Source organism: Oncorhynchus mykiss, chromosome 11, assembly GCF_057628025.1.
Source record: "Oncorhynchus mykiss isolate SJ-2025 chromosome 11, ASM5762802v1, whole genome shotgun sequence".
In the NCBI taxonomy this organism is placed as follows: domain Eukaryota; kingdom Metazoa; phylum Chordata; class Actinopteri; order Salmoniformes; family Salmonidae; genus Oncorhynchus; species Oncorhynchus mykiss.
Genome location: NC_143032.1, coordinates 86933526 through 87004752, shown reverse-complemented (window position 1 = coordinate 87004752; position 71227 = coordinate 86933526). Strand labels below are relative to the sequence as shown.

The window sequence follows — 71227 nt, the reverse complement described above, 5'->3', positions numbered from 1 at the left end:
TGTATCAGGATGCTGTGTGTCAGGCTGCTGTGTATCAGGATGCTGTGTGTCAGGATGCTGTGTGTTAGACTGCTGTGTGTCAGGCTGCTGTGTGTCAGGCTGCTGTGTATCAGGATGCTGTGTGTCAGACTGCTGTGTGTCAGACTGCTGTGTGTCAGGCTGCTGTGTATCAGGATGCTGTGTGTCAGGATGCTGTGTGTCAGGATGCTGTGTATTAGACTGCTGTGTGTCAGGATGCTGTGTGTCAGGCTGCTGTGTGTTAGGCTGCTGAGTGTCAGGATGCTGTGTGTCAGGATGCTGTGTGTCAGGATGCTGTGTGCCAGGATGCTGTGTGCCAGGCTGCTGTGTGTCAGGCTGCTGTGTATCAGGCTGCTGTGTGTCAGGATGCTGTGTGTCAGACTGCTGTGTATCATGCTGCTGTGTATCCGGCTGCTGTGTATCAGGATGCTGTGTGTCAGGCTGCTGTGTGTCAGGATGCTGTGTGTCAGGCTGCTGTGTGTCAGGCTGCTGTGTATCAGGATGCTGTGTGTCAGACTGCTGTGTGTCAGACTGCTGTGTGTCAGGCTGCTGTGTATCAGGATGCTGTGTGTCAGGATGCTGTGTGTCAGGATGCTGTGTGTCAGGATGCTGTGTATTAGACTGCTGTGTCAGGATGCTGTGTGTCAGGCTGCTGTGTGTTAGGCTGCTGAGTGTCAGGATGCTGTGTGTCAGGATGCTGTGTGTCAGGATGCTGTGTGCCAGGATGCTGTGTGCCAGGCTGCTGTGTGTCAGGCTGCTGTGTATCAGGCTGCTGTGTGTCAGGATGCTGTGTGTCAGACTGCTGTGTGTCAGGCTGATGTGTGTCAGGATGCTGCTCATCAGGATGCTCTGTGTCAGGCTGCTGTGTGTCAGGATGCTGTGTGTCAGGATGCTGTGTGTCAGGCTGCTGTGTGTCAGGATGCTGTGTGTCAGGCTGCTGTGTGTCAGGCTGCTGTGTTTCAGGTTGCTGTGTTCAGGATGCTGTGTGTCAGGGTGCTGTGTGTCAGGATGCTGTGTGTCCGGGTGCTGTGTGTCAGGATGCTGTGTGTCAGGCTGAAGTGTGTCAGGATGCTGCTCATCAGGATGCTGTGTGTCAGGCTGATGTGTGTCAGGATGCTGTGTGTCAGGCTGCTGTGTATCAGGCTGCTGTGTATCAGGATGCTGTGTATCAGGATGCTGTGTGTCAGGCTGCTGTGTATCAGGATGCTGTGTGTCAGGATGCTGTGTGTTAGACTGCTGTGTGTCAGGCTGCTGTGTGTCAGGCTGCTGAGTGTCAGGATGCTGTGTGTCAGGATGCTGTGTGTCAGGATGCTGTGTGCCAGGATGCTGTGTGTCAGGCTGCTGTGTATCATGCTGCTGTGTATCCGGCTGCTGTGTATCAGGATGCTGTGTATCAGGATGCTGTGAGTCAGGCTGCTGTGTGTCAGGATGCTGTGTGTCAGGCTGCTGTGTGTCAGGCTGCTGTGTGTCAGGATGCTGTGCGTCAGGATGCTGTGTGTCAGGATGCTGTGTGTCAGGCTGCTGTGTGTCAGGCTGCTGTGTATCAGGATGCTGTGTGTCAGACTGCTGTGTGTCAGACTGCTGTGTGTCAGGCTGCTGTGTATCAGGATGCTGTGTGTCAGGATGCTGTGTGTCAGGATGCTGTGTGTCAGGATGCTGTGTATTAGACTGCTGTGTGTCAGGATGCTGTGTGTCAGGCTGCTGTGTGTTAGGCTGCTGAGTGTCAGGATGCTGTGTGTCAGGATGCTGTGTGTCAGGATGCTGTGTGTCAGGATGCTGTGTGTCAGGATGCTGTGTGTCAGGCTGCTGTGTATCAGGCTGCTGTGTAACAGGCTGCTGTGTAACAGGCTGCTGTGTATCAGGATGCTGTGTATCAGGATGCTGTGAGTCAGGCTGCTGTGTGTCAGGATGATGTGTGTCAGGCTGCTGTGTATCGGTATGCTGTGTATCAGGATGCTGTGTATCAGGATGCTGTGTGTCAGGCTGCTGTGTTTCAGGCTGCTGAGTATCAGGATGCTGTGTATCAGGATGCTGTGTATCAGGATGCTGTGTGTCAGACTGCTGTGTGTCAGGCTGCTGTGTGTCAGGATGCTGTGTGTCAGGTTGCTGTGTGTCAGGATGCTGTGTGTCAGGCTGCTGTGTGTCAGGCTGCTGTGTTTCAGGTTGCTGTGTTCAGGATGCTGTGTTTCAGGATGCTGTGTGTCAGGATGCTGTGTGTCAGACTGCTGTGTGTCAGGCTGCTGTGTGTCAGGATGCTGTGTGTCAGACTACTGTGTGTCAGGATGCTGTGTGTCAGGATGCTGTGTGTCAGGCTGCTGTGTATCAGGATGCTGTGTATCAGGATGCTGTGTATCAGGATGCTGTGTGTCAGGCTGCTGTGTTTCAGGCTGCTGTGTATCAGGATGCTGTGTATCAGGATGCTGTGTATCAGGATGCTGTGTGTCAGACTGCTGTGTGTCAGGCTGCTGTGTGTCAGGATGCTGTGTGTCAGGCTGCTGTGTGTCAGGATGCTGTGTGTCAGGCTGCTGTGTGTCAGGCTGCTGTGTTTCAGGTTGCTGTGTTCTGGATGCTGTGTGTCAGGATGCTGTGTGTCGGACTGCTGTGTGTCAGGCTGCTGTGTGTCAGGATGCTGTGTGTCAGACTGCTGTGTGTCAGGATGCTGTGTGTCAGGATGCTGTGTGTCAGGCTGATGTGTGTCAGGATGCTGCTCATCAGGATGCTGTGTGTCAGGCTGCTGTGTGTCAGGATGCTGTGTGTCAGGATGCTGTGTGTCAGGCTGCTGTGTTTCAGGTTGCTGTGTTCAGGATGCTGTCTGTCAGGGTGCTGTGTGTCAGGATGCTGTGTGTCAGACTGCTGTGTGTCAGGCTGCTGTGTGTCAGACTGCTGTGTGTCAGACTGCTGTGTGTCAGGCTGCTGTGTGTCAGGATGCTGTGTGTCAGGATGCTGTGTGTCAGGATGCTGTGTATCAGGATGCTGTGTGTCCGGTTGCTGTGTGTCAGGATGCTGCTCATCAGGATGCTGTGTGTCAGGCTGATGTGTGTCAGGATGCTGTGTGTCAGGCTGCTATGTGTCAGGATGCTGTGTGTCAAGCTGATGTGTATCAGGCTGCTGTGTATCAGGATGCTGTGTATCAGGATGCTGTGTGTCAGGCTGCTGTGTATCAGGATGCTGTGTGTCAGGATGCTGTGTGTCAGACTGCTGTGTGTCAGGCTTCTGTGTATCAGGATGCTGTGTGTCAGGATGCTGTGTGTCAGAATGCTGTGTGTCAGGATGCTGTGTGTTAGACTGCTGTGTGTCAGGCTGCTGTGTGTCAGGCTGCTGAGTGTCAGGATGCTGAGTGTCAGGATGCTGTGTGTCAGGATGCTGTGTGCCAGGATGCTGTGTGTCAGGCTGCGGTGTATCATGCTGCTGTGTATCCGGCTGCTGTGTATCAGGATGCTGTGTATCAGGATGCTGTGAGTCAGGCTGCTGTGTGTCAGGATGCTGTGTGTCAGGCTGCTGTGTGTCAGGATGCTGTGCATCAGGATGCTGTGTGTCAGGCTGCTGTGTGTCAGGATGCTGTGTGTCAGGCTGCTGTGTATCAGGATGCTGTGTGTCAGGATGCTGTGTGTCAGACTGCTGTGTGTCAGGCTTCTCTGTATCAGGATGCTGTGTGTCAGGATGCTGTGTGTCAGAATGCTGTGTGTCAGGATGCTGTGTGTTAGACTGCTGTGTGTCAGGCTGCTGTGTGTCAGGCTGCTGAGTGTCAGGATGCTGAGTGTCAGGCTTCTGTGTATCAGGATGCTGTGTGTCAGGATGCTGTGTGTCAGAATGCTGTGTGTCAGGATGCTGTGTGTTAGACTGCTGTGTGTCAGGCTGCTGTGTGTCAGGCTGCTGAGTGTCAGGATGCTGTGTATCAGGATGCTGTGAGTCAGGCTGCTGTGTGTCAGGATGCTGTGTGTCAGGCTGCTGTGTGTCAGGATGCTGTGCATCAGGATGCTGTGTGTCAGGCTGCTGTGTGTCAGGATGCTGTGTGTCAGGCTGCTGTGTGTCAGGATGATGTGTGTCAGGCTGCTGTGTATCAGGATGCTGTGTATCAGGATGCTGTGTATCAGTCTGCTGTGTGTCAGGATGCTGTGTGTCAAGCTGCTGTGTATCAGGCTGCTGCGTATCAGGATGCTGTGTATCAGGATGCTGTGTGTCAGGCTGCTGTGTGTCAGGATGCTGTGTGTCAGGATGCTGTGTGTCAGGATGCTGTGTGTCAGACTGCTGTGTATCAGGATGCTGTGTGTCAGGATGCTGTGTGTCAGGATGCTGTGTGTCAGGATGCTGTGTATTAGACTGCTGTGTGTCAGGATGCTGTGTGTCAGGCTGCTGATTGTTAGGCTGCTGAGTGTCAGGATGCTGTGTGTCAGGATGCTGTGTGTCAGGATGCTGTGAGTCAGGCTGCTGTGTGTCAGGATGCTGTGTGTCAGGCTGCTGTGTGTCAGGATGCTGTGCATCAGGATGCTGTGTGTCAGGCTGCTGTGTGTCAGGATGCTGTGTGTCAGGCTGCTGTGTGTCAGGCTGCTGTGTATCAGGATGCTGTGTGTCAGACTGCTGTGTGTCAGACTGCTGTGTGTCAGGCTGCTGTGTATCAGGATGCTGTGTGTCAGGATGCTGTGTGTCAGGATGCTGTGTGTCAGGATGCTGTGTATTAGACTGCTGTGTGTCAGGATGCTGTGTGTCAGACTGCTGTGTGTCAGGCTGCTGTGTGTCAGGATGCTGTGTGTCAGGCTGCTGTGTGTCAGGATGCTGTGTGTCAGGCTGCTGTGTGTCAGGCTGCTGTGTTTCAGGTTGCTGTGTTCAGGATGCTGTGTGTCAGGATGCTGTGTGTCAGGATGCTGTGTGTCGGACTGCTGTGTGTCAGGCTGCTGTGTGTCAGGATGCTGTGTGTCAGACTGCTGTGTGTCAGGATGCTGTGTGTCAGGATGCTGTGTGTCAGGCTGATGTGTGTCAGGATGCTGCTCATCAGGATGCTGTGTGTCAGGCTGCTGTGTGTCAGGATGCTGTGTGTCAGGATGCTGTGTGTCAGGCTGCTGTGTGTCAGGATGCTGTGTGTCAGAATGCTGTGTGTCAGGCTGCTGTGTTTCAGGTTGCTGTGTTCAGGATGCTGTGTGTCAGGGTGCTGTGTGTCAGGATGCTGTGTGTCAGACTGCTGTGTGTCAGGCTGCTGTGTGTCAGGATGCTGTGTGTCAGACTGCTGTGTGTCAGGCTGCTGTGTGTCAGACTGCTGTGTGTCAGGATGCTGTGTGTCAGGATGCTGTGTGTCAGGCTGATGTGTGTCAGGATGCTGCTCATCAGGATGCTCTGTGTCAGGCTGCTGTGTGTCAGGATGCTGTGTGTCAGGATGCTGTGTGTCATGCTGATGTGTGTCAGGATGCTGCTCATCAGGATGCTCTGTGTCAGGCTGATGTGTGTCAGGATGCTGTGTGTCAGGATGCTGTGTGTCAAGCTGCTGTGTATCAGGCTGCTGTGTATCAGGATGCTGTGTATCAGGATGCTGTGTGTCAGGCTGCTGTGTATCAGGATGCTGTGTGTCAGGATGCTGTGTGTTAGACTGCTGTGTGTCAGGCTGCTGTATGTCAGGCTGCTGAGTGTCAGGATGCTGTGTGTCAGGATGCTGTGTGCCAGGATGCTGTGTGTCAGGCTGCTGTGTATCATGCTGCTGTGTATCCGGCTGCTGTGTATCAGGATGCTGTGTGTCAGGCTGCTGTGTGTCAGGATGCTGTGCATCAGGATGCTGTGTGTCAGGCTGCTGTGTGTCAGGATGCTGTGTGTCAGGCTGCTGTGTGTCAGGCTGCTGTGTATCAGGATGCTGTGTGTCAGACTGCTGTGTGTCAGACTGCTGTGTGTCAGGCTGCTGTGTATCAGGATGCTGTGTGTCAGGATGCTGTGTGTCAGGATGCTGTGTATTAGACTGCTGTGTGTCAGGATGCTGTGTGTCAGGCTGCTGTGTGTTAGGCTGCTGAGTGTCAGGATGCTGTGTGTCAGGATGCTGTGTGTCAGGATGCTGTGTGCCAGGATGCTGTGTGCCAGGCTGCTGTGTGTCAGGCTGCTGTGTATCAGGCTGCTGTGTGTCAGGATGCTGTGTGTCAGACTGCTGTGTATCATGCTGCTGTGTATCCGGCTGCTGTGTATCAGGATGCTGTGTGTCAGGCTGCTGTGTGTCAGGATGCTGTGTGTCAGGCTGCTGTGTGTCAGGCTGCTGTGTATCAGGATGCTGTGTGTCAGACTGCTGTGTGTCAGACTGCTGTGTGTCAGGCTGCTGTGTATCAGGATGCTGTGTGTCAGGATGCTGTGTGTCAGGATGCTGTGTGTCAGGATGCTGTGTATTAGACTGCTGTGTCAGGATGCTGTGTGTCAGGCTGCTGTGTGTTAGGCTGCTGAGTGTCAGGATGCTGTGTGTCAGGATGCTGTGTGTCAGGATGCTGTGTGCCAGGATGCTGTGTGCCAGGCTGCTGTGTGTCAGGCTGCTGTGTATCAGGCTGCTGTGTGTCAGGATGCTGTGTGTCAGACTGCTGTGTGTCAGGCTGATGTGTGTCAGGATGCTGCTCATCAGGATGCTCTGTGTCAGGCTGCTGTGTGTCAGGATGCTGTGTGTCAGGATGCTGTGTGTCAGGCTGCTGTGTGTCAGGATGCTGTGTGTCAGGCTGCTGTGTGTCAGGCTGCTGTGTTTCAGGTTGCTGTGTTCAGGATGCTGTGTGTCAGGGTGCTGTGTGTCAGGATGCTGTGTGTCCGGGTGCTGTGTGTCAGGATGCTGTGTGTCAGGCTGAAGTGTGTCAGGATGCTGCTCATCAGGATGCTGTGTGTCAGGCTGATGTGTGTCAGGATGCTGTGTGTCAGGCTGCTGTGTATCAGGCTGCTGTGTATCAGGATGCTGTGTATCAGGATGCTGTGTGTCAGGCTGCTGTGTATCAGGATGCTGTGTGTCAGGATGCTGTGTGTTAGACTGCTGTGTGTCAGGCTGCTGTGTGTCAGGCTGCTGAGTGTCAGGATGCTGTGTGTCAGGATGCTGTGTGTCAGGATGCTGTGTGCCAGGATGCTGTGTGTCAGGCTGCTGTGTATCATGCTGCTGTGTATCCGGCTGCTGTGTATCAGGATGCTGTGTATCAGGATGCTGTGAGTCAGGCTGCTGTGTGTCAGGATGCTGTGTGTCAGGCTGCTGTGTGTCAGGATGCTGTGCATCAGGATGCTGTGTGTCAGGCTGCTGTGTGTCAGGATGCTGTGTGTCAGGCTGCTGTGTGTCAGGCTGCTGTGTATCAGGATGCTGTGTGTCAGACTGCTGTGTGTCAGACTGCTGTGTGTCAGGCTGCTGTGTATCAGGATGCTGTGTGTCAGGATGCTGTGTGTCAGGATGCTGTGTGTCAGGATGCTGTGTATTAGACTGCTGTGTGTCAGGATGCTGTGTGTCAGGCTGCTGTGTGTTAGGCTGCTGAGTGTCAGGATGCTGTGTGTCAGGATGCTGTGTGTCAGGATGCTGTGTGTCAGGATGCTGTGTGTCAGGATGCTGTGTGTCAGGCTGCTGTGTATCAGGCTGCTGTGTAACAGGCTGCTGTGTAACAGGCTGCTGTGTATCAGGATGCTGTGTATCAGGATGCTGTGAGTCAGGCTGCTGTGTGTCAGGATGATGTGTGTCAGGCTGCTGTGTATCGGTATGCTGTGTATCAGGATGCTGTGTATCAGGATGCTGTGTGTCAGGCTGCTGTGTTTCAGGCTGCTGAGTATCAGGATGCTGTGTATCAGGATGCTGTGTATCAGGATGCTGTGTGTCAGACTGCTGTGTGTCAGGCTGCTGTGTGTCAGGATGCTGTGTGTCAGGTTGCTGTGTGTCAGGATGCTGTGTGTCAGGCTGCTGTGTGTCAGGCTGCTGTGTTTCAGGTTGCTGTGTTCAGGATGCTGTGTTTCAGGATGCTGTGTGTCAGGATGCTGTGTGTCAGACTGCTGTGTGTCAGGCTGCTGTGTGTCAGGATGCTGTGTGTCAGACTACTGTGTGTCAGGATGCTGTGTGTCAGGATGCTGTGTGTCAGGCTGCTGTGTATCAGGATGCTGTGTATCAGGATGCTGTGTATCAGGATGCTGTGTGTCAGGCTGCTGTGTTTCAGGCTGCTGTGTATCAGGATGCTGTGTATCAGGATGCTGTGTATCAGGATGCTGTGTGTCAGACTGCTGTGTGTCAGGCTGCTGTGTGTCAGGATGCTGTGTGTCAGGCTGCTGTGTGTCAGGATGCTGTGTGTCAGGCTGCTGTGTGTCAGGCTGCTGTGTTTCAGGTTGCTGTGTTCTGGATGCTGTGTGTCAGGATGCTGTGTGTCGGACTGCTGTGTGTCAGGCTGCTGTGTGTCAGGATGCTGTGTGTCAGACTGCTGTGTGTCAGGATGCTGTGTGTCAGGATGCTGTGTGTCAGGCTGATGTGTGTCAGGATGCTGCTCATCAGGATGCTGTGTGTCAGGCTGCTGTGTGTCAGGATGCTGTGTGTCAGGATGCTGTGTGTCAGGCTGCTGTGTTTCAGGTTGCTGTGTTCAGGATGCTGTCTGTCAGGGTGCTGTGTGTCAGGATGCTGTGTGTCAGACTGCTGTGTGTCAGGCTGCTGTGTGTCAGACTGCTGTGTGTCAGACTGCTGTGTGTCAGGCTGCTGTGTGTCAGGATGCTGTGTGTCAGGATGCTGTGTGTCAGGATGCTGTGTATCAGGATGCTGTGTGTCCGGTTGCTGTGTGTCAGGATGCTGCTCATCAGGATGCTGTGTGTCAGGCTGATGTGTGTCAGGATGCTGTGTGTCAGGCTGCTATGTGTCAGGATGCTGTGTGTCAAGCTGATGTGTATCAGGCTGCTGTGTATCAGGATGCTGTGTATCAGGATGCTGTGTGTCAGGCTGCTGTGTATCAGGATGCTGTGTGTCAGGATGCTGTGTGTCAGACTGCTGTGTGTCAGGCTTCTGTGTATCAGGATGCTGTGTGTCAGGATGCTGTGTGTCAGAATGCTGTGTGTCAGGATGCTGTGTGTTAGACTGCTGTGTGTCAGGCTGCTGTGTGTCAGGCTGCTGAGTGTCAGGATGCTGAGTGTCAGGATGCTGTGTGTCAGGATGCTGTGTGCCAGGATGCTGTGTGTCAGGCTGCGGTGTATCATGCTGCTGTGTATCCGGCTGCTGTGTATCAGGATGCTGTGTATCAGGATGCTGTGAGTCATGCTGCTGTGTGTCAGGATGCTGTGTGTCAGGCTGCTGTGTGTCAGGATGCTGTGCATCAGGATGCTGTGTGTCAGGCTGCTGTGTGTCAGGATGCTGTGTGTCAGGCTGCTGTGTGTCAGGATGATGTGTGTCAGGCTGCTGTGTATCAGGATGCTGTGTATCAGGATGCTGTGTATCAGTCTGCTGTGTGTCAGGATGCTGTGTGTCAAGCTGCTGTGTATCAGGCTGCTGCGTATCAGGCTGCTGTGTATCAGGATGCTGTGTGTCAGGCTGCTGTGTGTCAGGATGCTGTGTGTCAGGATGCTGTGTGTCAGACTGCTGTGTGTCAGGCTGCTGTGTATCAGGATGCTGTGTGTCAGGATGCTGTGTGTCAGGATGCTGTGTGTCAGGATGCTGTGTATTAGACTGCTGTGTGTCAGGATGCTGTGTGTCAGGCTGCTGATTGTTAGGCTGCTGAGTGTCAGGATGCTGTGTGTCAGGATGCTGTGTGTCAGGATGCTGTGAGTCAGGCTGCTGTGTGTCAGGATGCTGTGTGTCAGGCTGCTGTGTGTCAGGATGCTGTGCATCAGGATGCTGTGTGTCAGGCTGCTGTGTGTCAGGATGCTGTGTGTCAGGCTGCTGTGTGTCAGGCTGCTGTGTATCAGGATGCTGTGTGTCAGACTGCTGTGTGTCAGACTGCTGTGTGTCAGGCTGCTGTGTATCAGGATGCTGTGTGTCAGGATGCTGTGTGTCAGGATGCTGTGTGTCAGGATGCTGTGTATTAGACTGCTGTGTGTCAGGATGCTGTGTGTCAGACTGCTGTGTGTCAGGCTGCTGTGTGTCAGGATGCTGTGTGTCAGGCTGCTGTGTGTCAGGATGCTGTGTGTCAGGCTGCTGTGTGTCAGGCTGCTGTGTTTCAGGTTGCTGTGTTCAGGATGCTGTGTGTCAGGATGCTGTGTGTCAGGATGCTGTGTGTCGGACTGCTGTGTGTCAGGCTGCTGTGTGTCAGGATGCTGTGTGTCAGACTGCTGTGTGTCAGGATGCTGTGTGTTAGGATGCTGTGTGTCAGGCTGATGTGTGTCAGGATGCTGCTCATCAGGATGCTGTGTGTCAGGCTGCTGTGTGTCAGGATGCTGTGTGTCAGGATGCTGTGTGTCAGACTGCTGTGTGTCAGGCTGCTGTGTGTCAGACTGCTGTGTGTCAGGATGCTGTGTGTCAGGATGCTGTGTGTCAGGCTGATGTGTGTCAGGATGCTGCTCATCAGGATGCTCTGTGTCAGGCTGCTGTGTGTCAGGATGCTGTGTGTCAGGATGCTGTGTGTCATGCTGATGTGTGTCAGGATGCTGCTCATCAGGATGCTCTGTGTCAGGCTGATGTGTGTCAGGATGCTGTGTGTCAGGATGCTGTGTGTCAAGCTGCTGTGTATCAGGCTGCTGTGTATCAGGATGCTGTGTATCAGGATGCTGTGTGTCAGGCTGCTGTGTATCAGGATGCTGTGTGTCAGGATGCTGTGTGTTAGACTGCTGTGTGTCAGGCTGCTGTATGTCAGGCTACTGAGTGTCAGGATGCTGTGTGTCAGGATGCTGTGTGCCAGGATGCTGTGTGTCAGGCTGCTGTGTATCATGCTGCTGTGTATCCGGCTGCTGTGTATCAGGATGCTGTGTGTCAGGCTGCTGTGTGTCAGGATGCTGTGCATCAGGATGCTGTGTGTCAGGCTGCTGTGTGTCAGGATGCTGTGTGTCAGGCTGCTGTGTGTCAGGCTGCTGTGTATCAGGATGCTGTGTGTCAGACTGCTGTGTGTCAGACTGCTGTGTGTCAGGCTGCTGTGTATCAGGATGCTGTGTGTCAGGATGCTGTGTGTCAGGATGCTGTGTATTAGACTGCTGTGTGTCAGGATGCTGTGTGTCAGGCTGCTATGTGTTAGGCTGCTGAGTGTCAGGATGCTGTGTGTCAGGATGCTGTGTGTCAGGATGCTGTGTGCCAGGATGCTGTGTGCCAGGCTGCTGTGTGTCAGGCTGCTGTGTATCAGGCTGCTGTGTGTCAGGATGCTGTGTGTCAGACTGCTGTGTATCATGCTGCTGTGTATCCGGCTGCTGTGTATCAGGATGCTGTGTGTCAGGCTGCTGTGTGTCAGGATGCTGTGTGTCAGGCTGCTGTGTGTCAGGCTGCTGTGTATCAGGATGCTGTGTGTCAGGCTGCTGTGTGTCAGGATGCTGTGTGTCAGACTGCTGTGTGTCAGGCTGCTGTGTATCAGGATGCTGTGTGTCAGGATGCTGTGTGTCAGGATGCTGTGTGTCAGGATGCTGTGTATTAGACTGCTGTGTCAGGATGCTATGTGTCAGGCTGCTGTGTGTTAGGCTGCTGAGTGTCAGGATGCTGTGTGTCAGGATGCTGTGTGTCAGGATGCTGTGTGCCAGGATGCTGTGTGCCAGGCTGCTGTGTGTCAGGCTGCTGTGTATCAGGCTGCTGTGTGTCAGGATGCTGTGTGTCAGACTGCTGTGTGTCAGGCTGATGTGTGTCAGGATGCTGCTCATCAGGATGCTCTGTGTCAGGCTGCTGTGTGTCAGGATGCTGTGTGTCAGGATGCTGTGTGTCAGGCTGCTGTGTGTCAGGATGCTGTGTGTCAGGCTGCTGTGTGTCAGGCTGCTGTGTTTCAGGTTGCTGTGTTCAGGATGCTGTGTGTCAGGGTGCTGTGTGTCAGGATGCTGTGTGTCCGGGTGCTGTGTGTCAGGATGCTGTGTGTCAGGCTGATGTGTGTCAGGATGCTGCTCATCAGGATGCTGTGTGTCAGGCTGATGTGTGTCAGGATGCTGTGTGTCAGGCTGCTGTGTATCAGGCTGCTGTGTATCAGGTTGCTGTGTATCAGGATGCTGTGTGTCAGGCTGCTGTGTATCAGGATGCTGTGTGTCAGGATGCTGTGTGTTAGACTGCTGTGTGTCAGGCTGCTGTGTGTCAGGCTGCTGAGTGTCAGGATGCTGTGTGTCAGGATGCTGTGTGTCAGGATGCTGTGTGCCAGGATGCTGTGTGTCAGGCTGCTGTGTATCATGCTGCTGTGTATCCGGCTGCTGTGTATCAGGATGCTGTGTATCAGGATGCTGTGAGTCAGGCTGCTGTGTGTCAGGATGCTGTGTGTCAGGCTGCTGTGTGTCAGGATGCTGTGCATCAGGATGCTGTGTGTCAGGCTGCTGTGTGTCAGGATGCTGTGTGTCAGGCTGCTGTGTGTCAGGCTGCTGTGTATCAGGATGCTGTGTGTCAGACTGCTGTGTGTCAGACTGCTGTGTGTCAGGCTGCTGTGTATCAGGATGCTGTGTGTCAGGATGCTGTGTGTCAGGATGCTGTGTGTCAGGATGCTGTGTATTAGACTGCTGTGTGTCAGGATGCTGTGTGTCAGGCTGCTGTGTGTTAGGCTGCTGAGTGTCAGGATGCTGTGTGTCAGGATGCTGTGTGTCAGGATGCTGTGTGCCAGGATGCTGTGTGCCAGGCTGCTGTGTGTTAGGCTGCTGTGTATCAGGATGCTGTGTGTCAGGATGCTGTGTGTCAGACTGCTGTGTGTCAGGCTGCTGTGTATCAGGATGCTGTGTGTCAGGATGCTGTGTGTCAGGATGCTGTGTGTCAGGATGCTGTGTGTCAGGATGCTGTGTGTCAGGATGCTGTGTATTAGACTGCTGTGTGTCAGGCTGCTGTGTATCAGGCTGCTGTGTAACAGGCTGCTGTGTATCAGGATGCTGTGTATCAGGATGCTGTGAGTCAGGCTGCTGTGTGTCAGGATGCTGTGTGTCAGGCTGCTGTGTGTCAGGATGCTGTATGTCAGGCTGCTGTGTGTCAGGATGATGTGTGTCAGGCTGCTGTGTATCAGGATGCTGTGTATCAGGATGCTGTGTATCAGGATGCTGTGTGTCAGGCTGCTGTGTTTCAGGCTGCTGTGTATCAGGATGCTGTGTATCAGGATGCTGTGTGTCAGGATGCTGTGTGTCAGGCTGCTGTGTGTCAGGCTGCTGTGTTTCAGGTTGCTGTGTTCAGGATGCTGTGTTTCAGGATGCTGTGTGTCAGGATGCTGTGTGTCAGGCTGCTGTGTATCAGGCTGCTGTGTGTCAGGATGCTGTGTGTCAGACTGCTGTGTATCATGCTGCTGTGTATCCGGCTGCTGTGTATCAGGATGCTGTGTGTCAGGCTGCTGTGTGTCAGGCTGCTGTGTATCAGGATGCTGTGTGTCAGACTGCTGTGTGTCAGACTGCTGTGTGTCAGGCTGCTGTGTATCAGGATGCTGTGTGTCAGGATGCTGTGTGTCAGGATGCTGTGTGTCAGGATGCTGTGTATTAGACTGCTGTGTCAGGATGCTGTGTGTCAGGCTGCTGTGTGTTAGGCTGCTGAGTGTCAGGATGCTGTGTGTCAGGATGCTGTGTGTCAGGATGCTGTGTGCCAGGATGCTGTGTGCCAGGCTGCTGTGTGTCAGGCTGCTGTGTATCAGGCTGCTGTGTGTCAGGATGCTGTGTGTCAGACAGCTGTGTGTCAGGCTGATGTGTGTCAGGATGCTGCTCATCAGGATGCTCTGTGTCAGGCTGCTGTGTGTCAGGATGCTGTGTGTCAGGATGCTGTGTGTCAGGCTGCTATGTGTCAGGATGCTGTGTGTCAGGCTGCTGTGTGTCAGGCTGCTGTGTTTCAGGTTGCTGTGTTCAGGATGCTGTGTGTCAGGGTGCTGTGTGTCAGGATGCTGTGTGTCCGGGTGCTGTGTGTCAGGATGCTGTGTGTCAGGCTGATGTGTGTCAGGATGCTGCTCATCAGGATGCTGTGTGTCAGGCTGATGTGTGTCAGGATGCTGTGTGTCAGGCTGCTGTGTATCAGGCTGCTGTGTATCAGGATGCTGTGTATCAGGATGCTGTGTGTCAGGCTGCTGTGTATCAGGATGCTGTGTGTCAGGATGCTGTGTGTTAGACTGCTGTGTGTCAGGCTGCTGTGTGTCAGGCTGCTGAGTGTCAGGATGCTGTGTGTCAGGATGCTGTGTGTCAGGATGCTGTGTGCCAGGATGCTGTGTGTCAGGCTGCTGTGTATCATGCTGCTGTGTATCCGGCTGCTGTGTATCAGGATGCTGTGTATCAGGATGCTGTGAGTCAGGCTGCTGTGTGTCAGGATGCTGTGTGTCAGGCTGCTGTGTGTCAGGATGCTGTGCATCAGGATGCTGTGTGTCAGGCTGCTGTGTGTCAGGATGCTGTGTGTCAGGCTGCTGTGTGTCAGGCTGCTGTGTATCAGGATGCTGTGTGTCAGACTGCTGTGTGTCAGACTGCTGTGTGTCAGGCTGCTGTGTATCAGGATGCTGTGTGTCAGGATGCTGTGTGTCAGGATGCTGTGTGTCAGGATGCTGTGTATTAGACTGCTGTGTGTCAGGATGCTGTGTGTCAGGCTGCTGTGTGTTAGGCTGCTGAGTGTCAGGATGCTGTGTGTCAGGATGCTGTGTGTCAGGATGCTGTGTGCCAGGATGCTGTGTGCCAGGCTGCTGTGTGTCAGGATGCTGTGTATTAGACTGCTGTGTGTCAGGCTGCTGTGTATCAGGCTGCTGTGTAACAGGCTGCTGTGTATCAGGATGCTGTGTATCAGGATGCTGTGAGTCAGGCTGCTGTGTGTCAGGATGCTGTGTGTCAGGCTGCTGTGTGTCAGGCTGCTGTGTGTCAGGATGATGTGTGTCAGGCTGCTGTGTATCAGGATGCTGTGTATCAGGATGCTGTGTATCAGGATGCTGTGTGTCAGGCTGCTGTGTTTCAGGCTGCTGTGTATCAGGATGCTGTGTATCAGGATGCTGTGTGTCAGGATGCTGTGTGTCAGGCTGCTGTGTGTCAGGCTGCTGTGTTTCAGGTTGCTGTGTTCAGGATGCTGTGTTTCAGGATGCTGTGTGTCAGGATGCTGTGTGTCAGACTGCTGTGTGTCAGGCTGCTGTGTGTCAGGATGCTGTGTGTCAGACTACTGTGTGTCAGGATGCTGTGTGTCAGGATGCTGTGTGTCAGGCTGCTGTGTATCAGGATGCTCTGTATCAGGATGCTGTGTATCAGGATGCTGTGTGTCAGGCTGCTGTGTTTCAGGCTGCTGTGTATCAGGATGCTGTGTATCAGGATGCTGTTTGTCAGACTGTTGTGTGTCAGGCTGCTGTGTTTCAGGATGCTGTGTGTCAGGCTGCTGTGTGTCAGGATGCTGTGTGTCAGGCTGCTGTGTGTCAGGCTGCTGTGTTTCAGGTTGCTGTGTTCAGGATGCTGTGTGTCAGGATGCTGTGTGTCAGGATGCTGTGTGTCGGACTGCTGTGTGTCAGGCTGCTGTGTGTCAGGATGCTGTGTGTCAGACTGCTGTGTGTCAGGATGCTGTGTGTCAGGATGCTGTGTGTCAGGCTGATGTGTGTCAGGATGCTGCTCATCAGGATGCTGTGTGTCAGGCTGCTGTGTGTCAGGCTGCTGTGTTTCAGGTTGCTGTGTTCAGGATGCTGTGTGTCAGGGTGCTGTGTGTCAGGATGCTGTGTGTCAGACTGCTGTGTGTCAGGCTGCTGTGTGTCAGGATGCTGTGTGTCAGACTGCTGTGTGTCAGGCTGCTGTGTGTCAGGCTGCTGTGTGTCAGGATGCTGTGTGTCAGGATGCTGTGTATCAGGATGCTGTGTGTCCGGGTGGTTTGTGTCAGGATGCTGTGTGTCAGGCTGATGTGTGTCAGGATGCTGCTCATCAGGATGCTGTGTGTCAGGCTGATGTGTGTCAGGATGCTGTGTGTCTGGCTGCTATGTGTCAGGATGCTGTGTGTCAAGCTGCTGTGTATCAGGATGCTGTGTGTCAGGCTGCTGTGTATCAGGATGCTGTGTGTCAGGATGCTGTGTGTCAGACTGCTGTGTGTCAGGCTTCTGTGTATCAGGATGCTGTGTGTCAGGATGCTGTGTGTCAGGATGCTGTGTGTTAGACTGCTGTGTGTCAGGCTGCTGTGTGTCAGGATGCTGTGTGTCAGGATGCTGTGTGTCAGGATGCTGTGTGCCAGGATGCTGTGTGTCAGGCTGCTGTGTATCATGCTGCTGTGTATCCGGCTGCTGTGTATCAGGATGCTGTGTATCAGGATGCTGTGAATCAGGCTGCTGTGTGTCAGGATGCTGTGTGTCAGGCTGCTGTGTGTCAGGATGCTGTGCATCAGGATGCTGTGTGTCAGGCTGCTGTGTGTCAGGATGCTGTGTGTCAGGCTGCTGTGTGTCAGGATGATGTGTGTCAGGCTGCTGTGTATCAGGATGCTGTGTGTCAGGATGCTGTGTGTCAAGCTGCTGTGTATCAGGCTGCTGCGTATCAGGATGCTGTGTATCAGGATGCTGTGTGTCAGGCTGCTGTGTATCAGGATGCTGTGTGTCAGGCTGCTGTGTGTCAGGCTGTTCTGTGTCAGGCTGCTGTGTATCAGGATGCTGTGTGTCAGGATGCTGTGTGTCAGGATGCTGTGTGTCAGGATGCTGTGTATTAGACTGCTGTGTGTCAGGCTGCTGTGTATCAGGCTGCTGAGTGTCAGGATGCTGTGTGTCAGGATGCTGTGTGTCAGGATGCTGTGTGCCAGGATGCTGTGTGTCAGGCTGCTGTGTATCAGGCTGCTGTGTATCAGGCTGCTGTGTATCAGGCTGCTGTGTGTCAGGATGCTGTGTATCAGGATGCTGTGAGTCAGGCTGCTGTGTGTCAGGATGCTGTGTGTTAGGCTGCTGTGTGTCAGGATGCTGTATATCAGGATGCTGTGTGTCAGGCTGCTGTGTGTCAGGATGCTGTGTGTCAGGATGCTGTGTGTCAGGCTGCTGTGTGTCAGGCTGCTGTGTTTCAGGTTGCTGTGTTCAGGATGCTGTGTGTCAGGGTGCTGTGTGTCAGGATGCTGTGTGTCAGACTGCTGTGTGTCAGGCTGCTGTGTGTCAGGCTGCTGTGTGTCAGACTGCTGTGTGTCAGGCTGCTGTGTGTCAGGCTGCTGTGTGTCAGGATGCTGTGTGTCAGGATGCTGTGTATCAGGATGCTGTGTGTCCGGGTGGTTTGTGTCAGGATGCTGTGTGTCAGGCTGATGTGTGTCAGGATGCTGCTCATCAGGATGCTGTGTGTCAGGCTGATGTGTGTCAGGATGCTGTGTGTCTGGCTGCTATGTGTCAGGATGCTGTGTGTCAAGCTGCTGTGTATCAGGATGCTGTGTGTCAGGCTGCTGTGTATCAGGATGCTGTGTGTCAGGATGCTGTGTGTCAGACTGCTGTGTGTCAGGCTTCTGTGTATCAGGATGCTGTGGGTCAGGATGCTGTGTGTCAGGATGCTGTGTGTTAGACTGATGTGTGTCAGGCTGCTGTGTGTCAGGATGCTGTGTGTCAGGATGCTGTGTGTCAGGATGCTGTGTGTCAGGATGCTGTGTGCCAGGATGCTGTGTGTCAGGCTGCTGTGTATCATGCTGCTGTGTATCCGGCTGCTGTGTATCAGGATGCTGTGAATCAGGCTGCTGTGTGTCAGGATGCTGTGTGTCAGGCTGCTGTGTGTCAGGATGCTGTGCATCAGGATGCTGTGTGTCAGGCTGCTGTGTGTCAGGATGCTGTGTGTCAGGCTGCTGTGTGTCAGGATGATGTGTGTCAGGCTGCTGTGTATCAGGATGCTGTGTGTCAGGATGCTGTGTGTCAAGCTGCTGTGTATCAGGCTGCTGCGTATCAGGATGCTGTGTATCAGGATGCTGTGTGTCAGGTTGCTGTGTATCAGGATGCTGTGTGTCAGGCTGCTGTGTGTCAGACTGCTGTGTGTCAGGCTGCTGTGTATCAGGATGCTGTGTGTCAGGATGCTGTGTGTCAGGATGCTGTGTGTCAGGATGCTGTGTATTAGACTGCTGTGTGTCAGGCTGCTGTGTATCAGGCTGCTGAGTGTCAGGATGCTGTGTGTCAGGATGCTGTGTGTCAGGATGCTGTGTGCCAGGATGCTGTGTGTCAGGCTGCTGTGTATCAGGCTGCTGTGTATCAGGCTGCTGTGTATCAGGCTGCTGTGTATCAGGCTGCTGTGTATCAGGATGCTGTGTATCAGGATGCTGTGAGTCAGGCTGCTGTGTGTCAGGATGCTGTGTGTTAGGCTGCTGTGTGTCAGGATGCTGTATATCAGGATGCTGTGTGTCAGGCTGCTGTGTGTCAGGATGCTGTGTGTCAGGATGCTGTGTGTCAGGCTGCTGTGTGTCAGGATGATGTGTGTCAGGCTGCTGTGTATCAGGATGCTGTGTATCAGGATGCTGTGTATCAGGATGCTGTGTGTCAGGCTGCTGTGTTTCAGGCTGCTGTGTATCAGGATGCTGTGTATCAGGATGCTGTGTATCAGGATGCTGTGTGTCAGACTGCTGTGTGTCAGGCTGCTGTGTGTCAGGCTGTTCTGTGTCAGGATGCTGTGTGTCGGACTGCTGTGTGTCAGGATGCTGTGTGTCAGACTGCTGTGTGTCAGGCTGCTGTGTGTCGGACTGCTGTGTGTCAGGATGCTGTGTGTCAGGATGCTGTGTATCAGGATGCTGTGTATCAGGATGCTGTGTGTCTGGCTGCTGTGTGTCAGGATGCTGTGTGTCAGGCTGATGTGTGTCAGGATGCTGCTCATCAGGATGCTGTGTGTCAGGCTGCTGTGTATCAGGATTATGTGTATCAGGATGCTGTGTGTCAGGATGCTGTGAATCAGGATACTGTGTTTCAGGATGCTGTGTGACAGACTGCTGTGTGTCAGACTGCTGTGTGTCAGGATGCTGTGTGTCAAGATGCTGTATATCAGGCTGCTGTGTGTCAGGATGCTGTATATCAGGCTGCTGTGTATCAGGCTGCTGTGTATCAGGCTGCTGTGTGTCAGGATGCTGTGTATCAGGCTGCTGTGTGTCAGGATGCTGTGTGTCAGGCTGCTGTGTGTCAGGCTGCTTTGTGTCAGGATGCTGTGTATCAGGATGCTGTATATCAGGATGCTCTGTGTCAGGATGCTGTGTGTCAGGATGCTGTGTATCAGGCTGCTGTGTGTCAGGCTGCTGTGTATCAGGATGCTGTGTATCAGGCTGCTGTGTGTCAGGAAGCTGTGTGTCAGGCTGCTGTGTGTCAGGATGCTGTATATCAGGATGCTGTGTGTCAGGATGCTGTGTGTCAGGCTGCTGTGTGTCAGGATGCTGTATATCAGACTGCTGTGTATCAGGCTGCTGTGTATCAGACTGCTTTGTATCAGGCTGCTGTGTGTCAGGATGCTGTGTATCAGGGTGCTGTGTGTCAGGATGCTGTGTATCAGGCTGCTGTGTGCCGTTTCCAGTTCAACGATCTGTCATTGCTGTTTGGCGCCAGTGGAGCTGCTATCTGCAGGTCTGTGTAGTGAAGCCAACTATGTGCTACAGCTTCCATAGCAGATGAAAATCCCATAGAGACCGGCTGGACCCGGCCTAGACTGGATAGGGGGGGGAGGGACTCGGCACTCCATTTGCTGGATCCATGTGTTACTCTCCTATTTGACACACTCCTTAAAGCAGCTTTCCAGATGTTGCCAGCATTGTCTTTGATCAGAGGGAATGTACTGAAACTGTAAATGGGATACAATACGATCCAAGTCCGATACAGTGCACAATACGACCCAAGACTGTAAACTGACCAGTGCCCTATCGAACCCTATTCCCTACATAGTGATCTAGTGTTGACCAGGGCCCTATAGAACCCTATTCCCTACATAGTGGACTAGTGTTGACCAGGGCCCTATAGAACCCTATTCCCTACATAGTGGACTAGTGTTGTCCAGGGCCCTAAAGAACCCTATTCCCTACATAGTGGACTAGTCTTGACCAGGACCCTCTGGTAAGTCGCAACAGGATTCAGTATTATTCTGGTCTTAGTTCTCATGTGGTCTGTTACCAGTAGTATCCTGGTCTTAGTTCTCATGTGGTCTGTTACCAGTAGTATTCTGGTCTTAGTTCTCATGTGGTCTGTTACCAGTAGTATTCTGGTCTTAGTTTTCATGTGGTCTGTTACCAGTAGTATTCTGGTCTTAGTTAGTTCTCATATGGCCCTTTACCAGTAGTATTCTGGTTTTAGTTCTCATGTGGTCTGTTACCAATAGTATTTTGGTCTTAGTTCGCATGTGGTCTGTTACCAGTATTCTACTCCTCAGTCTCCTCTCTCTATTACACTAGACCACCTTTCCAGTCCTGTAGTTCAGCTCTAACTGTGGTTATCATGTGGTCATCAGCCCATTACCAGATTATCCCTTCCCAAATTGCTTCAAGTTATTTAAGCATGGATTTCACTTCCATATGCTTTGGGACGCCGGATGAAACTCTATTATGGTATTCTCCTGCTCCCAACCACAACATTACTCTCCTGCTCCCAACTCTACTACAATATTCTCCTGCTCTCAACTCTACTATGGTATTCTCCTGCTCCCAACTCTACTATGGTATTCTCCTGCTCCCAACTCCACTACAATATTCTCCTGCTCTCAACTCTACTCCTGCTCCCAACTCTACTATGGTATTCTCCTGCTCCCAACTCTACTACAATATTCTCCTGCTCTCAAATCTACTATGGTATTCTCCTGCTCTCAACTCTACTATGTTATTCTCCTGCTCCCAACTCTACTATGGTATTCTCCTGCTCCCAACTCTACTATGGTATTCTCCTGCTCCCAACTCTACTATGGTATTCTCCTGCTCCCAACTCTACTGTGGTATTCTCCTGCTCCCAACTCTACTATGGTATTCTCCTGCTCCCAACTCTACAATGGTATTCTCCTGCTCCCAACTCTACTATGGTATTCTTCTGCTCCCAACTCTACTATGGTATTCTCCTGCTCCCAACTCTACAATGGTATTCTCCTGCTCCCAACTCTACTATGGTATTCTCCTGCTCCCAACTCTACTATGGTATTCTCCTGCTCCCAACTCTACTATGGTATTCTCCTGCTCACAACCACAACATTACTCTCCTGCTACAATATTCTCCTTCTCCCAACTCTACTAAAGTATTCTCCTGCGCCCAACTCTACTATGGTATTCTCCTGCTCCCAACTCTACTATGGTATTCTCCTGCTCCCAACTCTACTATGGTATTCTCCTGCTCTCAACCACAACATTACTCTCCTGCTCCCAACTCTACTATGGTATTCTCCTGCTCCCAACTCTACTATGGTATTCTCCTGCGCCCAACTCTACCATGGTATTCTCCTGCTCCCAACTCTACTATGGTATTCTCCTGCTCCCAACTCTACTATGGTATTCTCCTGCACCCAACTCTACTATGGTATTCTCCTGCTCCCAACTCTACTATGGTATTCTCCTGCTCTCAACCACAACATTACTCTCCTGCTCCCAACTCTACTATGGTATTCTCCTGCTCCCAACTCTACTATGGTATTCTCCTGCTCTCAACCACAACATTACTCTCCTGCTCCCAACTCTACTATGGTATTCTCCTGCTCCCAACTCTACTATGGTATTCTCCTGCTCTCAACCACAACATTACTCTCCTGCTCCCAACTCTACGGTGGTATTCTCCTTCTCCCAACTCCACTACATTATTATCCTGCTACCAACTCTACTACAGTATATGCCAACACTATTTTCCCACTCTCTGTTCTCCTACTACCAACTCCACTACAGTATATGCCAACACTATTTTCTCTGTTCTCCAGCTCTCAGCTCTGATGTCGTCAGTGGCCCATTACTAGATTATCCCTCAGGTGGCCCATGGCGGTTGGTTCTCCCAGAATCCTCAGCTGTGGTGTGAGTCGGAGGCACACGGAGGAGATGGGGCACATGTTGCTGTTTATTTCCATTCTGTCATGTGTGAATGTGATTACAGGTCTCTAAGTCAATATTTATCTTCTGTGGACGCGTCGCCATGTTTTTTTCCCTGGGGAGAGAGAGGCTGGGCCACCCATTGCCACCCCAACATCACACACCATTTTATAAGAGTTGTACGGTTGTCTCACAGTCATTGATGGTGAATAACAGTTTTTAGGGATTTCTTTGACCTCAAAGGACCGATAACCAAAGATATAGGATACTAAAGAAAATGGCTCATGGTCCTAGTAATGGATAGAGAGGAAAGAGACATCGTGGATATTACATGTGCCGTTTAGCAGACGTTTTTATCCAAGCGACTCAGTCATGGGTGCATACATTTTATGTTACAAGCGCCATGCTCTACCATCTGAGCTACAAAGGACCATAGTACGTCTAAACCAAACAGTTCCTGTGTGTGTGTGGACTTAATTAACTTTATAGACTTTAAAAAATGTTTAAACCTATTTTACACAGGCATAACCCTATACACAACTGTTAGCTGATCGCTAGACAATCATCAGTGATCAATTTGACCAACTTCCTTAAAAACAACCCGGCCCTCGCATCCAACAACCACGGATTATACAGAGATCCAGAGGCGACTACCTGGGATACCACACCTGTTGTTGTCTGTTCTCCTCCTGTTTACCTGTTGTTGCCTGTTCTCCTCCTGTTTACCTGTTGTTGTCTGTTCTCCTCCTGTTTACCTGTTGTTGTCTGTTCTCCACCTGTTTACCTGTTGTTGTCTGCTCTCCACCTGTTTACCTGTTGTTGTCTGTTCTCCTCCTGTTTACCTGTTGTTGTCTTTTGTCTGTTGTCTGTTCTCCTCCTGTTTACCTGTTGTTGTCTGTTCTCCACCAGTTTACCTGTTGTTGTCTGTTCTCCACCTGTTTACCTGTTGTTGTCTGTTCTCCTCCTGTTTACCTGCTGTTGTCTCTTCTCCACCTGTTTACCTGTTGTTGTCTGTTCTCCTCCTGTTTACCTGTTGTTGTCTGTTCTCCACCATTTTACCTGTTGTTGTCTGTTCTCCTCCTGTTTACCTGTTGTTGTCTGTTCTCCTCCTGTTTACCTGTTGTTGTCTTTTCTCCTCCTGTTTACCTGTTGTTGTCTGTTCTCCACCAGTTTACCTGTTGTTGTCTATTCTCCACCTGTTTACCTGTTGTTGTCTGCTCTCCACCTGTTTACCTGTTGTTGTCTGTTCTCCTCCTGTTTACCTGTTGTTGTCTGTTGTCTGTTGTCTGTTCTCCTCCTGTTTACCTGTTGTTGTCTGTTCTCCTCCTGTTTACCTGTTGTTGTCTGTTCTCCTCCTGTTTACCTGTTGTTGTCTCTTCTCCACCATTTTACCTGTTGTTGTCTGTTCTCCTCCTGTTTACCTGTTGTTGTCTGTTCTCCACCAGTTTACCTGTTGTTGTCTGTTCTCCACCTGTTTACCTGTTGTTGTCTCTTCGCCACCTGTTTACCTGTTGTTGTCTGCTCTCCACCTGTTTACCTGTTGTTGTCTGTTCTCCTCCTGTTTACCTGTTGTTGTCTTTTCTCCTCCTGTTTACCTGTTGTTGTCTGTTCTCCACCAGTTTACCTGTTGTTGTCTGTTCTCCACCAGTTTACCTGTTGTTGTCTGTTCTCCACCTGTTTACCTGTTGTTGTCTGTTCTCCTCCTGTTTACCTGTTGTTGTCTGTTGTCTGTTCTCCTCCTGTTTACCTGTTGTTGTCTGTTCTCCACCAGTTTACCTGTTGTTGTCTGTTCTCCACCTGTTTACCTGTTGTTGTCTCTTCTCCACCTGTTTATCTGTTGTTGTCTGCTCTCCACCTGTTTACCTGTTGCTGTCTGTTTTCCTCCTGTTTACCTGTTGTTGTCTGTTGTCTGCTCTCCACCTGTTTACCTGTAGTTGTCTGTTTTCCTCCTGTTTACCTGTTGTTGTCTGTTCTCCACCTGTTTATCTGTTGTTGTCTGCTCTCCGCCTGTTTACCTGTTGTTGTCTGCTCTCTGCCTGTTTACCTGTTGTTGTCTGCTCTCTGCCTGTTTACCTGTTGTTGTCTGCTCTCTGCCTGTTTACCTGTTGTTGTCTGCTCGCCACCTGTTTACCTGTTGTTGTCTGTTCTCCTCCTGTTTACCTGTTGTTGTCTGTTCTCCTCCTGTTTACCTGTTGTTGTCTGTTCTCCTCCTGTTTACCTGTTGTTGTCTGTTCTCCTCCTGTTTACCTGTTGTTGTCTGTTGTCTGTTCTCCTCCTGTTTACCTGTTGTTCTCTGTTCTCCTCCTGTTTACCTGCTGTTGTCTGTTTTCCACCTGTTTATCTGTTGTTGTCTGCTCTCTGCCTGTTTACCTGTTGTTGTCTGCTCTCCACCTGTTTTCCTGCTGATTTTGGAGCTGGGGGAAAGGTCTCGGCTTCCGGGGGTGTAGCCGCGGCATGCCAGTGCATCCGGCTTAACCTCCTTGGGTACCGGTCGGTGTTGTGGAAGCGAAGTGGCCTTACTGAACCTGTCCCTGGTTCTCTTCAGGATTGGCGGAGAGGTTTGGGGCAATTTCCAAGACTCCAGGAAGACGTCCCGGGGCAGGCAGAGCTGATTTTAAGAACTGAGCATTGCCTAGCGGGCTTCAGCTCACAATGGCACCAGTGGACCAGTCACTCGAGGGATTGAGTCCCTGGTGCCAAAATAATCCCAATACCACAGGAACCTGCGGAGACTCAATTACCTTGAATTGGATCATCTCACTGTAGTTCACTTTACTTCCTCCGATAATCCGTGCAGGAATGTGTCAAACAGCGCTTCCGGGTTCCAGGCATCCTCCTCTGCTACAGTGTGGAAATCCTGCATAGTCTGCCACACTGAGGGAGTCCTTCCAAAGCCGGAGTAACTTCAGGGCAGCCTCTCTCCTGGACACTGAAGCCTCAAAATGTTCTCACCTCCGCCATGAATACCTCCAGACTAAGGCAGACGGTAGATTGTTGCTCCCACACCGCCTTGGCCCAGGCGAGTGCCCTCCTGGACATCAACATAATAATGTACGCTATCCGCGAGCGGTCCAAGGGGAATAAAGAAGGCTGCAGCTCAAAAACGAGGGATCACTGGAAGAGAAATGCCCGGGGTGACAGCGCTGCTACCATCCGGGTTACTGAGGGCTGGGAGGTTACCGTTGTGGTAGGCTGCCCACGGAATTGCTCCCGGAATGCATCCAATGCTAGGTCGTGACGTTCAGCCACATCCTGGATCCCTTCCTTCATGCCACGAAGCAACTCCTTGTGCCTACCAAAGGAGGCTCCTTGGGAGGAGATGGTGTTGCGGAGCTGGTTCAAGTCTGCAGGGTCAGTCATGGCCAGTTCGTACTATCACGCTTCAGGTAAGACCCAAATGCAGAATGTGTTGAAGTAACAATGTTTATTACAGCAACAGGGGCAGGCAAACGACAGGTCAAGGCAGGCAGAGTGGTCAGGCAGGCTGACTCAGAGTCTTGACAGGCAAGGGTCAAAATCAGGAGGGTGGGAAAAGCAGGAGCAGAGACAAAACGCTGGTTGACTTGACAAACAAGTAGTGCACTATATAGGGAATAGGGTGCCACAGGGCTCTGGTCTAATGTTGTGCACTATATAGGGAATAGGGTGCCACAGGGCTCTGGTCTAATGTTGTGCACTATATAGGGAATAGGGTGCCACAGGGCTCTGGTCTAATGTTGTGCACTATATAGGGAATAGGGTGCCACAGGGCTCTGGTCTAATGTTGTGCACTATATAGGGAATAGGGTGCCACAGGGCTCTGGTCTAATGTTGTGCACTATATAGGGAATAGGGCTCTGGTCTAATGTAGTGCACTATATAGGGAATAGGGCCCTGGTCTAAAGTAGTGCACTATATAGGGAATAGGGCTCTGGTCTAAAGTAGTACACTATATAGGGAATAGGGCTCTGGTCTAATGTAGTGCACTACATAGGGAATAGGGCTCTGGTCTAATGTAGTAGACTATATAGGGAATAGGGCTTTGGTCTAAAGTAGTGCACTATATAGGGAATAGGGCCCTGGTCTAAAGTAGTGCACTATTTAGGGAATAGGGCTCTGGTCTAAAGTAGTGCACTATATAGGGAATAGGGCTCTGGTCTAAAGTAGTGCACTATATAGGGAATAGGGCTCTGGTCTAAAGTAGTGCACTATATAGGGAATAGGGCACTGGTCTAAAGTAGTGCACTATATAGGGAATAGGGCTCTGGTCTAAAGTAGTGCACTATATAGGGAATAGGGCTCTGGTCTAAAGTAGTGCACTATATAGGGAATAGGGCTCTGGTCTAAAGTAGTGCACTATATAGGGAATAGGGCTCTGGTCTAAAGTAGTGCACTACATAGGGAATAGGGTGCCCTTTGGGATGGTTTTTCTCAGGGTTATGTAGTTCCATTACATTGTGTTTCTAGTTCACTTTTTAGCAGCCACATTCTGCAGCAGTAACGTCACTTTTTCCCCCAACACAGTCACACACAGTCACACACAGTCACACACAGTCACACACACTAATTCATCTCAGACAAATTCTTTTTTTAATATCGTACCTCCATACAGACTATACCGCAGCCAAATAAGTCTGGACGGGTTGAGATGGAGCATATAATTCACCATATCCCAGTCTGGAATAGGGATTAACACCAGTACACTTCACAATTCTCCCCAAAAATTAATTGACAAGTCCTGGGAAATTACAACATTTTCCGCCAATGTGACACTCTACAATATACACAACAAGCACAGCAGCAGATTGTCAAAAAATAAAAAAGCACATTATCTGTTGTCGCATGGAAGCCTTTAGCCTAGCATATTTACTTCACACAAAGTTGTGAATCAATATATAGCACACACCGGTGCAATGTATGCTGCTGTATTCGAATAATAATAATAAGGCAGAACAGTTGAAACTGGAGCAGCAGCACGGTCAGGTGGACTGGGGACAGCAAGGAGTCATCATGTCAGGTAGTCCTGGGGCATGGTCCTAGGGCTCAGGTCCTCCGAGAGAGAGAAAGAAAGAGAGAATTAGAGAGAGCATATGTGGGGTGGCCAGTCCTCTTCTGGCTGTGCCGGGTGGAGATTATAACAGAACACGGCCAAGATGTTCAAATGTTCATAAATGACCAGCATGGTCGAATAATAATAAGGCAGAACAGTTGAAACTGGAGCAGCAGCACAGCCAGGTGGACTGGGGACAGCAAGGAGTCATCATGTCAGGTAGTCCTGGGGCATGGTCCTAGGGCTCAGGGCCTCCGAGAGAGAGAAAGAAAGAGAGAAGGAGAGAATTAGAGAACGCACACTTAGATTCACACAGGACACCGAATAGGACAGGAGAAGTTCTCCAGATATAACAAACTGACCCTAGCCCCCCGACACATAAACTACTGCAGCATAAATACTGGAGGCTGAGACAGGAGGGGTCAGGAGACACTGTGGCCCCATCCGAGGACACCCCCGGACAGGGCCAAACAGGAAGGATATAACCCCACCCACTTTGCCAAAGCACAGCCCCCACACCACTAGAGGGATATCTTCAACCACCAACCTACCATCCTGAGACAAGGCTGAGTATAGCCCACAAAGATCTCCGCCGTGGCACAACCCAAGGGGGGGCACCAACCCAGACAGGATGACCACATCAGTGAATCAACCCACTCAGGTGACGCACCCCTTCCAGGGACGGCATGAGAGAGCCCCAGTAAGCCAGTGACTCAGCCCCTGTAATAGGGTTAGAGGCAGAGAATCCCAGTGGAAAGAGGGGAACCGGCCAGGCAGAGACAGCAAGGGCGGTTCGTTGCTCCAGAGCCTTTCCGTTCACCATCCCACTCCTGGGCCAGACTACACTCAATCATATGACCCACTGAAGAGATGAGTCTTCAGTAAAGACTTAAAGGTTGAGACCGAGTTTGCGTCTCTGACATGGGTAGGCAGACCGTTCCATAAAAATGGAGCTCTATAGGAGAAAGCCCTGCCTCCAGCTGTTTGCTTAGAAATTCTAGAGACAATTAGGAGGCCTGCGTCTTGTGACCGTAGCGTACGTGTAGGTATGTACGGCAGGACCAAATCAGAGAGATAGGTAGGAGCAAGCCCATGTAATGCTTTGTAGGTTAGCAGTAAAACCTTGAAATCAGCCCTTGCTTTGACAGGAAGCCAGTGTAGAGAGGCTAGCACTGGAGTAATATGATCAAATTTTTGGGTTCTAGTCAGGATTCTTGCAGCCGTATTTAGCACTAACTTAAGTTTATTTAGTGCTTTATCCGGGTAGCCGGAAAGTAGAGCATTGCAGTAGTCTAACCTAGAAGTGACAAAAGCATGGATTAATTTTTCTGCATCATTTTTGGACAGAAAGTTTCTGATTTTTGCAATGTTACATAGATGGAAAAAAGCTGTCCTTGAAATGGTCTTGATATGTTCTTCAAAAGAGAGATCAGGGTCCAGAGTAACGCCGAGGTCCTTCACAGCTTTATTTGAGACGACTGCACAACCATTAAGATTAATTGTCAGATTCAACAGAAGATCTCTTTGTTTCTTGGGACCTAGAACAAGCATCTCTGTTTTGTCCGAGTTTAAAAGTAGAACGTTTCTGCCATCCACTTCCTTATGTCTGAAACACATGCTTCTAGCAAGGGCAATTTTGGGGCTTCACCATGTTTCATTGAAATGTACAGCTGTGTGTCATCCGCATAGCAGTGAAAGTTAACATTATGTTTTCGAATAACATCCCCAAGAGGTCAAATATATAGTGAAAACAATAGTGGTCCTAAAACGGAACCTTGAGGAACACCGCAATTTACAGTTGATTTGTTAGAGGACAAACCATTCACAGAGACAAACTGATATCTTTCCGACAGATAAGATCTAAACCAGGCCAGAACTTCTCCGTGTAGACCAATTTGGGTTTCCAATCTCCAAAAGAATGTGGTGATCGATGGTATCAAAAGCAGCACTAAGGTCTAGGAGCACGAGGATAGATGCAGAGCCTCGGTCCGATGCCATTAAAATGTAATTTACCTTCTTCACAAGTGTCGTCTCAGTGCTATGATGGGGTCTAAAACCAGACTGAATCATTTCGTATACATTGTTTGTCTTCAGGAAGGCAGTGAGTTGCTGCGCAACAGCCTTTTCTAAAATTTTTGAGAGGAATGGAAGATTCGATATAGGCCGATAGTTTTTTATATTATCTGGGTCAAGGTTTGTCTTTTTCAAGAGAGGCTTTATTACTGCCACTTTTAGTGAGTTTGGTACACATCCGGTGGATAGAGAGCCGTTTATTATGTTCAACATAGGAGGGCCAAGCACAGGAAGCAGCTCTTTCAGTAGTTTAGTTGGAATAGGGTCCAGTATGCAGCTTGAAGGTTTAGAGGCCATGATTATTTTCATCATTGTGTCAAGAGATATAGTACTAAAACACTTGAGCGTCTCTCTATCCTAGGTCCTGGCAGAGTTGTCCAGACTCAGGACAACTGAGCTTTGAAGGAATACGCAGATTTAAAGAGGAGTCCGTAATTTGCTTTCTAATAATCATAATCTTTTCCTCAAAGAAGTTCATGAATTTATCACTGCTAAAGTGAAAGTCATCCTCTCTTGGGGAATGCTGCTTTTTAGTTAGCTTTGAGACAGTATCAAAAAGGAATTTTGGATTGTTCTTATTTTCCTCAATTAAATTAGAAAAATAGGATGATCGAGCAGCAGTAAGGGCTCTTCGGTACTGCACCATTTTTCTGGAAGCTTGCTTCAGAGCTCGGGTATTTTCTGTGTACCAGGGAGCTAGTTTCTTATGAGAAATGTTTTTAGTTTTTAGGGGTGCAACTGCATCTAGGGTATTGCGCAAGGTTAAATTGAGTTCCTCAGTTAGGTGGTTAACTGATTTTTGTCCTCTGGCGTCCTTGGGTATCTGAAAGGAATCTGAAAGGACATCAAGGAATCTTTGTGTTGTCTGTGAATTTATAGCACAACTTTTGATGTTCCTTGGTTGGGGTCTGAGCACATAATTTGTTGCAATTGCAAACGTAATAACATGGTGGTCCGATAGTCCAGGATTATGAGGAAAAACATTAAGATCCACAACATTTATTCCATGGGACAAAACTAGGTCCAGCGTATGACTGTGACAGTGAGTGGGTCCAGAGACATGTTGGACAAAACCCACTGAGTCGATGATGGCTCCGAAAGCCTTTTGGAGTGGGTCTGTGGACTTTTCCATGTGAATATTAAAGTCACCAAAGATTAGAATATTATCTGCTATGACTACAAGGTCTGATAGGAATTCAGGGAACTCAGTGAGGAACGCTGTATATGGCCCAAGAGGCCTGTAAACAGTAGCTATAAAAAGTGATTGAGTAGGCTGCATAGATTTCATGACTAGAAGCTCAAAAGACAAAAACGTCATTTTTTGTTTTGTAAATTGAAATTTGCTATCGTAAATGTTAGCAACACCTCCGCCTTTGCGGGATGCACGGGGGATATGGTCACTAGTGTAGCCAGGAGGTGAGGCCTCATTTAACACAGTAAATTCATCAGGCTTAAGCCATGTTTCAGTCAGGCCAATCACATTAAGATTATGATCAGTGATTAGTTCATTGACTATAATTGCCTTTGAAGTAAGGGATCTAACATTAAGTAGCCCTATTTTGAGATGTGAGGTATCATGATCTCTTTCAATAATGACAGGAATGGAGGTGGTCTTTATCCTAGTGAGATTGCTATGGCGAACACCGCCATGTTTAGTTTTGCCCAACCCAGGTCGAGGCACAGACACGGTCTCAATGGTGATAGCTGAGCTGACTACACTGACTGTGCTAGTGGCAGACTCCACCATGCTGGCAGGCTGGCTAACAGCCTGCTACCTGGCCTGCACCCTATTTCATTGTGGAGCTAGAGGAGTGTCTATGTTGGTAGATAAGATGAGAGCACCCCTCCAGCTAGGATGGAGTCCGTCACTCCTCAGCAGGTCAGGCTTGGTCCTGTTTGTGGGTGAGTCCCAGAAAGAGGGCCAATTATCTACAAATTCTATCTTTTGGGAGGGGCAGAAAACAGTTTTCAACCAGCAATTGAGTTGTGAGACTCTGCTGTAGAGCTCATCACTCCCCCTAACTGGGAGGGGGCCAGAGACAATTACTCGATGCCGACACATCTTTCTAGCTGATTTACACGCAGAAGCTATGTTATGCTTGGTGATCTCTGACTGTTTCATCCTAACATCATTGGTGCTGACGTGGATAACAATATCTCTATACTCTCTACACTCGCCAGTTTTAGCTTGAGCCAGCACCATCTTCAGATTAGCCTTAACGTCGGTAGCCCTGCCACCTGGTAAACAGTGTATGATCGCTGGATGACTCGTTTTAAGTCTAATACTGCGGGTAATGGAGTCGCCAATGACTAGAGTTTTCAATTTGTCAGAGCTAATGGTGGGAAGCTTCGGCGTCTCAGACCCCGTAACGGGAGGAGTAGAGACCAGAGAAGACTCGGCCTCTGACTCCGACTCGCTGCTTAATGGGGAAAACCGGTTGAAAGTTTCTGTCGGCTGAATGAGCGACACCGGTTGAGCGTTCCTACAGCATTTCCTTCCAGAAACCGTGAGAAAGTTGTCCGGCTGCGGGGACTGTTGCCAGGGGATTTATACTACTATCTGTACTTATTTGTGGCACAGACGCTGTTTCATCCTTTCCTACACTGAAATTACCCTTGCCTAACGATTGCGTCTGAAGCTGGGCTTGTAGCACAGCTATCCTCGCCGTAAGGCGAGTACAGCGACTGCAATCAGAAGGCATCATGTTAATGTTACTACTTAGCTTTGGCTGTTGGAGGTCCGGACGAATCGTGTCCAGATAAAGCACAAAGGACTGGCTCGACACTGTTCTGTTCAAGTGAGCACAACAAGGTGAGTCCAATGTCTTGTATGCTGCTGCATAAATTATGTATTATACCAAGGAGCTATGTATACTGTAGCTAAGAAAGTAATACTAAGTGTCTGTTGTGTAGTAAGCTGTTAGTAGCCCATGTGCCTCACCCTGGTGGTGTAACCTTTATTTAACAGGGCAAGTCAGTTAAGAACAAATTCTTATTTATAAGAATCACGGCCGGATGTGATACAGCCTGGATTCAAACCAGGGACTGTAGTGACGTCTCTTTCACTGAGATGCAGTGCCTTAGACTGCCGCGCCGCTCGGGAGCCCAAGGCCTGTTATCCGCTCGTCTTCCCCTTATGTTCCTACAGCTCAACTGTCAGTGGAAACCACATGTGGGGTCGGCCAAATTAGCTGTTTTTTAAAGGCAGTAAATGAGGCTCAATGAACCGTTTGCTGCCAGACAAGGCTCCGCTGATAGCCAGGTTGCCATTATATTGTTATATATGTATTGTTTAGTGTTGTTTCGTGGCTTTACTGGCATGCATACATGTTTTTGTTGCCTCACCAAGATTTACATGCTAAAATCGCCACTGAATTAGAACTATTGATAATTTGTCTAATCCAAATGTAGAATCACAGTCCTTGATGCTTCACGTTGGTGCTATCACTTTAAGATCCTCTACTTAGCACACACTGATACTGGCAGAATGTAGGTTTACATTGGCACACAGTATATTCCTCTTATATTTCTAGCATTAACTTTTTCATCACTGTCCCCATTTGTGGTAATGACAGATCAGTATCTCAATGTAAATTACTATAGACTTTAGCAGTGTGCAGACCTCCACAATCAACCTGACACCCCAAATAAACCATTTTGGACCAGCCTAAATCAATTACGGCACGGTTGATGACCCCTCTCCCTCCCGGCACTCATTCTTCTGCCGTTTCTTAATTTTCTTCTTCAGATAGCTTTACATTTCATCCTTCCAATGGCACATGTTCAAAGTGGATTGACCCTTGACAATGTCCTGATTTCTCTGAGCAGCCACTGTCCTTTACGGTCCATTATGTCTTGTCCATTTTCCTACCAGCAGCATGAGAGAAGTTTGGCCTGGGTCTCTCTCCATACTCACTCCACGTGGACTCATGTCACACTCCTGAGAGAAAAGGCAGTTGATAGAGTCTACTGTGAACAGGTTGCTGGCTCGGACTCAGGTTTCAGGAGGTGAAGGACCATAGTGAAAGATATTGTCGCCATTACTTCAGCCGGTAAGAGGGGTTGACGTCCTGACCGTCCAGCAGACCCTATCTGGTGACTTCCTGACCGTCCAGCAGACCCAATCTGGTGACGTCCTGACCGTCGAGCAGACCCAATCTGGTGACGTCCTGACCGTCTAGCAGACCCAATCTGGTGACGTCCTGACCATCCAGCTCTCTCCCTCTTTCCTTCTCGTGGTCCGAATCACACATATGACTATTGCTAAATGATCAACTTCTACCTAATCATTAGTGTTTCCGTAGCCCATTTAAATCACACCCAATGTCTCCAGTCTTTCTAGTAAGGGTGATCAGGCCTCACCAGAAAGTCAGAACAGAGGTCAGTCAACCATATTAAGTGAGGGTTTCGTTCGCTTTTCTTTCCCTGCACCTCAGACATTATTTACAGATATTTTAAATATTCCAAACATTTTGTGCACCAGGATTACATTGGGTTTTTCAGTAAATGTCTTATCAAGAGAATGTACATGTGTGCCAACAAAACTGACAATAGATACTTCAGAAATTTTCATTTTTGAGTCTTTCAAGGTTCATACTTTCTAACCTGTGGAAAAACCCACTAAAACCAAAATTAAAAGACCCCACAAAATAAATCAAACAAATTATTAATATCACAGGTGGGTTGTGTGTGGATGCTAAAAACAAACAAAAAATTGCGAGGCCGTAGTTATTTTTGGAGCTCCCTTAAGAGCCGGATTCGGATCCCTTTGAACTAACTGTTCCCCCAAGGCACCTGTCTCGGAAGCATTTCAAAGGGAGAGATGCAGAATAATTGGTAAACTTGTCAGAAAACTTGGTAGTGGACATTCCATAAATCCTGGAAGAAAGAAAATAAAAAATCTTAATCCGTGCTACAAATTCTTAATATTAATCAGGTTTATTGCATCTTGGGCAGGATGTCTTAATTAAAACCATGAGTATACAGAATTATACTTCAGACACACTTCTGATGATACAGTTTCCCGTTAAGCAGAATATGTACTCTCTAAAGTCAACAACCCCAGCGACCCTCTCTTAAAATCCTATCATTTTGGCCTGTTGCACTGACACAGTTCTGTACTAACTGACATCAACTAGTCAAAATATGAAACCTGTTTAGCAACTCTGCTAGGACCTTCAAAATGTTGGTGCTTATCAGCTCAATATTCGGTACTAAAAACATTTACTTGAATCTACAGTTCCTCTTAATGGAGTCTGTCCTTGTGGCTTTAGGGGTTCTTCAATCTGAATACACTAAATGTTCCTTTTTTTTCATTTGGATCATCTCTTAAGTTCTGTTTGCATTATGGACTCTCACGTGGAATATCGTCGTGGTCAACACAACTATCACTGCTTTGTTCTCTCTGTCGTGTTATTCTGTCGGCCTGCATGCTTAGCACGGGCAGCACCTGGAGAACCTCTGCCTGCATGCTGAGCACGGGCAGCACCTGGAGAACCTCTGCTCAACATTGATGCTAGTAACCACTGACAAGATACTGGAACTGATCATGGTTTTGGTGGTTTTGCATAAGTAGAATATCTTTATAAACCAAGATGAAAGCTCTTTCTGAATCATGGCTTCAAAAGAGCAATCTTCAGCCAATGACAAAGGTTAGCTATCACCCTCACTCTATTCAAAAAATGTATTCACATTAAGGGAAGGCTGTTTCGACTCGTACAATGAGTTTACTAGAGGCATTCTTCTTATGGATTTCTACAGATTTTTAGGATTGGGGAATACACTTCGTATTCATTTCTCTTTAATCATTGCATGATCTCACGATTTTACGATTTTATTATGGACACTCACATGTTCACTGTGTTCCCAAACTATGTAGATACTTAATGTAGACTACAGATGATTAGGTTGTTATAGTAGATATTTAATGTAGACAATATATGATTAGTTTGCTATAGGAGATACTTAATGTAGACTACAGATTATTATTCTAATCAGTGTTCTATTCTAATGGAGCTGGAGGAGATGGATTCATCAATAAGTGCATTGATGATGTCCCCACGGTGACGATACGAACATACCCCAACCAGAAGCCATGGATTACAGGCATCATCCGCACAGAGCTAAAGGGTAGAGCTGCCATTTTCAAGGAGTGGGATCTCACCGGGAAGCTTATAATAAATCCCGCTATGCCCTCCAATAAGGCAAAGTATCAATACAGGACTAAGATTGAATCATACTACACTGGCTCCGACGCTCGTTGGATGTGGCAGGGCCTGCAAACTACTACAGGCTACAAAGGGAAGCAAAGACGCAAGCTGCCCAGTGACACAAGCCTACCAGAGTTAAATTACTTCAATGCTCACTTCAAGGGAAGCAACACTGAAGCATGCATGAGCGCATCAGCTGTTCTGGACAACTGTGAGATCACGCTCTCCATAGCCGATGTGAGTCAACATTCACAAGGCGGATTACCAGGACGTGTACTCTGAGCATGCTCTGACCAACTGGTAAGTGTCTTCACTGACATTTTCAACCTGTCTGAGTCTGTAATACCAACATGTTTCAAGCAGACCACCATAGTCCCTGTGCTCAAGAACACCAAGGTAACCTACCTAAATGATTACAGACCCGTAGCACTCATGTCTAAAGCAATGAAGTGCTTTGAAAGGTTAGTCATGGCTCACATCACAACACCATTATTCCAGAGTTCCTAGACCCACTCCAATTTGCACACCGCCCCAAACGATCCACAGATGATGCAGTCTCTATTGCACTCCAAACTGCCCTTTCCCACCTTGACAAAAGGAACACCCACGTGAGAATGCTATTCATTGACTACAGTTCAGCGTTCAACACCATAGTGGCCTCAAAGCTCATCACTAAGCTAAGAACCCTGGGACTAAACACCTCCCTCTGTAACTGGATCCTGGACTTCCTGACAGGCCACCCCCAGGTGGCGAGGGTAGGTAATAACATCCGCCACACTGATCCTCAACAAAGGGGCCCCTCAGGGGTGCGTGCTCAGTACCTTCCTGTTCACTCATGACTGCATGGCCAGGCACGACTCCAGCACCATCATTTAAGTTTGCAGATGACACAACAGTGATTGGCCTGATCACCGACAATGACGGTCAGAGACCTGGTCGTGTGGTGCCAGGACAACAACCTCTCCCTCAACGTGATCAAGACAAAGGAGATGATTGTAGACTACAGGAAAAGGAGGACCGAGCATGACCCCATTCTCATCGACGGGGCTGTAGTGGAGCAGGTTGAGAGCTTCAAGTTCCTTGGCGTCCACATCACCAACAAACAAGCACACTAAGACAGTTGTGAGAAAGGCACGACAAAACCTATTCCCCCTCAGGAGACTGAAAAGATTTGTCATGGGTCCTCAGATCCTCAAAAGGTTTTACAGCTGCACCATCAAGAGCATCCGAACCCGTTGCATCCCTGCCTGGTATGGCAACTGCTCGGCCCCCTCGACTGCAAGGCACTACAGAGGAAGTACGTACGGCTAGGTACATCACCGGGGACTACCTTCCTACCAACCAGGACCTCTATACCAGGCGGTGTCAGAGGAAGGACCGAAAATTTGTCAAAGACTCCAGCCACCATAGTCATAGATTGTTCTCTCTGCTACCACACTGCAAGCGGTACCGGAGCACCAAGTCTAGGTCCAAGAGGTTTCTGAACAGCGCCTTCCCCAAGCCATAAGACTTCTGAACATCTAATCAATTGGCAACCCAGACTATTTGCCTTGCCCCCCCTCCCCTCATTTACGCTGCTGCTACTCTCTTTTAATTAAATATGCATAGTCACTTTAATAACGATACCTATCAGTACCTCAACTAACCGGTGCCCCAGCACATTGACTCTGTACCGGTACCCCCCTGTATATAGCCTCGCTATTGTTACTTTACTGTTGCCTTGGTTTCTTTTATTTATTTATTATATATCCTATTTTGTTTATTAATTACACATATATATATATATACATTATTCATTTTTTAATTGAAACTGCATTGTTGGTTAAGGGCTTGTAAGTAATTTCACTGTAAGGTTGTATTCTTCAGCGCATGTGACAAATAAAGATTTGATTTCAATTACTCCATTCTTAGACACTAACACTAGAATAGAGAGAATTACTCCATACTTACACACTAACACTAGAATAGAGAGAATTACTCCATACTTACAAACTAACACTAGAATAGAGAGAATTACTCAATACTTACACTAACACTAGAATAGAGAGAATTACTCCATACTTGCACACTAACACTAGAATAGAGAGAATTACTCCATACTTGCACACTAACACTTGTAACACTTCTGCAAGCAGGCCTCTCTAATCAACCTGGCCGGGGTATCCTGGAATGACATTGACCTCATCCCGTGAGTAAATGATGCCTGGTAATTCTTTAAAAGTGCCTTCCTCGCCATCTTAATTCAGCATGCCCCATTCAAAACAATGTAGAACTAGGAATACACATAGTCCTTGGTTCACTCCAGACCTGACTGCCCTTGACCAGCACAAAAACATCCTGTGGCGTTCTGCATTAGCATCGAATAGCCCCCGTGATGTGCAACTTTTCAAGGAAGTTAGGAAACAAATATACACAGGCTGTTAGGAAAGCTAAGAATAGCTTTTTCAAACAGAAATTTGCATCCTGTAGTACAAACTCAGAAAAGTTCTGGGACACTGTAAAGTCCATGGAGAATAAGAGCACCTCCTCCCAGCTGCTCACTGCTCTGAGGCTAGGAAACAGTGTTCCCACCGATAAATCCACTATAATTGAGAATTTCAATAAGCATTCTCTACGGTTGGCCATGCTTTTCACCTGGCTACCCCAACCCCGGTCAACTGCCCGGCACCCTCCACAGCAACCCGCCAAAGCCCCCACCATTTCTCCTTCACCCAATTCCAGATAGCTGATGTTCTGAAAGAGCTGCAAAATATGGACCGGGCTAGACAATCTGGACCCTCTCTTTCTAAAATTATCTGCCGAAATTGTTGCAACCCCCTTTTACTAGCCTGTTCAACCTCTTTCTCGCACCGTCTGAAATTCCCAAAGATTGGAAAGCTGCCGCGGTCATCCCCCTCTTCAAAGGGGGGTGACACTCTAGACCCAAACTACTACAGACCTATATCTATCCTGCCCTGTCTTTCTAAGGTCTTCGAAAGCCAAGTTAACAAACAGATCACCGACCATTTCGAATCCCACCATACCTTCTCCGCTATGCAATCTGGTTTCCGAGCTGGTCACGGGTGCACCTCAGCCACGCTCAAGGTCCTAAACGACATAACTGCCATCGATATGAGGCATTACTTTATTCATCGTATTCATCAACCTGGCCAAGGCTTTTGACTCTGTCAATCACCGCATTCTTATTGGCAGACTAGACAGCCTTGGTTTCTCAAATGACTGCCTCGCCTGGTTCACCAACTACTTCTCAGAGAGTTCAGTGTGTCAAATTGGAGGGCATGTTGTCCGGACCTCTGGCAGTCCCTATAGGGGTTCCATCGGGTTCAATTCTTGGGTTGACTCTCTTCTCTGTATACATCAATGATGTCACTCTTGCTGCTGGTGATGTCACTCTTGCTGCTGGTGATTCTCTGATCCACCTCTACACAGACGACACCATCCTGTATACTTCTGGCCCCTCTTTGGACACTGTGTTAACTAACCTCCAGACGAGCTTCAATGCCATACAACTCTCCTTCCGTCGCCTCCAACTGCTCTTAAATGCAAGTAAAACTAAATGCATGCTATTCAATCGATCACTGCCCTCACCTGCTCGCCCGTCCAGCATCACTACTCTGGACAGTTCTGACTTAGAATATGTGGACAACTACAAATACCTAGGTGTCTGGTTAAATTGTAAACTCTCCTTCCAGACTCACATTAAGCATCTCCAATCCAAAATTAAATCTAGAATCGGCTTCCTATATCGCAACAAAGCATCATTCACTCATGCTGCCAAACATACCCTCTTAAAACTGACCATCCTACCGATCCTCGACGTCGGTGATGTCATCTATAAAATAGCCTCCAACACTCTACTCAACAAACTGGATGCAGTCTATCACAGTGCCATCTGTTTTGTCATCAAAGCCCCATACACTACCCACCATTGCGACCTGTGTGCTCTCGTTGGTTGGCCCTCGCTATATACTCGTCGCCAAACCCACTGGCTCCATGTCATCTATAAGTCTTTGCTAGGTTAAGCCCCGCCTTATCTCAGCTCACTGGTCACCATAGCAGCACCCACCCGTAGCATGCACTCCAGCAGGTATATCTCACTGGTCACCCCCAAAACCCCCTCACTAGCTTTAAGCACCAGCTGTCAGAGCAGCTCGCAGATCACTGCACCTGTACATAGCCCATCTGTAAACAGCCCATCTATCTACCTCATACCCATACTGTATTTATCTTGCTCCTTTGCACCCCAGTATCTCTACTTGCACATTCATCTTCTGCACATCTACCATTCCAGTGTTTAATTGATATATTGTAATTACTTCGCCAGCATGGCCTATTTATTGCCTTAACTCCCTTATCTTACCCCATTTGCACTCACTGTATATAGACTTTTTGTTTTATTTTTTCTACTGTATTATTGACTGTATGTTTTGTTTATTCCGTGTGTCACTCTGTATCTGTATGTATGCGTCGAATTGCTATGCTTTATCTTGGCCAGGTTGCAAATGAGAACTTGTTCTTGTTAAGTAAAGGTGAAATAAAAAATAATTAAAAAACACTAGAATAGAGAGAATTAGTCCACACTTACACACTAACACTAGAAAAGATGTAATGGTACATCCTTCATTTGCTTTTGTCTGGCGCCAATGTTGAAAGCCTGACGGGCTGTGGTCAAAAGTAGTGCACTATACAGGGAATGAGCAAACATCTAGAAGAAACCTATAGTCAGAAACGGAATGGTGTTTCCATTCCCCAGGAGGCAGGAGTGATCCTATAATGCCACCCTACTTCCTGTCTAGACGTGTGTAATTTCCTGCTTCAGAGGGCAAACTTGTTTTAAATTCAGAAAGAGAGAGAGAGAGAGAGAGAGAGAGAGAGAGAGAGAGGGAGTGAAGGAGAGACAGAGAGAGTGAAAGTAGAGAGAGACAGAGAGAGAGACAGAGAGAGAGACAGAGAGAGAGAGAGAGAGAGTGAAGGAGAGACAGAGAGAGTGAAGGAGAGACAGAGAGAGAGAGTGAAGGAGAGACAGAGAGAGTGAAAGTAGAGAAAGACAGTAAGAGGGAAAGTAAAGGAGAGAGAGGGAGAGAAAAATAAAGAAAAGTTAGGTTGATTCAGGTAGTCATGGACAACAATGCTAGCTTTTAACTGTGGTTCAGTTGGTCAGTTGGAAAGTGCCCTGGTTAATTGGTGAGTTGGTCAGTTGGTATAGTTGGACGGTGTCCTGATTAGTTGGTCAGTAGGTCAGTTGGAAGGTGCCCTGGTTAGTTGGTCAGTGGGTCAGTTGGAAGGTGTCCTGGTTAGTTGGTCAGTTGGAAGATGCCCTGGTTAGTTGGTCAGTTAGAAGGTGCCCTGGTTAGTTTGTCAGTTGGTCAGTTGGAAGGTGCCCTGGTTAGTTGGTCAGTTGGAAGGTGCCCTGGTTAGTTGGTCAGTTGGTCATTTGGAAGGTGCCCTGGTTAGTTGGTCAGTGGGAAGGTGCCCTGGTCAGTTGGTCAGTTGGAAGGTGCCCTGGTTAGTTGGTCAGTAGGTCAGTTGGAAGATGCCCTGGTTAGTTGGTCAGTGGGTCAGTTGGAAGGTGTCCTGGTTAGTTGGTCAGTTGGAAGGTGCCCTGGTTAGTTGGTCAGTTGGAAGGTGCCCTGGTTAGTTGGTCAGTTGGAAGGTGTCCTGGTTAGTTGGTCAGATGGTCAGTTGGAAGGTGTCCTGGTTAGTTGGTCAGTTGGAAGGTGCCCTGGTTAGTTGGTCAGTTGGAAGGTGCCATGGTTAGTTGGTCAGTTGGAAGGTGCCCTGGTTAGTTGGTCAGTTGGTCATTTGGAAGGTGCCCTGGTTAGTTGGTCAGTTGGTCAGTTGGAAGGTGTCCTGGATAGTTGGTCAGTTGGAAGGTGTCCTGTTTAGTTGGTCAGTTGGAAGGTGCCCTGGTTAGTTGGTCTGTTGGAAGATGCCCTGGTTAGTTGGTCAGTGGGTCAGTTGGAAGGTGCCCTGGTTAGTTGGTCAGTTGGAAGGTGTCCTGGTTAGTTGGTCAGTTGGAAGGTGTCCTGGTTAGTTGGTCAGTTGGAAGGTGCCCTGGTTAGTTGGTCAGTTGGAAGGTGCCCTGGTTAGTTGGTCAGTTGGAAGGTGCCCTGGTTAGTTGGTCAGTTGGTCATTTGGAAGGTGTCCTGGTTAGTTGTTCAGATGGTAAGTTGGAAGGTGCCCTGGTTAGTTGGTCAGTTGGAAGGTGCCCTGGTTAGTTGGTCAGTTGGAAGGTGCCCTGGTTAGTTGGTCAGTTGGAATGTGCCCTGGTTAGTTGGTCAGTTGGTCATTTGGAAGGTGCCCTGGTTAGTTGGTCAGTTGGTCAGTTGGAAGGTGCCCTGGTTAGTTGGTCAGTTGGAAGGTGCCCTGGTTAGTTGGTCAGTTGGAAGGTGCCCTGGTTAGTTGGTCAGTGGGTCAGTTGGAAGGTGTCCTGGTTAGTTGGTCAGTTGGTCAGGTGGAAGGTGTCCTGGTTAGTTGGTCAGTTGGTCAGGTGGAAGGGGCCCTGGTTAGTTGATCAGTTGGAAGGTGCCCTGGTTATTTGGTCAGTTGGAATGGGCCCTGGTTAGTTGATCAGTTGGAAGGTGCCCTGGTTAGTTGGTCTGTTGGAAGGTGTCCTGGTTAGTTTGTCAGTTGGTACAGTTGGACGGTTCCCTGGTTAGTTGGTCGGTAAGTCAGTTAGTAGGTGCCCTGGTTAGTTGGTCAGTTGCAAGGGGCCCTGGTCAGTTTGTGAGTTTGTTAGTTGGAAGGTGTCCTGGTTAGTTGGTGAGTTGGTTAGTTGGAAGGTGTCCTGGATAGTTGGTGAGTTGGTCAGTTGGAAGGTGCCCTGGTTAGTTGGTTAGTTGGTCTATTGGTTAGTTGGAATGTGTCCTGGTCAGTTTGAAGGTGCCCTGGTTAGTTGATAACTTGGTCAGTTGGAAGGTGTCCTAGTTAGTTGGTCAGTTGGAAGGTGTCCTAGTTAGTTCGTCAGTTGGAAGGTGCCCTGGTTAGTTGGTTAGTTGGAAGGTGCCCTGGTTAGTTGGCCAGTTGGTCAGTTGGAAGGTGCCCTGATTTGTTGGTTAGTTGGAAGGTGCCCTGGTTAGTTGGTGAGTTGGTCAGTTGGAAGGGGCCCTGGTTAGTTGATCAGTTGGAAGGTGTCCTGGTTAGTTTGTCAGTTGGTACAGTTGGACGGTTCCCTGGTTAGTTGGTCGGTAAGTCAGTTAGTAGGTGCCCTGGTTAGTTGGTCAGTTGCAAGGGGCCCAGGTCAGTTTGTGATTGGTTAGTTGGAAGGTGTCCTGGATAGTTGGTGAGTTGGTCAGTTGGAAGGTGTCCTGGTAAGTTGGTTCAGTTGGAAGGTGCCCTGGTTAGTTGATCAGTTGGTCAGTTGGAAGATGTCCTGGTTAGTTGGTCTGTTGGAAGGTGTCCTGGTTAGTTTGTGAGTTGGTTAGTTGGAAGGTGTCCTGGTTAGTTGGTGAGTTGGTCAGTTGGAAGGTGCCCTGGGTATTTGGTGAGTTGGTTAGTTGGAAGGTGCCCTGGGTATTTGGTTAGTTGGTCAGTTGGAAGATGTCCTGGTTAGTTGGGCTGTTGGTTCAGTTGGAAGGTGCCCTGGGTATTAGGTGAGTCAGTTAGTTGGAAGGTGCCCTGGGTATTTGGTGAGTTGGTTAGTTGGAAGGTGCCCTGTGTATTTGGTTATTTGGTCAGTTGGAAGGGGCCCTGGTTATTTAGTCAGTTTGTATAGTTGGACCGTGTCCTGGTTAGTTGGTCAGTTGGAAGGTGAACTGGTTAGTTTGTGAGTTGGAAGGTGCCCTGGTTAGTTGGTATTGTTGGACCGTGTCCTGGTTAGTGGGTCAGTTGGTAGAGTTGGAATGTGCCCTGGTTAGTTGGTCAGTTGGAAGGTGCCCTGGTTAGTTGATCAGTTGGAAGGTGCCCTGGTTAGTTGGTCAGTTGGAAGGTGCCCTGGTTAGTTGGTCAGTTGGAAGGTGCCCTGGTTAGTTGATCAGTTGGAAGGTGCCCTGGTTAGTTGATCAGTTGGAAGGTGCCCTGGTTAGTTGTCCAGTTGGAAGGTGCCCTGGTTATTTGGCCAGTTGGAAGGTGCCCTGGTTAGTTGGCCAGTTGGAAGGTGCCCTGGTTAGTTGGTATTGTTGGACCGTGTCCTGGTTAGTTGGTCAGTTGGAAGGTGCCCTGGCCAGTTGATCAGTTGGAAGGTGCCCTGGTTAGTTGGTCAGTTGGAAGGTGTTTTGATTAGTTGGTCATTTGGAAGGTGCCCCGGTTAGTTGGTTAGTTGGACTATTGGTTAGTTGGACTGTGTCCTGGTCAGTTGGAAGGTGCCCTGGTTAGTTGATAACTTGGTCAGTTGGAAGGTGTCCTAGTTAGTTGGTCAGTTGGAAGGTGTCCTAGTTAGTTCGTCAGTTGGAAGGTGCCCTGGTCAGTTGATCAGTTGGAAGGTGCCCTGGTTAGTTGGTCAGTTGGAAGGTGTTTTGATTAGTTGGTCATTTGGAAGGTGCCCCGGTTAGTTGGTTAGTTGGACTATTGGTTAGTTGGACTGTGTCCTGGTCAGTTGGAAGGTGCCCTGGTTAGTTGATAACTTGGTCAGTTGGAAGGTGTCCTAGTTAGTTGGTCAGTTGGAAGGTGTCCTAGTTAGTTCGTCAGTTGGAAGGTGCCCTGGTTAGTTGGTCAGTTGGAAGGTGCCCTGGTTAGTTGGCCAGTTGGTCAGTTGGAAGGTGCCCTGATTTGTTGGTTAGTTGGAAGGTGCCCTGGTTAGTTTGTGAGTTGTTCCGTTGGAAGTTGCCCTGGTTATTTGATCAGTTGGTCCGTTGGAAGGTGTCCTGGTTAGTTGGTCAGTTGGTCTGTTGGTTTAGTTGGAAGGTGCCCTGGTTAGTTGGTCAGTTGGTCACTTGGAAGGTGCCCTGGTTAGTTGGTCAAATCAAATCCAATCAAATCAAATGTATTTATATAGCCCTTCTTACATAAGCTGATATCTCAAAGTGCTGTACAGAAACCCAGCCTAAAACCCCAAACAGCAAGCAATGCAGGTGTAGAAGCACGGTGGCTAGGAAATACTCCCTAGAAAGGCCAAAACCTAGGAAGAAACCTAGAGAGGAACCAGGCTATGTGGGGTGGCCAGTCCTCTTCTGGCTGTGCCGGGTGGAGATTATAACAGAACATGGCCAAGATGTTCAAATGTAGTTGGTGAGTTGGACTGTGTCCTGGTTAGTTGCTCAGTTGGACAGTTGGAAGGTGCCCTGGTTAGTTGGTGAGTTGGACGGTGTCCTGGTTAGTTGGTCAGTAGGTCAGTTGGAAGGTGCCCTCGTTAGTTGGTCAGCTGGAAGGTGTCCTGGTTAGTTGATAAGTTGGTCAGTTGGTACAGTTGGAAGGTGCCCTGGTCAGTAGGTCACATGGAAGGTGTCCTGGTTAGTTGGTACACTTGGTCAGTTGGAAGGTGCCCTGGTTAGTTGGTGAGTTGGGTTATGGTATAGTTGGACCGTGTCCTGGTTAGTTTGTCAGTTGGAAGGTCCCCCGGTTAGTTGGTGAGTTGGTTTATGGTATAGTTGGTCTGTGTCCTGGTTAGTTGGTGAGTTGGTACAGTTTGACGGTGTCCTGGTTAGTTGGTGAGTTGGTACAGTTGGACCGTGTCAAGGTTACTTGGTCAGTTGGAAGGTGCCCTGGTGAGTTGGTTTATGGTATAGTTGGTCCATATCCTGGTTAGTTGGTGAGTTGGTACAGTTGTTCCGTGTCCTGGTTAGTTGGTCAAAATCAAAATCAAATCAAATCAAATCAGTTGTTGAGTTGAGTTGGTCAGTTGGAAGGTGCCCTGGTTAGTTGGTGAGTTGGTTTATGGTATAGTTGGTCCGTGTCCTGGTTAGGTGGTTTATGGTATAGTTGGTCCGTGTCCTAGTTAGTTGGTGAGTTGCTATAGTTGGTCCGTGTCCTGGTTAGTTGGTTTATGGTATAGTTGGTCCGTATCCTAGTTAGTTGGTGAGTTGGTACAGTTGGTCCGTATCCTGGTTCATTGGTACAGTTGGAAGGTGCCCTGGTGATTTGGTTAGTTGGAAGGTGCCCTGGTTATTTGGTTAGTTGGTCAGTTGGAAGACGTCCTGGTTAGATTGTAAGTTGGTCTGTTGGTACAGTTGGAAGGTGTACTGGTTAGTTGGTATTGTTGGACCGTGTCCTGGTCAGTTGGTATAGATGGAAGGTGCCCTGAATAGTTGGTCAGTTGGCAGGTGCCCTGGTTAGTTGGTCAGTTGGAAGTTGTCCTCGTTAGTTGGTCAGTTGGAAGGTGCCCTGGCTATTTGGTCAGTTGGAATGTACCCTGGTTAGTGGGTCAGTTGGAAGGTGCCCTGGTTAGTTGGTAAGTTGGAAGGTGCCCTGGTTAGTTGGTCAGCTGGAAGGTGCCCTGGTTAGTTGGTCAGTTGGAAGGTGCCCTGGTTAGTTGGTCAGTTGGAAGGTGCCCTGGTTAGTTGGTCAGCTGGAAGGTGCCCTGGTTAGTTGGTCAGTTGGAAGGTGCCCTGGTTAGTTGGTCAGTTGGAAGGTGCCCTGGTTAGTTGGTGAGTTGGAAGGTGCCCTGGTTAGGTGGTGAGTTGGTTAGTTGGAAGGTTCCCTGGTTAGTTGGTGAGTTGGTCAGTTGGAAGGTGCCCTGGTTAGTTGGTCAGTTGGAAGGTGCCCTGGTTAGTTGGTCAGTTGGAAGGTGCCCTGGTTAGTTGGTCAGCTGGAAGGTGCCCTGGTTAGTTGGTCAGTTGGAAGGTGCCCTGGTTAGTTGGTCAGTTGGAAGGTGCCCTGGTTAGTTGGTGAGTTGGAAGGTGCCCTGGTTAGGTGGTGAGTTGGTTAGTTGGAAGGTTCCCTGGTTAGTTGGTGAGTTGGTCTGTTGGAAGGTGCACTGGTTAGTTGGTGAGTTGGACTGTTGGTTAGTTGGATGGTGCCCTGGTTAGTTACTGAGTTGGACGGTGCCCCAGTTAGTTGGTCAGTTGGTATAGTTGGACCGTGTCCTGGTTCGTTGGTAGAATTGGAAGGTGCCCTGGTTAGTTGGTCAGTTGGTATAGTTGGACCGTGTCCTGGTTAGTTGGTCAGTTGGTTAGTTGGAAGGTGTCCTGGTTAGTTGGTGAGTTGGAAGGTGCCCTGGTTAGTTGGTCAGTTGTAAGGTGCCCTGGTTAGTTGGTCAGTTGGAAGGTGCCCTGGTTAGTTGGTCAGGTAGTCAGTTGGTATAGTTGGAAGGTGCCCTGGTTAGTTTGTGAGTTGGTTAGTTGGAAGGGGCCCTGGTTAGTTGGTGAGTTGGTTAGTTAGAAGTTGCCCTGGTTAGTTGGTCTGTTGGTACAGTTGAAGGTGCCCTGGTTAGTTGGTCAGTTGATCAATTGGAAGGTGCCCTGGTTAGTTGGTGAGTTGGTTAGTTAGAAGGTGCCCTGGTTAGTTGGTCAGTTGGTACAGTTGAAGGTGCCCTGGTTTGTTGGTCAGTTGGAAGGTGCACGTCCTTGTTAGTTTGTCAGTTGGTCAGTTGGAAGTTGTCTTGGTTAGTTGGTCACTTGGTCAGTAAGAAGGTGTCCTGGTTAGTTGGTTATTTGGAAGGTGCCCTGGTTAGTTGGTCAGTTGGAAGGTGTCCTGGTTAGTTTGACAGTTGGTGAGTTGGAAGGTGTCCTGTGTGGTTGTTCAGTTGGTCAGTTGGAAGTTGTCCTGGTTAGTTTGGCAGTTGGTGAGTTGGAAGGTGTCCTTGGCAGTTGGTCAGTTGGTGCAATTAGAAGGTGTCCTGGTTAGTTTTGCAGGTAGTCAGTTGGTACTTGAAGGTGTCCTAGTTTGCAGGTTATGTTAAACTAGAAGTTGCCGTTCCCGGACAAGTTTCTCCTCTCTGACTCTGTCAGTATTTGGAATGGCTGGACTGGTCTAGGTCCTTTATATGACTCTGGCATCATTTGGTATGGCTGAGCTAGTCTGGGTGTCTTCCTTAGCATCGTTTGGAATGGCTGGACTGGCTATCCTCCCTGGCTCTGGCATAATTTGGTATGGCCTTGCTAAGCCCCTTCCCTGTGAGACAGATAGTGGAGTGCGGGGTTGGCCTGAGAGAGAACAGAGTAGGGTAACTGATAGAGGTGATGCAGTAGGGATCAGTCCTCTGATCCCTGACCTTTGACCCTGTGGGACCCAGTGGGACAACAATAGAGGTAGAATGAGGTCTCTTCAAATTGGGTTGCCTATGATTTGTAAATGGCTTTTAAGCATTATCACTGCCATCTAGTGGCCACACAAGATTTTGAGTCAGGACTCCAGCACTACAGGTGGTGCTGAATAACCAATTTCAACCAAAATAATGAGTAGATTGACCACTTTAAAATGAAGATTGCTGTCACAGAGGCCATTAGGGCACAGAAAATAGACAACACATTAACTACTCCACTGGTTGGGCATATGTCTTATTTTAATGCTGCTGCTGTTGTGCTACTCACAGGGAAAGCTCTAACAGGGAGTGTGTGTGTGTGTGTGTGTGTGTGTGTGTGTGTGTGTGTGTGTGTGTGTGTGTGTGTGTGTGTGTGTGTGTGTGTGTGTGTGTGTGTGTGTGTGTGTTTGTGTGTGTGTGTGACCTCTGATGTCCTAGGAGAGGCACCCTGAGAAGAGAGGGAAATGAGAAGGAAGATGGCTGCCTGTTGCTCAGCAACCAGCTCCTCATGTAACTGTACTAAAACAACAAGATTATAACTGTAAGATATTCATCTACCCTCTGCCATGGTAACGTTGATCTGGATCTATCCACTTACTAAAATTAGACATAAACCAATGAATAACACTCCTACAAACATGTACGCTTCATTGGATAGATAGAATCCAGACCTGTGACTGTGATAAGTATCTGTGACTTTTCAAGCTGTTGTAAACTGAAAAAACAACAATAGTATAGTTTGTATACTGCACTTTAAGATTTTGACTGTGCTTTTATTTAGAATGTGTTCCAGATGGAACCAGATCGTCTGGACTGATTTACTGACTTCATACCAGCGATTAAGTAGCGGCACAAGAAGAGCTACAGCATGTTGGGGTGGAAATTGGTCATGATATGGACCTAAGATGGCCTCTGTGTCTGATAATCCTTCTCTGTCTGCGAAGCCACTCCACACGGCTCCAACAGGCTTCAGTTTCTAGCGTCACATCTGTGTTAAAATTATCAAAGGCCATGGTTCACCACGTCTCATATTTTCCATGACTGCATTCTTCATGTCAGGGGGGGGGGTTGCTTTTTTCTGCTCCCATAACCTCGCTCTCTCTCTCTCTCTCTCTCACTCGCTCTCTCTCTCTCTCTCTCGCTCTCTTTCTCGCTCGCTCTCTCGCTCTCTCGCTCTCTCACACAAATTAGAGCTGCAAATTAAAGCTGCAAGCAGCCATGCCGGGGTTCAAGCTGTGCCACCATCAGGACAAACTGAACCCATCACTCTAGGATGAGCTACCTCAGTACTGTTTACCCCGCTTGGCAAACATCAGAACTCAACATCCAACAAGGCATGCAATATTATGCTTTTGAGGTATTTTGGACCATTTTCAATGACATTGACTACTTTAAACGTCTCATTGTCCAGGACCACTGGACCGATTGGCACCACATTTGGTACGTAGCATCTACCATTTCCCAAACAATATCGCGATCATTCAGTACCAGTCAAAGGTTTGGACACACCTACTCATTCCAGGGGTTTTCTTTATTTTTTATATTTTCTTCATCGTAGAATAATAGTGAAGACATCAAAACTATGAAATACCACTACTTGAACACTGTAAATAAATATCAACACTTACGCACCCGCACCTTCTGTTTCCTGCTGAATATCTGACCGCATCTCTATACTACCAATTTTACATGGTTTGTTTTTATTTACGACACATGTAATGAGTTCTTTTTGTCAAAGTGCCATCTTGAGAGTCTAATCTCCAATTAGCTGCTCAGTGTAGTTACCATTAGTTTCCACTAGATGGCACCCTGGGTTAGATGAAGTCATCACTCTAGCAACTCTAGCAACCGGGCCGGTTGTGTGCGTTCAAAGCAGCTTTATCTTCCAAGCTAGTTTTTCTGGCTACACTTGAAACTGTTTTTATAGTCGACTAGGCAAACTTATAATATTTTTAGAAACCTTGTCTTAGAATTATAAGACACCAAATGTATTCGAATGTGATTAATAATTTCAGTAGGTCAGATTGTTTAGTTTTTAACAGAAGGCGTTATTACATATGGAGCTAACATTATGTCTTGAAAAATAATGACCGCAGACAACTGGAACACTGTGCTTCTACATCTGCATTGCTTGCTGTTTGGGATTTTAGGCTGGGTTTCTGTGTAGCACTTTGTGACATTAGCTGATGTAAAAAGGGCTTTATAAATACATTTGATTGATGTATAGCCATTTTATTTTGTAGTAGAGGCTAGATCCAGTTAACTGGTTTTATTAACGCTCAAACCCTATGTAGATACCATTTGATTCTGGGCCTAATAGAAGAGACCACACACGCAGGGATGACGCGTCGTACACCTCTTCCAAGTCTCCCTTGTGCCTTTCGGGTGAACTGTTGATAAGCAGCTCTGCAAAGACAATACATCCAATAGTTTGATAGCCAAACATTAAATGTGGACTTTAATCCACCATCGAAACAAAATCTCAATGTATTTATGAAGTTAAATGTTGCAGGTTGCGATTCAAACATCTGACGTTTAATCAAAATGTAAGATCGTTACCATCACACCAAACTGTGGTAGTGGTTGAAGTTACCATCACACCAAACTGCGGAGGTGGTTGAAGTTACCATCACACCTAACTGCGGAGGTGGTTGAAGTTATCATCACACCAAACTGAGGTAGTGGTTGAAGTTACCATCACACCAAACTTCGGAGGTGGTTGAAGTTACCATCACACCAAACTGAGGTAGTGGTTGAAGTTTCCATCACACCAAACTGCGGAGGTGGTTGAAGTTTCCATCACACCAAACTGTGGTAGTGGTTGAAGTTACCATCACACCAAACTGCGGAGGTGGTTGAAGTTTCCATCACACCAAACTGCGGAGGTGGTTGAAGTTACCATCACACCAAACTGCGGAGGTGGTTGAAGTTTCCATCACACCAAACTGCGGAGGTGGTTGAAGTTACCATCACGCCAAACTGCGGTAGTGGTTGAAGTTACCATCACGCCAAACTGTGGTAGTGGTTGAAGTTACCATCACACCAAACTGCGGTAGTGGTTTAAGTTACCATCACGCCAAACTGTGGTAGTGGTTGAAGTTACCATCACACCAAACTGTGGTAATGGTTGAAGTTACCATCACGCCAATATGCGGTAGTGGTTGAAGTTACCATCACGCCAAACTGCGGTAGTGGTTGAAGTTACCATAACACCAAACTGTGGTAGTGGTGTCACTACTACGCGGACCCTCTGCCGGCTGATGTGTTACAGGCCATCTACTGTATGTTGCTGTTCCTGCCATGAGAACAAACTTTTCGACCTGATCGGCTGAAGCATGAAATGTTTCTGGAGGTTTACTAGCTCCCTAACTATTTCCTCCCCTGGCGTTCTAAAGCGTTCTAAAGCATTCTAAAGCCTAGTGATTCCCATTTAAACCTCTTCTTCTCCAGAACTGCTCGATCTATGATCGGCTATGATGATGAACTAATTTGGTATTCAGCTTCTATGGATGATCATCTTCAAATGCAATATTTTCCTTCACTCTTGCTCAAACAATACGGCCGCAATAAGCCAATAAGCTTGCATTACATTTTTTCCTGGCAGCTTCATTAAATAGTACCCGCAAAACACCAGTCTCAATGTCAACAGTGAAGAGATGACTCTGGGATGCTGGCCTTCTAGGCAGAGTTCCTCTGTCTAGTGTCAGTGTTCTGTTGCCCATCTTAATCTTTTATTTTTATTGGCCAATCTGAGGTATGGCTTTTTATTTGCAACTCTGCCTAGAAGGCCAGCCTCCCGGAGTCACCTCTTCACTGTTGACGTTGAGACTGGTGTTTTGCGGGTACTGTTTAATGAAGCTGCCAGTTGAGAACTTGTGAGGCGTCTGTTTCTCAAACTAGACACTCTAATGTACTTATCCTCTTCCTCAGTTGTGCACCGGGGCCTCCCACTCCTCTTTCTATTTTGGTTAGAGCCAGTTTGCGCTGTTCTCTGAAGGGAGTAGTACACAGCATTGTACGAGATCTTCAATTTCTTAGACATTTCTTGCATGGAATAGCCTTCATTTCTCAGAACAAGAATAGACCGACAAGTTTCAGAACAAAGTGCTTTGTTTCTGGCCATTTTGAGCCTGTAATTGAACCCACAAATGCTGACGCTCCATATTTTTTTTCACCTTTATTTAACCAGGTAGGCTAGTTGAGAAAGTTATCATTTACAACTGCAACCTGGCCAAGATAAAGCAAAGCGGTGCGCCACAAACAACAACACAGAGTAACACATAACAAACGTACAGTCAATAACACAATAGAAAAATCAATATACAGTGTGTGCAAATGAGGTAAGTTAAGGGAGGTAAGGCAATAAATAGGCCATGGTGGCGAAATAATTACAATATAGCAATGAAACACTGGAGTGAGAGATGTGCAGAAGAGGAATGTGCAAGTAGAGATACTGGGGTGCAAAGGAGCAAAAAATAAATACAAGTATGGGGATGAGGTAGTTGGATGGGCTGTTTACAGATGGGCTATGTACAGGTGCAGTGACCTGTGAGCTGCTCTGCCAGCTAGTGCTTATAGTTAGAGAGGGAGATATGAGTCTCCAGTTTCAAAGATTTTTGCAATTCGTTCCAGTCATTGGCAGCAGAGAACTGTAAGGAAAGGCGGCCAAAGGAGGAATTGGCTTTGGGGGTGACCAGTGAGATATACCTGCTGGAGCGCGTGCTACGGGTGGGTGCTGCTATGGTGACCAGTGAGCTGAGATAAGGTGGGGATTTAACTAACAAAGACTTATAGATGACCTGGAGCCAGTGGGTTTTGCGACGAGGAGGCTGAAGAAATTCGGGTTGTCACCAAAAACATTCACAAACCTTTACAGATGCACAATCGAGAGCATCCTGTCGGGCTGTATCACCGCCTGGTACGGCAACTGCTCCGCCCACAACCGTAAGGCTCTCCAGATGGAAGTGATGGAAGCAAACTACCTGCCCTCCAGGACACCTACACCACCCGATGTCACAGCAAGGCCAAAAAGATCATCAAGGACAACAACCACCCGAACCACTGCCTGTTCGCCCCGCCATCAACCCGCATCAAAGCTGGGACCGAGAGACTGAAAAACAGCTTCTGTCTCAAGACCATCAGACTGTTAAACAGCCATCAATAACGTAGAGTGGCTGCTGACAACATACTGACTCAAATCTCTAGCCAATTTAATAATGGAACAAATGATGTAATATATTTATCACTTCCACTTTATACAATATTTACATACCCTACATTACTCATCTCATATGTATATACTGTAGTCTATAACATCTACTGCATCTTGCCTATCCCGTTCGGCCATCTCTCATTCACATATTTGTATGTACATATTCTTATTCATTCCTTTAGACTTGTGTGTATAAGGTAGTTGTTGTGAAATTGTTAGGTTAGATTACTTGTTAGATATTACTGCATTGTCGAAATATTATTTTATTTTCTTTGATCCGGCGACTGTGTGATCACGCTCTCGACGTGAGTAAACAGGTTAATGTTGACAAGGCCTCTGGGCCAGACGGATTACCAGGAAGGTTGGTCCAGGCATGTGCTGACCATCTGGCAGGTGTCTTCACTGACATTATCAACGTCTCCCTGTCTGAGTCTGTAATACCAACATGTTCAAGCAGACCACAATAGTCCCTGGGCCCAAGAACACAAAGGTAACCTGCCTAAATGACAACAGACCTGTAACACTCACGTCTGTAGCCATGAAGTGCTTTTAATGGCTGATAACGGCTCACATCAACACCATTATCCCAGAAACCCTAGACCCACTCCAATTTGCATACCACCCTAACAGATCCACAGATGATGCCATCTCTATTGCACTCCACACTGCCCTTTCCCACCTGGACAAAAGGAACACTTATGTGAGAATGCTATTCATTGACTTCAGCTCAGCGTTCAACACCATAGTGCCCTCAAAGCTCCTCACTAAGCTAAGGACCCTGGTACTAAACACCTCCCTCTGCAGCTGAATCCTGGACTTCCTGATGGGCCGCCCCCAGGTGGTAAGGGTAGGTAACAACACATATGCCATGCTGATCCTCAACACTGGAGTCCCTCAGGGGTGTGTGCTTAGTCCCTTCCTGTACTCCCTGTTCACCTACGACTGCCCGGCCAGGCATGACTGCAACACCATCATTAAGTTTGCAGACAACACAACAGTGGTAGGCTTGATTACTGATCACTGACAACGATGAGACAGCCTATAGGGAGGAGGTGTGTGTGTCCATCCCCCCCGGCCAAACCCCTCTTTTACGCATCGCTCTGTTTATCATCTAAATTATCATCTAAACTAATCCTACATGTACATATTACCTCAAATAGCCCGACTAACCACCATGTGCCCCCGCACATTGACCGGTACCACCTGTATTTTGCCTCGCTACTATTATTTTTACACTTTTTTTATTTCTTTACTTATCTATTGTTTACCTAATACCTATTTTTTACTTCAAAACTGCACTGTTGGTTAAGGGCTTGTAAGTAAGCATTTCACTGTAAGGTTGTATTTGGCGCAAGTGACAAAAGTTGATTTGATTTGAGGTTTGGATCATTAACGTAGCATGTTAGGATCATTAATGTAGCATGTTAGGATCATTAACGTAGCAGGTTAGGATCATTAACGTAGCATGTTAGGATCATTAATGTAGCAGGTTAGGATCGTTAACGTAGCAGTTTAGGATAATTAACGTAGCAGGTTAGGATAATTAACGTAGCAGTTTAGGATAATTAACGTAGCAGGTTAGGATAATTAACGTAGCAGGTTAGGATCATTAACATAGCAGGTTAGGATCATTAACGTAGCAGGTTAGGATAATTAACGTAGCAGGTTAGGATCGTTAACGTAGCAGATTAGGATAATTAACGTAGCAGGTTAGGATAATTAACGTAGCAGGTTAGGATCGTTAACGTAGCAGGTTAGGATCGTTAACGTAGCAGTTTAGGATAATTAACGTACCAGGTTAGGATAATTAACGTAGCAGGTTAGGATCGTTAACGTAGCAGGTTAGGATCGTTAACGTAGCAGTTTAGGATAATTAACGTAGCAGGTTAGGATAATTAACGTAGCAGGTTAGGATCGTTAACGTAGCATGTTAGGATAATTAACATAGCAGTTTAGGATAATTAACGTAGCAGGTTAGGATAATTAACGTAGCAGGTTAGGATAATTAACGTAGCAGGTTAGGATAATTAACGTAGCAGGTTAGGATCGTTAACGTAGCATGTTAGGATAATTAACGTAGCAGGTTAGGATAATTAACGTAGCAGGTTAGGATCGTTAACGTAGCAGGTTAGGATCATTAATGTAGCAGGTTAGGATCGTTAACGTAGCAGGTTAGGATCATTAATGTAGCAGGTTAGGATAATTAACGTAGCAGGTTAGGATCATTAACGTAGCAGGTTAGGATCGTTAACGTAGCATGTTAGGATAATTAACGTAGCAGGTTAGGATAATTAACGTAGCAGGTTAGGATCGTTAACGTAGCATGTTAGGATAATTAACGTAGCAGTTTAGGATAATTAACGTAGCAGGTTAGGATAATTAACGTAGCAGGTTAGGATCGTTAACGTAGCAGGTTAGGATCATTAATGTAGCAGGTTAGGATCGTTAACGTAGCAGGTTAGGATCATTAACGTAGCAGGTTAGGATCATTAACGTAGCAGGTTAGGATCATTAACGTAGCAGGTTAGGATCGTTAACGTAGCATGTTAGGATAATTAACGTAGCAGGTTAGGATAATTAACGTAGCAGGTTAGGATCGTTAACGTAGCATGTTAGGATAATTAACGTAGCAGTTTAGGATAATTAACGTAGCAGGTTAGGATAATTAACGTAGCAGGTTAGGATAATTAACGTAGCAGGTTAGGATAATTAACGTAGCAGGTTAGGATCGTTAACGTAGCATGTTAGGATAATTAACGTAGCAGGTTAGGATAATTAACGTAGCAGGTTAGGATCGTTAACGTAGCAGGTTAGGATCATTAATGTAGCAGGTTAGGATCGTTAACGTAGCAGGTTAGGATCATTAATGTAGCAGGTTAGGATAATTAACGTAGCAGGTTAGGATCGTTAACGTAGCAGGTTAGGATCGTTAACGTAGCAGGTTAGGATCATTAATGTAGCAGGTTAGGATCGTTAACGTAGCAGGTTAGGATCATTAATGTAGCAGGTTAGGATAATTAACGTAGCAGGTTAGGATCATTAATGTAGCAGGTTAGGATCGTTAACGTAGCAGGTTAGGATCATTAATGTAGCAGGTTAGGATAATTAACGTAGCAGTTTAGGATAATTAACGTAGCAGGTTAGGATCGTTAACGTAGCAGGTTAGGATCATTAACGTAGCAGGTTAGGATCGTTAACGTAGATCTTCATGGGCTATACTCAGCAAACGTTGATTTGATTTGAGGTTAGGATCGTTAACGTAGCAGGTTAGGATCGTTAACGTAGCATGTTAGGATCATTAATGTAGCAGGTTAGGATAATTAACGTAGCAGGTTAGGATCGTTAACATAGCAGTTTAGGATCATTAACGTAGCAGGTTAGGATCGTTAACGTAGATCTTCATGGGCTATACTCAGCAAACGTTGATTTGATTTGAGGTTAGGATCATTAATGTAGCAGGTTAGGATCGTTAACGTAGCAGTTTAGGATCATTAACGTAGCAGGTTAGGATAATTAACGTAGCAGTTTAGGATAATTAACGTAGCAGGTTAGGATAATTAACGTAGCAGGTTAGGATCATTAACATAGCAGGTTAGGATCATTAACGTAGCAGGTTAGGATAATTAACGTAGCAGGTTAGGATCGTTAACGTAGCAGTTTAGGATAATTAACGTAGCAGGTTAGGATAATTAACGTAGCAGGTTAGGATCGTTAACGTAGCAGGTTAGGATCGTTAACGTAGCAGTTTAGGATAATTAACGTACCAGGTTAGGATAATTAACGTAGCAGGTTAGGATCGTTAACGTAGCAGGTTAGGATCGTTAACGTAGCAGTTTAGGATAATTAACGTAGCAGGTTAGGATAATTAACGTAGCAGGTTAGGATCGTTAACGTAGCATGTTAGGATAATTAACATAGCAGTTTAGGATAATTAACGTAGCAGGTTAGGATAATTAACGTAGCAGGTTAGGATAATTAACGTAGCAGGTTAGGATAATTAACGTAGCAGGTTAGGATCGTTAACGTAGCATGTTAGGATAATTAACGTAGCAGGTTAGGATAATTAACGTAGCAGGTTAGGATCGTTAACGTAGCAGGTTAGGATCATTAATGTAGCAGGTTAGGATCGTTAACGTAGCAGGTTAGGATCATTAATGTAGCAGGTTAGGATAATTAACGTAGCAGGTTAGGATCATTAACGTAGCAGGTTAGGATCGTTAACGTAGCATGTTAGGATAATTAACGTAGCAGGTTAGGATAATTAACGTAGCAGGTTAGGATCGTTAACGTAGCATGTTAGGATAATTAACGTAGCATGTTAGGATCATTAATGTAGCAGGTTAGGATAATTAACGTAGCAGGTTAGGATCGTTAACGTAGCAGGTTAGGATCATTAATGTAGCAGGTTAGGATCGTTAACGTAGCAGGTTAGGATCATTAACGTAGCAGGTTAGGATCATTAACGTAGCAGGTTAGGATCACTAACGTAGCAGGTTAGGATCATTAACGTAGCATGTTAGGATAATTAACGTAGCAGGTTAGGATAATTAACGTAGCAGGTTAGGATAATTAACGTAGCAGGTTAGGATCGTTAACGTAGCATGTTAGGATAATTAACGTAGCAGGTTAGGATAATTAACGTAGCAGGTTAGGATCGTTAACGTAGCATGTTAGGATAATTAACGTAGCAGTTTAGGATAATTAACGTAGCAGGTTAGGATAATTAACGTAGCAGGTTAGGATAATTAATGTAGCAGGTTAGGATAATTAACGTAGCAGGTTAGGATCGTTAACGTAGCATGTTAGGATAATTAACGTAGCAGGTTAGGATAATTAACGTAGCAGGTTAGGATCGTTAACGTAGCAGGTTAGGATCATTAATGTAGCAGGTTAGGATCGTTAACGTAGCAGGTTAGGATCATTAATGTAGCAGGTTAGGATAATTAACGTAGCAGGTTAGGATCGTTAACGTAGCAGGTTAGGATCGTTAACGTAGCAGGTTAGGATCATTAATGTAGCAGGTTAGGATCGTTAACGTAGCAGGTTAGGATCATTAATGTAGCAGGTTAGGATAATTAACGTAGCAGGTTAGGATCGTTAATGTAGCAGGTTAGGATCGTTAACGTAGCAGGTTAGGATCATTAATGTAGCAGGTTAGGATCGTTAACGTAGCAGGTTAGGATCATTAATGTAGCAGGTTAGGATAATTAACGTAGCAGTTTAGGATAATTAACGTAGCAGGTTAGGATCGTTAACGTAGCAGGTTAGGATCATTAACGTAGCAGGTTAGGATCATTAATGTAGCAGGTTAGGATCGTTAACGTAGCAGGTTAGGATCATTAATGTAGCAGGTTAGGATAATTAACGTAGCAGTTTAGGATAATTAACGTAGCAGGTTAGGATCGTTCACGTAGCAGGTTAGGATCATTAACGTAGCAGGTTAGGATCGTTAACGTAGATCTTCATGGGCTATACTCAGCAAACGTTGATTTGATTTGAGGTTAGGATCGTTAACGTAGCAGGTTAGGATCGTTAACGTAGCATGTTAGGATCATTAATGTAGCAGGTTAGGATAATTAACGTAGCAGGTTAGGATCGTTAACATAGCAGTTTAGGATCATTAACGTAGCAGGTTAGGATCGTTAACGTAGATCTTCATGGGCTATACTCGGCCTTGTCTCAGGATAGTAAGTTGGTGGTTTAAAGATATCCCTCTAGTGGTGTGGGAGCTGTGCTTTGGCAAAGTGGGTGGGGTTTTATCCTGCCTGTTTGGCCCTGTCTGGGGTATTGTCTGACAGGACCACAGTGTCTCCTGACCCCTCCTGTCTCCGCCTCCAGTATTTATGCTGCAGTAGTTTATGTGTCGGGGGGCTAGGGTCAGTCTGTTATACCTGGAGTATTTCTCCTGTCTTATCCGGTGTCCTGTGTGAATTTAAGTATGCTCCCTCTAATTCTCTTTCTCTCCCTCTCCCTCCCCTCCCGGAGGACCTGAGCCCTAGGACCATGCCTCAGGACTACCTGACCTGGTGACTCCTTGCTGTCCCCAGTCCACCTGGCCGTGCTGATGCTCCAGTTTCAACTGTTCTGCCTGCGGCTATGGAACCCTGACCTGTTCGCCGGACGTGCTACCTGTCCCAGAACCTGCTGTTTTCAACTCTCTCTCCGTACTGCACCTGCTGGCTCTAAATCTGATTACTTGGCTTTGAAAAGCCAACTGACATTTACTGCTGAGGTGCTGACCTGTTGCACCCTCTACAACCACTGTGATTATTATTATTATTTGACCATGCTGGTCATCTATGAACATTTGAACATCTTGGCCATGTTCTGTTATAATCTCCACCCGGCACAGCCAGAAGAGGACTGGCCACCCCTCATAGCCTGGTTCCTCTCTAGGTTTCTTCCTAGGTTTTGGCCTTTCTAGGGAGTTTTTCCTAGCCACCGTGCTTCTACACCTGCATTGCTTGCTGTTTGGGGGTTTAGGCTGGGTTTCTGTACTGCACTTTGTGACCATGGCTGATGTAAAAAGGGCTATATAAATACATTTGATTGTTTTTTGGGATTCAAGACCAAAAAAATACATTAAAAAAAAAGACTGCCGTTCGGGATAGAACCATAAAAAGACGCCGAAAAGACGTGTTTTACATAAATGCAAATAGCCATGTCTAGGCAGTAATAGCCAGGGTCCGGTTTCCCGACAGCAATGGAACTAAAGCTTACAAGTGTTTTAACGTTTCTATAATGACTGAAGAACTCACATGCATTTCCAAAAACATCACTTAGAGAGAACTTTCCATGGGGGTGCGTACATCGACCTTAGGGTTTAACCTGTATGACGTACAAATCACATTATTGTGGGAGCACTATAAGAGTATGAATTAAGGTTGTTTGAGAAGGGTTGAGTCCTAATCGACCTGCATACACATTGTTTGAACTACAGTAGACCAACATACTGTAGTAGGTCAAAGCTGTGTGCCGGAAAACCTTGGTGCTCGTGAATTCTCTTTCTTTTTCGTACTTCAGAACTTAAAATTTTGCATTTATTTTTTAGTAGATGTAAACCATCCCCCCCCCAGGGTTTACGGTGGAGTGAAGGAATGCTCCCCGTCCCCCTCTCTGGTATAGGGTTCCCTTTGTACGGATGCCAAGGGTCTGGAGTCACGTCCCATCTCGGGTGTCTGTGGAAAAGGCCTGAACAAAAGAAATAAGAAGGAACCCAAGCAGCTCTGTGTGTGTGTGTGTATGTGTGTGTGTGTGTGTGTGTGTGTGTGTGTGTGTGTGTGTGTGTGTGTGTGTGTGTGTGTGTGTGTGTAGGTTCGGTTCCTCTCCCTGGCAACGTCTCCTAAAACTCCTTTCCACCCCCTGCTAGTTCCATGGTGTCCACTGGGTTAGGTCTATGATGCTAGCTCCATGGTGTCCACTGGGTTAGGTCTATGATGCTAGCCCCATGGTGCCCTATGTGTTAGGTCTATGATGCTAGCCCCATGGTGGCCTATGTGTTAGGTCTATGATGCTAGCTCCATGGTGTCCACTGTGTTAGGTCTATGATGCTAGCTCCATGGTGTCCACTGTGTTAGGTCTATGGTGCTAGCTCCACAGCGTCCACTGTGTTAGGTCTATGGTACTAGCTCCATGGTGTCCACTGTGTTAGGCCTATGATGCTAGCTCCATGGTATGTGTAATAATGCAGTTGATTACTGTATGCGAGTATGTAATTTAGAGAACACCTGGAAATGACAATATGCAAGTGTTATTTCATAAAAATAGTGTTGAGTCACTTTAAAACGAGTCATACAGACCCTATATTAAATAACAAGGTTCCTGATGACATTCTTCACTACTAATATAGTGCACTAAATACGGAAGGAGTGTGCCATTTAGCAGCCTTAAAGTTGCGATGAGGGTTGGACCTGCATCTGCCTCTCAGCCCCTATCATCATCATCATCTGATCTGAGCAGATACACTTGCCCAACACACACACACACAGACCTACCTACCTCCTCACCAGCCGTCGTCACCAGTAGAGTAATTGCGCTAGCTTACTAGTTAGCTAGCTAGCTTTGCACACTCTTTGCACACATTTTTTACTAGTACTGTGTGTAGTTGTTGGTTGTCACAGAGCGCTGGTGAATTTCTCTGTGGGAACATTACCAATTCTCTCTATGCCTCCCTACCACTCTCCTCTCTTCAGGCTAGGTATATCCTGAAGCAGTGGAGTGGGCTATTATCTATTATAGACAAGGGGGAGTCAGGTTCCTCCCTCCCTCCGGCCCTCAGCTAGTGAGTCACTCCATTTACTCCAATCAATACCAGTGTCTGTGTACAAACTCCACCCTGGCAGAGCCACTCTGTCAAGCTCCATACGGCTGTCTGAGGGATCTTTCCCTGTTTCTGTAGTACCACCCTGGCAGAGCCACTCTGTCAGGCTCCATACGGCTGTCTCAGGGATCTGTCCCTGTTTCTGTAGTACCACCCTGGCAGAGCCACTCTGTCAGGCTCCATACGGCTGTCTCAGGGATCTGTCCCTGTTTCTGTAGTACTGTAACCATCAAGTCACTCCACCCTGGCAGAGCCACTCTGTCATGCTCCAAACAGCTGTCTTCCGGGGCTCAGGTGGTCTGGTGGAGGGAGGGAGGTGTGATGGATGAGGGAGCGCAAACACACCAGACAGGGAGACAGGGAGTTCCATGCGGGCTGCATGGCAGGCAGAGGCAGCTGCTGGTAGGCTAAAGTTACAGGGTGACAAGGTAAAGATACGGCCACAGTTGAAGGAACACAGATGTTAATAATATTCTGGGAAATGTTTTTTCTTGCTTAAACCTGTGATGAAAGAATCAACCACCATTTAGTTTGTGATTCCACCTGTACTCCCTCTGATAGATGGGACCAGCGGTAGCTCCTATGATGACAACACTGCAGAAGTTGCTGTCTGCTTTTTGTTTCAGTCGAGAGGGAGAGGCGCAAATATATCCACAGATACTCTACATTCGCTTATTTCTGAAGTGAGAGTGGCTTATCTTGAGATATGTTGGGGTAGACAGGCAGACAGACAGATGGGCAGACAGGCAGACTATATAGTCTCACGTTTCCATGCTGCCCATACACTCACGTTTCACAGGGAAATATGACAGACATCAATGGGCCAGATCTACTGTGGCATCTCATGGTGTACAACAGGCTCAGAGCCAGATGTTTTTTCAAGGCTCAGACCTCTGATTACACGCCTGCTACTTCTAGGGCACTTTGCTTTAAACTTTCATTCTCCTTCCATTTTACCACAAAATCAAGAATGTATACTTATTTTTCCAAATTTAACAACTGGGGAAAAGATTAAACGTTCAATTAGAAGTTATTAGGGGGGGGGGGGGGGGGAATTATTATGCAATAGATGCGAAATGGCATTCTGAGATAACATCACTAAAGTTAGACACACTTCATACACATACAGTGGGGAAAAAAAGTATTTAGTCAGCCACCGATTGTGCAAGTTCTCCCACTTAAAAAGATGAGAGAGGCCTGTAATTTTCATCATAGGTACACTTCAACTATGACAGACAAAATGAGATTTTTTTTTTTTCCAGAAAATCACATTGTAGGATTTTTAATGAATTTATTTGCGAATTATGGTGGAAAATAAGTATTTGGTCAATAACAAAAGTTTCTCAATACTTTGTTATATACCCTTTATTGGCAATGACAGAGGTCAAACATTTTCTGTAAGTCTTCACAAGGTATTCACACACTGTTGCTGGTATTTTGGCCCATTCCTCCATGCAGATCTCCTCTAGAGCAGTGATGTTTCGGGGCTGTTGCTGGGCAACACGGACTTTCAACTCCCTCCAAAGATTTTCTATGGGGTTGAGATCTGGAGACTGGCTAGGCCACTCCAGGACCTTGAAATGCTTCTTACGAAGCCACTCCTTCGTTGCCCGGGCGGTGTGTTTGGGATCATTGTCATGCTGAAAGACCCAGCCACGTTTCATCTTCAATGCCCTTGCTGATGGAAGGAGGTTTTCACTCAAAATCTCACGATACATGGCCCAATTCATTCTTTCCTTTACACGGATCAGTCGTCCTGGTCCCTTTGCAGAAAAACAGCCCTAAAGCATGATGTTTCCACCCCCATGCTTCACAGTAGATATGGTGTTCTTTGGATGCAACTCAGCATTCTTTGTCCTCCAAACATGACGAGTGGAGTTTTTACCAAAAAGTTATATTTTGGTTTCATCTGACCATATGACATTCTCCCAATCTTCTTCTGGATCATCCAAATGCTCTCTAGCAAACTTCATACAGGCCTGGACATGTACTGGCTTGAGCAGGGGGACACATCTGGCACTGCAGGATTTGAGTCCCTGGCGGCGTAATGTGTTACTGATGGTAGGCTTTGTTACTTTGGTCCCAGCTCTCTGCAGGTCATTCACCTGGCCCCCCCGTGTGGTTCTGGGATTTTTGCTCACCATTCTTGTGATAATTTTGACCCCAAGGAGTGAGAATTGCGTGGAGCCCCAGATCGAGGGAGATTATCTTCCATTTCCTAATAATTTCTCCCACAGTTGATTTCTTCAAACCAAGCTGCTTACCTATTGCAGATTCAGTCTTCCCAGCCTGGTGCAGGTCTTCAATTTTGTTTCTGGTGTCCTTTGACAGCTCTTTAGTGGATAGTGGAGTGTGACTGTTTGAGGTAGTGGACAGGTGTCTTTTATACTGATAACAAGTTCAAACAGGTGCGATTAATACAGGTAATGAGTGGAGGACAGAGGAGCCTCTTAAAGAAGAAGTTATGTCTGTGAGAGCCAGAAATCTTGCTTGTTTGTAGGTGACCATACTTATTTTCCACCATAATTTGCAAATAAATTCATAAAAAAATCCTACAATGTGATTTTCTGGATTTTTAATTTTTTGTCTGTCATAGTTGAATTGTACCTATGATGAAAATTACAGGCCTCTCTCATCTTTTTAAGTGCGAGAACTTGCACAATTGGTGGCTGACTAAATACTTTTTTGTCCCACTGTAAATTAATGTTAGCTAGCAAGCCATCCAACTACCTCACCTCAGCTAACGTTAGCTAGCTAACAACAAGTTAGACATGTCACGTTAACGTTAGCTAGCGAGCTAAAAAAATTAACTATAATTCCAATCCATAGATTAATGTTACTAGCAATACAAACCGATTGTCATAGCAAGCTAAAGTTAACCAAATAACGTTAGGTTCATTGTTAGTTAGCTAGCCAGTTTCTAACGTCAGCTAGCTAGCTAACAGTATGCTTTAGCTTGCAATGAAAGCAACTTTCTGACTAAATTAGAAACTTCTATGAAAATATAGCTAGATTCTTACCCCTTATATCAGACATCCTGTGTTGTTTCCGTTTAGTTTGCACAGCTTGTTTGGCCTGTTTTGTTCCACTGATTTCAAAATGTGTTATGAAATGAGAGAGAGTCAGCATTGTATCGTCATCCAGAAAGTAGTCCATCACAACTTTTTCCCACTAAACCTTTGTCAACAGCGCCTGATAAATTCAGGGCAGCAATGTTCGTGAGATTTTCAGTTCTCCGTGGTTGACATAATATATTTTGAAAAAACTGCGGAAGAAAGGATTATTATGCATTACGAGCAGCTAATTTTATAGATTCAAGATGCAACACTGCAGACCAATCCAAACTCATCTCTAGGCATGTCCAGCCCACTCATTATCTCAGCCAATCATGGCTAGCGGGAAGGTTGCTGACTTTTTCTGTGGCTGAACCAACTAGGCTCGTAATTTAACCATTGTATTTGTATTTACAGATGACATACAAGTTTGATAATAAGGCACATGAAAATTCACATGTTCAAGAAGACAACAACAAAAATCTTTTCACCTTACAAAAGGCTCTCCTGTGAAATCGTGACTTGAGACATACGCCTAGTTTCCTGAATCGGGTCACATATAAAGATTGTAGTAATTATTTATAAAGCTAGAGTTTAAGGTAATGCAACTAAAGTGTAATTTTTGTAGAGTTTAGCTTGTAGACATTTTTTTGTAGTTTGAATTGATTGTAGTAGATAATGTAGTTTTAGTGTAGTTTTTCCCTGTCTGTGTAGTTTATAGTTGCGGAGTGCAGTTGGTGTAGTTTATTGTGTTAAAGAGTACTTTAGGTAGTTGGTGTAGTTTATTGTTTTGGAGTGTAGTTTGTGTAGTTGGTGTAATTTATTGTTTTAGAGTGTACTTTAGGTAGTTGGTGTAGTTTATTGTTTTGGAGTGTAGTTTGTGTAGTTGGTGTAATTTCTTGTTTTAGAGTGTACTTTAGGTAGTTTGTCTAGTTTATTGTTTTAGAGTGTACTTTAGGTAGTTTGTCTAGTTTATTGTTTTGGAGTGTAGTTTGTGTAGTTGGTGTAGTTTATTGTTTTAGAGTGTACTTTAGGTAGTTGGTGTAGTTTATTGTTTTGGAGTGTAGTTTGTGTAGTTGGTGTAGTTTGTTGTTTTAGAGTGTAGTTTAGGTAGTTGGTGTAGTTTGTTGTTTTAGAGTGTAGTTTAGGTAGTTGGTGTAGTTTGTTTTAGTGTAGTTTGTGCAGTTTATATTTTGAGCGTAGTTTGTAATTGGTGTAGTTTAGAGGGTAATTTGTGTATTTTATATTTCTAGAGCAAAGTTTGTTGTAGTTTTCAAATGTAGTTTGTGTATTTGATGTACTTTTAGAGTGTAGTTTATAGCTTTAGAGTACAGTTTGTGTTAATTTATAGTTTTAGAGTGTGGTTTATAGTTTGAGTGTAGTTTACAGTTTTAGATTGTTGTCTGTATAACTGGTGTAGTTTTAGAGTGTAGTTTGTGTTGTTTGGTTTTCCTTGGTCAGCTGTCTTTATCTCTGGGTCTTCCAGTCTGCTTGGCCTTGTGCTCTCCTAACTGCCCCCCCCCCCCCCCCCCTCTAACTGCCCCCCCTCCATTTTTATAAGTAGGGAATGGAATGATTTAGACATTTGGACCTGCATTACGACTGGGGCCAAATCTGGGCCTGTGTCCCAAATGGCAACATATTCCCTACATTGGCCCCTAAGGCCCTGGTCAAAAGTAGTGTGAGTAATAGGGTCCCACATGGAATGCAGTCCTGATGTTTTCATGGTAGGGTGATTTTGGTTGGCATTTAAATGATTAGCCCAAAAATTTGCCCTTCATGAAAAAAAATCTTGGATCATGGTTGCTTTCCCACAAAACAACACATATCTTTTCATTCTCTCCCTAGTTGGTGATTATGAGAATAAATCCTCCTTGAATAGAATGACTTTGATTGGATTTCAGTTATTTTTGTTTATTTTCTTCGTAGTATTTGTATGTGCATAACATTTCAGCACGGTGCCTATATTTGACCGATGATGAAAGCATTATCATCCTGAAACAATAATGAAAATATTTATTTAATTTTTATTTTCTCCCAAAATAAAACGGTCTCTAACTGTCCCAGCTATCTGTAGAGGGAACTGAACTATGCCCTGGCCTGATGCCAGAGCTAAATTCTAAATACGTCCCTTATGTTTCCAATAGAAACAGTCCTTAGAGCACGCGGCTAAATATACACAGAACAGCTCTCTCCGAGCAGAGTGCACAGTAGTTTGTTAAAGTATGTTTATTTAAGTATGTTTGTTTAAGAATGTTTGTTAAAGTATGTTTATTTAAGAACGAACACTTCTTAACAAGTCTGTCTACCATCAAGTGGCCGTGTGTTGGTGTTGTCACCCCGGGTTAACCTCAAATGAACAGCAGCACACAATCAGTCCTATAGTATATTATTTAACATGTCTAACTAGGTATTATATTACCTTAGTCTCACATGGCTTAGCAGTGTTTAGAAAGAGTAGGCTAATCAGAAGAAAATACATCTTGAAGGATTCTATATCTAGTTATGTCAAATGGCTACATTAGGGGCCGGGCTGCATTAGGGGCTGCATTAGGGGCCGGGCTGCAATAGGGGCCGGGCTGCATTAGGGGCCGGGCTGCATTAGGGGCTGCATTAGGGGCCGGGCTACATTAGGGGCCGGGCTACATTAGGGGCCGGGCTGCATTAGGGGCCGGGATACATTAGGGGCCAGGCTGCGTTAGGGGCCGGGCTGCACGAGGCTGATGGGACCAGGAGTTACATTTGTATTTCACCTTTATTTTTTAACAGGGAAGACATATTGAGAACTAGATCCCTTTTAACACATGTGCCCTGAATACACAACATAGAAATACACATTAACCCCTCCCCCCTCCCAAATAATAATACAAGTAATTCATTATTTTTTACAATTATTTTTAGGGGGCATTTATGTTGTATACCGAATGCATTTGGTAAGTATTCAGACCCTTCCAATGTTCCACATTTTGCTACGTTACAGCTTTATTGGTTTTATATTTTTTTTAACTAGGCAAGTCAGTTAAGAACAAATTCTTATTTACAATCACGGCCTATGTGGTGGGTTAACTGCCTTGTTCAGAGGCTAGCTCAGTTTAGGGAAGAGATTCTCTGGTTGCTAGCTCAGTTTAGGGAAGAGATTCTCTGGTTGCTAGCTCAGTTTAGGGAAGAGATTCTCTGGCTGCTAGCTCAGTTTAGGGAAGAGATTCTCTGGCTGCTAGCTCAGTTTAGGGAAGAGATTCTCTGTCTCCTAGCTCAGTTTAGGGAAGAGATTCTCTGTCTCCTAGCTCAGTTTAGGGAAGAGATTCTCTGGTTGCTAGCTCAGTTTAGGGAAGGGACTCAGAGACAACGATTGACAGTTGCCTCTGATTGAGAACCACACCCGGCCAAACAACAAAAAAATCCAAAACATAGACAATGAACATAGAATGCCCACCCTAGTCACACCCTGGCCTAACCAAAATAGAGAATAAAAGCCTCTCTATGGCCAGGGCGTGACAGTACCCCCCCCTAAGGTGCGGACTCCGGCCGCAAAACCTGACTAAAGGGGAGGGTCTAGGTGGGCCTTCTTTATTGCGGCGGCTCTGGTGCGGGACGTGGACAGGCGGGCGACTCTGGCAGCGGGCCCCGGACAGGCGGGCGACTCTGGCAGCGGGCCCCGGACAGGCGGGCGACTCTGGCAGCGGGCCCCGGACAGGCGGGCGACTCTGGCAGCGGGCCCCGGACAGGCGGGCGACTCTGGCAGCGGGCCCCGGACAGGCGGGCGACTCTGGCAGCGCCGGACAGGCACAGGACCCACCAGGCTGGGGAGACATACAGACAGCCTCTTCCTTGGCCAAGGAACCGGATACACAGTGTCGTGGAGGCGCACTGGCAGTCTCGAGTGCAGAGCTGGCCCCACCCGTTCTGGCTGGATGCCAGCTCCCACCCGGCAAATGCGGGATGCTGGCACCGAGCACACCGGCCTATGAATGCTCGGCCGAGACACAGGGCGCATCACCCCATAGCACGGGGCCTGACCAATCTCATGCTCGCCACGGTAAGCACGGGAAGTGGGCTCAGGTCTCCAACCTGACTCCGCCACACTCCCTGTGTGCCTCCCCCAAAAAAATGTTTTGGGCTGCCTCTCGGGCTTCCTTGCCAGCCGTGTTCCCTCGTACCGCTGGGACCCTTCTCCTGCTGCCTCCGCGCTCCTGGGTGCCTCCACCTGTTCCCATGGGAGGCGATCCCTTCCAGCCACGATCTCCTCCCATGTGTAGGATCCCTTGCCGTTCAAGATGTCCTCCCATGTCCATTCCTCCTTTTTACCACGCTGATTGTTCCGTTGGTGGTGGCTAGTTCTGTAACAGCTGTTGGTGGAAGAAGGTGAGGACCAAGGTGCAGCGTGGTACGTGTTCATGCTTTATTAGTTGAACTGAACACTGAATAGCAAAACAACAAAGAGAACAACCAAAATAGTTCTGTCTGGTGCAGAAACACAGAAACAGAAAACAACCACCCACAAAAACCCAGTGGGAAAAAGCTACCTATGGTTCTCAATCAGAGACAACGATAGACAGCTGCCTCTGATTGAGAACCAACCCCGGTCAAACAACAAAGAAATCCAAAAACATAGAAAATGAACATAGAATGCCCACCCTAGTCACACCCTGGCCTAACTAAAATAGAGAATGAAAGCCTCTCTATGGCCAGGGCGTGACAATTTTATTAACACCTTTTGGTTACTACATGATTCCATATGTGTTATTTCATAGTTTTGATGTCTTCACATTTATTATACAATGTAGAAAAACTCTTGAATGAATAGGTGTGTCCAAACTATTGACTGGTACTGTATACCTACATACCTATTTTCAACTGGTACTGTATACCTACATACCTATTTTCAACTGGTTCTGGTGGACCTTCAGACAAGTCTTGTGAGGCCTGTCGGAGTCCTAGAGCAAAACAAATAACATATACATGTTCGTTAGAGTCATATTAGTGTTTAGCCAAGGCTGTTGGGACACTACAGACCGAGGTTGGCAGATCGGCTGTACCGACTTAAGACCAGTACCAAGACTCTTGTCATAATAGTTTGTTGGTCTAACCATTTGGACGCTACAGACGATTTTGAGAAAATAACGATTTCCAGGACGTTCAGTGGTCTGATAAACACTGCTCTAGTTCTTTCACCTCAGATGGGATGTCTCCTGGTCTGATAAACACTGCTCTAGTTGTTACCTAAGATGGGATGTCTCCTGGTCTGATAAACACTGCTCTAGTTCTGTTACCTTTCACCTCAGATGGGATGTCTCCTGGTCTGATAAACACTGCTCTAGTTCTGTCACCTTTCACCTCAGATGAGATGTCTCCTGGTCTGACCAACACTGCTCTAGTTCTGTTACCTTTCACCTCAGATGGGATGTCTCCTGGTCTGATAAACACTGCTCTAGTTGTTACCTAAGATGGGATGTCTCCTGGTCTGATAAACACTGCTCTAGTTCTGTTACCTTTCACCTCGGATGGGATGTCTCCTGGTCTGATAAACACTGCTCTAGTTCTGTCACCTTTCACCTCAGATGAGATGTCTCCTGGTCTGATCAACACTGCTCTAGTTCTGTCACCTTTCACATCAGATGGGATGTCTCCTGGTCTGATAAACACTGGTCTTGTTCTGTTACCTTTCACCTCAGATGAGATGTCTCCTGGTCTGATCAACACTGCTCTAGTTCTGTGACTTTTCACCTCAGATGAGATGTCTCCTGGTCTGATAAACACTGCTCTAGTTCTGTGACCTTTCACCTCAGATGAGATGTCTCCTGGTCTGATAAACACTGCTCTAGTTGTTACCTAAGATGGGATGTCTCCTGGTCTGATAAACACTGCTCTAGTTCTGTTACCTTTCACCTCGGATGGGATGTCTCCTGGTCTGATAAACACTGCTCTAGTTCTGTCACCTTTCACCTCAGATGAGATGTCTCCTGGCCTGGTCCCTACAATACCTTTCCTTAGGTCCTCAGGATCACTGGCATCAAACACCTCAGTTCCTCTCCAACAAGAAGAGAATACCTTCTAACGCTGGCATCACCACTCTCTGCCCTTTCTGTATTTGTGGACTCTATCAAAGTTACTGTCTGTTCTCTGTCTTTGTGGACTCTATCATAGTGACTCTTTTTTCTCTGTGCTGGAGTCAGACCGAGATTGAATCCCAAATCTGTTGTAGCACGCTTGACATACATATAAAGGTTATTTCCAATTCAGCCAACAACTGAAGAGTTAACCTTGAATGTGGGAACATTGAGCTGACATCTGAACAGTTAACCTTGAATGTGGGAACATTGAGCTGACATCTGAACAGTTATCCTTGAATGTGGGAACATTGAGCTGACATCTGAACAGTTAACCTTGAATGTAGGAACATTGCCTTTAAAGGCACATTGTTGACAGCACTCCATGGATGGAATCCTGGCCTCAGTTTTTATCTCCACATCTCAGAGCTCTGAGAGAAACATCACAACTATAGACATGAGCAGAGAAGGTTAGCGGAAGGAAATTAATCGTTAATCTTTGTTGCCTCCTTTTCAATTAGTTTATCTCTCTTCGTTTATCTCGCTCCCTTTTCCTTTGTCCCTTGCTTCCACACAGGAAGTGATTTAAATGAATGTTCCTGTCTGCGCTAGTAAAAAAAAGCCCTACGGGAGTCCAATAGGACCATTTCCAAATTCTGCCAAGATTTTCATATGAATTCTAACAGGATTTTTTATTGGAATCCAAAATTATATTTTTTTACTATTGTAAAATGTTTAAGGAGAGTTATTTTCTTGACAGGCCAAATGTACGTACAGATAGAGGTACAGAAACCTGTTAAAAACAGTCTTCAAGGGGCATATGTGGCCTGGAGTCAGGCGCTTAGACCACTACATCAAACTCCAGCCCACTGATAGGATGTTTCTATTGCTATATATACAATTATATAGGAAAGAATCCCAATGGAGTCCAATAGGACTGGTTCTGAAATCTGACAAGATTTTCCTATTGGATTCTAATTGGATCCTTGTATTGGAATCGTTTTTTTCCTCTCATAAAGACCTATATAGATTTTGTCTATGGGAATTGTAGAGATGTTTACATTACATACTGAAGGAATGTGCTGTACACTATAGTTAACTTAGCTGCTTAACATGTGGATCACCCACCCTACAAACCTTTTAGACAATTACCTATGAAGGTGGACAGTGGACATGTGAACTATAATAACATCAAAAGCAACCAACATTGAACTGCCACCCTATAGTGGGGAACCCCTATA

At 47.1% G+C, this 71227-nt stretch overlaps 1 long non-coding RNA gene across 1 annotated transcript; it reads right to left on the bottom strand.

Annotated features, from left to right (window-relative positions):
• Positions 1 to 25333: 25333 nt before the first annotated feature.
• On the bottom strand, positions 25334 to 64532 carry LOC149979905 (uncharacterized). Its single transcript, XR_016484319.1, has 2 exons — positions 63907 to 64532; positions 25334 to 27209 (listed from the first exon to the last, which is right to left on the bottom strand). It is a non-coding gene; the product is annotated as an uncharacterized LOC149979905 (long non-coding RNA).
• Positions 64533 to 71227: the final 6695 nt, after the last annotated feature.